Source organism: Salmo salar, chromosome 22, assembly GCF_965601325.2.
Source record: "Salmo salar chromosome 22, fSalSal1, whole genome shotgun sequence".
In the NCBI taxonomy this organism is placed as follows: domain Eukaryota; kingdom Metazoa; phylum Chordata; class Actinopteri; order Salmoniformes; family Salmonidae; genus Salmo; species Salmo salar.
In genome coordinates, this window is record NC_138312.1 from 49,448,011 (window position 1) to 49,510,344 (window position 62,334).

At 42.2% G+C, this 62,334-nt stretch overlaps 2 protein-coding genes across 6 annotated transcripts; one reads left to right on the top strand and one right to left on the bottom strand.

The window, feature by feature from the left end:
- Positions 1–3,527: 3,527 nt before the first annotated feature.
- Positions 3,528–18,636, bottom strand: LOC106583643 (uncharacterized). 5 transcript variants are annotated; one of them, XM_014168059.2, is made up of 13 exons: positions 18,337–18,636; positions 17,859–18,026; positions 16,770–16,850; positions 13,214–13,268; positions 12,119–12,213; positions 7,367–7,462; positions 7,081–7,188; positions 6,889–6,974; positions 6,703–6,778; positions 6,428–6,510; positions 5,407–6,166; positions 4,866–4,958; positions 3,528–4,362 (listed from the first exon to the last, which is right to left on the bottom strand). In XM_014168059.2, exons 2-13 carry the CDS (start codon positions 17,949–17,951, stop codon positions 4,300–4,302), a joined length of 1,689 nt encoding a protein of 562 aa, XP_014023534.1. In that variant the 5' UTR covers positions 17,952–18,026; positions 18,337–18,636; the 3' UTR covers positions 3,528–4,299. The 5 variants fall into 5 exon arrangements, with proteins under 5 accessions (XP_014023534.1, XP_014023532.1, XP_014023530.1 ...); XM_014168057.3 differs by having other exon boundaries at positions 3,528–4,365; positions 17,859–18,015; positions 18,437–18,633; XM_014168055.3 differs by having other exon boundaries at positions 3,528–4,365; positions 18,437–18,633.
- Positions 18,637–33,165: 14,529 nt separating this feature from the next.
- Positions 33,166–60,402, top strand: LOC106583642 (thioredoxin reductase 1, cytoplasmic). The gene is made up of 16 exons (XM_014168053.3): positions 33,166–33,518; positions 33,976–34,036; positions 37,348–37,457; positions 38,498–38,605; positions 39,026–39,098; positions 39,313–39,435; positions 44,186–44,328; positions 44,587–44,702; positions 50,679–50,904; positions 51,498–51,590; positions 52,158–52,234; positions 55,090–55,246; positions 55,591–55,698; positions 57,578–57,673; positions 58,101–58,235; positions 59,022–60,402. The coding sequence occupies exons 1-16, from the start codon at positions 33,402–33,404 to the stop codon at positions 59,082–59,084; spliced, it is 1,806 nt and encodes a 601-aa protein (XP_014023528.3). The 5' UTR covers positions 33,166–33,401; the 3' UTR covers positions 59,085–60,402.
- Positions 60,403–62,334: the final 1,932 nt, after the last annotated feature.

The following is a 62,334-nucleotide window of genomic DNA, read 5'->3' on the forward strand; positions in this document are numbered from 1 at the left end:
TGACTCAAATGATGTCAATTAGCCTATCAGATTCTTCTAAAGCCATGACATTATTTTTTGGAATTTTCCAAGCTGTTTAAAGGCACAGTCAACTTACTTTATGTAAACCTCTGACCCAATGGAATTGTGATACAGTGAGTTGAAAGTGTAATAATCTGTCTATAAACAATAGTTGGAAAAATTACTTGTGTCATGCACAAAGTAGATGTCCTAACCGACTTCACAAACTATAGTTAGTTAACAAGAAATTTGTGGAGTGGTTGAAAAACTAGTTTTAATGACTCCAACCTAAGTGTATGTAAACTTCCAACTTCAACTGTAGTTCTGATTATGCTGAAATAAGATTGACGTAACAACCTTTTAGCCAGTTTAAGTCAATATATTTAAGTTGAAGTGTTACCCTAATTTCAATTTTTACAAAGCTGGTTGAAATTAGATTAACTTTTAGTTTATGACTTTTTTCAAATCACAGACAGTGTCACCAGCAAAGCACCTCCAACTCAAATCAAATGTTATTGGTCACATACACATGGTTAGCAGATGTTAATGCAAGTGTAGCGAAATGCTTGTGCTTCTAGTTCCGACAATGCAGCAATATCTAACAAGTAATCTAACAAATTCACAACATCTACCTTGTACACAGAAACGTAAAGGGATGAATATGAATATGTACATATAAATATATGGATGAGCAATGACCGTGCGGGATAGGCAAGATACAGTAGATGGAATAGAATACAGTATATACATAAGAGATGAGTAATTTAGGATATGTAAACATTATTAAAGTGGCGATATTTAAAAAGTGATTAGTGATACCTTTATTAAGTCCATTTCTTAAAGTGGACAGAGATTTGAGTCTGTATGTTGGCAACAGCCTCAATATGTTAGTGATGGCTGTTTAACAGTCTGATGGCCTTGAGATAGAAGCTGTTTTTCAGTCTCTCGGTCCCCGCTTTGATGCAACTGTACTGACCTCACCTTCTGGATGATAGCGGGGTGAACAGGCAGTGGCTCAGGTGGTTGTTGTCCTTGATTATCTTTTTGGCCTTCCTGTGACATCGGGTGCTGTAGGTGTCCTGGAGGGCAGGTAGTTTGCCCCCGGTGATGCATTGTGCAGACCGCACCACCCTCTGGAGAGCCTTGCCGTTGAGGGCGGTGCAGTTGCCGTACCAGGCGGTGATACAGCCGGACAGGATGCTCTCTATTGTGCATCTGTAAATGTTTGTGAGTGTTTTAGATGACAAGCCAAATTTCTTCAGCCTCCTGAGGTTGAAGAGGCGCTGTTGCGCCTTCTTCACCACGCTGTCTGTGTGGGTGGACCATTTCAGTTTGTCTGTGATGTGTACGTCGAGGAACTTTTAAAAACTTTCCACCTTCTCCACTACTGTCCCGTCGATGTGGAGGATGCTCCCTCTGCTGTTTCCTGAAGTCCATGATCATCTCCTGTGTTTTGTTGATGTTGAGTGAGAGGTTATTTTCCTGTCACCACACTCCGAGGGCCCTCACCTCCTCCCTGTAGGCCGTCTCATCATTGTTGGTTATCAAGCCTACCACTGTAGTGTCGTCTGCAAACTTGATGATTGAGTTAGAAGCGTGCATGGCCACACAGTCATAGGTGAACAGGGAGTACAGGAGAGGGCTGAGAACGCACCCTTGTGGGGACCCAGTGTTGCGGATCAGCGGGGTGGAGATGTTGTTTCCTACCTTCACCACCTGGGGGCGGCCCGTCAGGAAGTCCAGGACCCAGTTGCACAGGGCGGGGTCAAGACCCAGGGTCTCGAGCTTAATGGCGAGTTCGGAAGGTACGATGGTGTTAAATGCTGAGCTGTTGTCAACGAACAGCTTTCTTACGTCGGTATTCCTCTTGTCCAGATGGGATAGGGCAGTGTGATGGCAATTGCATTGTCAGTGGACCTATTGCGGCGGTAAGCAAATTGGAGTGGGTCTAGGGTATCAGGTAGGGTGGTGGTGATATGATCCTTGACTAGTCTCTCAAAGCACTTCATGATGACAGAAGTGAGTGCAACGGGGCGATAGTCATTTAGTTCCATGCTTCACGGTGGGAACCACACATGCAGAGATCATCCATTCACCTACTATGCGTCTCACAAAGACACGGCAGTTGGAACCCAAAATCTCAAATTTGGACTCAGCCGACCAAAGGACAGATTACCAGTCTAATGTCCATTGCTCGTGTTTTTTGGCCCAAGCAAGTCTCTTCTAATTATTGGTGTCCTTTAGTAGTGGTTTCTTTGCAGCAATTCAACCATAAAGGCCTGATTCACGCAGTCTCCTCTGAACAGTTGATGAAGCATTTATTTGGGCCATAATCTGAGGTGCAGTTAACCTCTGCAGCAGAGGTAACTCTGGGTCTTCCTTTCCTGTGGCGGTCCTCATGAGAGCCAGTTTCATCATAGCGCTTGATGGTTTTGCGACTGCACTTGAAGAAACTTTCAAAGTTTTTACAATTTTCCAGATTGATGTCTTAAATGTCTTAAAGTAACGATGGACTCTTTGCTTATTTGAGCTGTTCTTGCCATAATATGGACTTGGTCTTTTACCAAATAGGGCTGTATTCTGTATACCACCCTAACTTGTCACAACACAACTGATTAGCTAAAACGCATTAAGGAAAGAAATTCCACAAATTCACTTTTAAACAAGGCACATCTGTTAATTGAAATGCATTCCAGGTGACTACCTCATGAAGCTGGGTGAGAGAATGCCAAGAGTGTGCAAAGCTGTCAAAGAGTGGCTACTTTGAAGAATCTGAAAAATAAAAGATATTTTCGATTTGTTTAACACTTTTTTGGTTACTACATGATTCCATGTGTTATTTCATAGTTGATGTCGTCACTATTATTCTACAATGTAGAAAATAATAAAAATAAAGGAAAACCCTGGTATGAGTAGGTGTGTCCAAACCTTTGACTGATACTGTTGATTAAGTAAATAGTACAATAACGTTTAACTTTTTTTTTTTCAGCTTTAATTTTAAAAAGCATTTAATGTCTGGATTTTACTGTTTTGTCTCAATACTTTTGATATTCTGCTATGTATTACACTTAGAAAAATGTTGTTCATTTGAAAATATTGAATACACCGGTTTAGAAAAATAGTCAAATAAATGGTAACTATATATTAATAAATAAATAACCGATTTAGAGTAACTATTTTGTCAGATTCTTTGGAATTATCCTAACTGAATTGACGGTGTATCATCCTTTTCTCTCTTGACATAGGTTGCATCTGGTACAAAATGAGGTTATTCCACCAAGTTTCAAGGTCGGCCATGAAGTTGACACTAATATTCACAATCACTGCAACAACAAACAAAAAAATCATGGGAAAGCACCTCAAGTGAAAATGGGTAACCTCTGTAGTTTGTTAGACCACTAGCGCCACCTTGAGTTGTAACATGTGATACACAGGGGCTTGACTACTCATGGGCATATGGAATATTAGAAACTGGGTGGATCGAGCCCCGAATGTTGATTGGCTTATAGCAGACTGGATACAATGGGTATGACAAAACATATTTTTACTGCTCTAATTACATTGGTAAACAGTTTATAATAGCAATAAGGCACCTCAGGGGGGTTTGTCATATATTTGGCCAATATACCACACCTCAGGGCTGTGGCCAGGCACGCCGCATTGCGCTGTGCATAAGAACAGCCCTTAGCCATGGTATATTTGCCCTATAACACACCTCATCGGGCTTTATTGCTTAAGTAACCAAGCTAAAGCAGAACCATGCAACCTATTACAACAGTAAGAATCCTTTTCTTTTTGCTATTTCAACAACACCCCTCCTCTCTCACATATGACTTCATTAAACTACAACTCTTTCAATGGCATCGATATAAAAAATAAAAGGTTTCTATAAGTTTCACAGTTTCAAGGCTTACACAATGATAACACAAACAAGGCCAAAATACTGTATATCAAAAACATGTGTTAACAAAAGAACATTCTCTCGGTAAGTATGACACTCATCGGTATCTTCCAACAAGTTGAGACATGGAAGCCTGTGATTAATCGGGCTTGTGTTCCTGTTTATCCTCTTTCTTTTCTTACGTAGTCCTCCACACCCATACCATCTCCGTCCATTGCCATTGTGTGTGCCGCTGTGCTAATCGGAACTCTGAAATTTCCAACTTGCAAACTGGTTGAACGCGGCGCGTGTACCACTACAACCAGTTAGCAAGTCGGAAATGTTCTGACTAGCACATGAACACTGAATGGGTCCCCACAGCTCGAGGGGAAGACAGGAAATGACAGGTAGAAGTTGGCTCATTCTGACAGATCTCCCTGCTCAATACATGTCTTCTCCCTCACCACCTTGGCCATGCCTTCCTGCTGTAGCGGGGTAAAGGTTAACAAAAACACACCATGTTACTCACCTTTTAAGAGAGATCAGGGAAAATTTTCATGACGTGTCTCAAAGTAGGAGTGCTGATCTAGGATCAGGTCCCCGTTCTCATTCATTATGTCCTAAAAGACTAAACTGAGCCTAGATCAGCACTCCTACTCGTACGCTTTGTGAATAAAGGATCAGTTCTGCAATCTTGATAAAAGGGAACCATGAAAGTGTCAACAAAATCAAAGCAATACCATATATTGGCTCAACTTGCTACATAATGTGCTGAAAATCCCAATAATTCTAAAGTGACATGCATGTGGGGAAACTGTTTTCAAATTCGGTGTTACAGTCTGATGCACTGTTCAAATTCAGTGCTCAGTTTAAGACTATGACCTTTAGTATTACTTACTTTGTGGTCCTATTTGGAAGTTAAACTACACCAAGGAGACAGGCTAACATGAATACAAATATTGTATATTTACATGCATACACACACCTTCTCCTCTGTGTCGGCGAGGATAAGAATCACGTCTTCCACGTCATACTGCAGTGTGCCGTCTTCTGAAATGTGACCCTCCAGCGTCACTCCCTGATATCGCACCACCACATAAACAACTTTGTTAGATAAATACTCAGCACAAATGTTTCATCAAAATATAACATTTTGAATTAAAGTGCTAAGGACTTCATTTCCCTCATGTAAGGCTCAAGCTTAAATTGTTTGCATTGTAAATCATGTACTGATGTCAATGGAATCTCAAGTTAGGACTGGGCCCATACAGTATGTGCTGGCAATAGATACCTAATGCACTGAGCTGGCCATTAATTAATACATTTATATTTACACCACTTCAGGCATGTGAAACACTGAGGTCTTCTCACTTTATCCAAAAACATGGCCTTCATAATTGATTGACTAACATCTACATTTCAAAGACTGTTAGGACAATGGACTCTATATACACACACACACACACACACACCACCACACTATAATATATTATAAAGAGAATACCATTACTAGCAAAGGGAATCACCTTGTAAATGAAACCAGGTGGATTCTGGGAGTCCGAGTCATTTCCAGTGCTCTCTGTGTCACCTGCCTGCAGCGCCTGGGAAGCTCCTTCTCCCTTCTCTTCCACCACCTCCACTTGGCTGGCCTCTGCAGGGGGGAAGGAGTGCCTCACAGGGGGGGGTAAGGAAAGTTGTGGCGCAGGACGCGGTGGAGCCTTGGCTTTGCCATGCTCTGGAAGAAGCGGTGGAGCCTTGGCTTTGCCATGCTCTGGAAGATCAGCCTGGTCAGTGTCATGTGGGACTTCGCTCTCTGTGGACTCAGCCACAGCCTTCTGACTGGTAATGACCTCACCTCCAGAGGTCACCTCTGACCTTTGAACCTGCTCTTCTATGGCAGAGGAGTCCTGCAATTGGCTAAGGCCCTGCTCTTCCGAAGCACCGCCCTCTTGGAGGTCACTCAGACCCTCTGAAGCGACGTCACTCCCGACCCCGTTGTCGCTGTCGCACGCCGACCGTCTGTTGGGTGTAGTGGTGCCGTTGGAGCTCAGCTCGTCCGAGAAGTCGGACGTTTCGGAGGTGAAGACGCTGGGGTCCGCCGTGCCAGTGCCCTCGTCAGCCTCTCCTGAGATGGCAGCGGGCTCCTCAGGGATGCTCTGGGTACAGGTCTCTTTGCCGTTCTCCGGGGCTGTGGATGCGTGGAGAGCTGTGTGTTCCGAGGGGAAGGCTGTGTTACAGGGGATGGGCGCTGAGATGACCAGGGATTTTCTCTTCTTGGACTTGGTGCTAAGAGAGGATATAGAGGGTGAGATGATCTGGCTGGTTAGCAGGTTGGACATTCTTAGATCCCAGATTCTAGACTTGATGAGAAGAAAACTATTCAAATTAAAGTATATTTATTTTTTCTACATGGAAAATGAATGAATAAAAAGTTAAATAAATTCTCAAACTTCTCACATGACTATATTACCACCAACTATCACATAATAAAGACTATAAGGGGTTAAAGAAAAGTGGTACATTCTTATGGTCATCTGAAACACTGACCTGTTAAGGCCCTTGATGATAAAAGCTTTTCCTGAATGCTGAGTCTCCAGCTTCTTCATCACGCTGTAAAGCTCATGGTTCAGCTGCAATCACGTGTGGTTATTCTATTAGTCAATACCAGTTGACTTGCAGTACATTTCTTCATCTGAACAGCGAGATACTATACTACATCACATACAGTCAATGATTTAGATCTGTGATAAAGATGTGTTAAATATATTGTGATGTTTTATTCTTTTTGGGAGAATAACATCCATATCAGAATGTAGGCTTACCACACTCATTTCCTTATAGAAGACATCCCTCAGGTTGGAAATGTTTTGAAAGACGGTCACGTAGCATCCAATCCGGCTTTAGACAAGAGGGAAAATGTTATACTAGAGCAACAGTAGTCCCTCCCTATTTCCCCGTTTGGTGCCTAATGAACACGACCCCAATGTGCTGTGGTCCATTGACATCACCTTTGATAGAGAACAGGAAGCTCCTCCCTCATCTCTTTGGTGATTTCCTCAAACACAGTCTGGGCTTTGTTGAACTCTTCCTCTGCCTGATCAGAGAGATCAGAGTCCAAATGCTTTGTCTTTATCCAAATACATAGACAAAGAACAAAAAAAAGCTGTATAGATTCAATTTACATTTAATTTTCAACACACCTTGGTGATTTTGGCATCGTCTTTCTTCTTGGCATTCTGCAGCGCCTCCAAGTGGTGGCGTGAGGAATCGTAGTCTACTAGCTTGCGACCGCGTTTGGCTACTCGTTCCTAAGAAGCAGGGGGAGAAGCGATATTTCTGAGCACAATTCCCATGAGCCACATGGCACTAGTCACTCATGATTGTTTGTAGGACCAATCAGCAATGTAAACACATGGGGAGAGAAGAGTTGACGTGAACTAGTTCTATCGGACCAGAAACAATTGATAAGATTATATCAGACGCTACCTTGACTTCATGAAACTGTCCAGTGTAATTCTCCATGGTGCGAACTATTTGGTCTGTTAGTTTCTCTTCATAATCATTCCACAGCAAGTCCTCACTCTGTAGTAAAAAAAATAATGTTATAAATAAAACTTCAGGCTGCTTTTTACTATACAACAGAAATATTTGCCAAAAGCAAATCAAATTTTATTGGTCACATACACATATTTAGCAGATGTTATTGCCAGTGTAGTGAAATGCTTGCGTTCCTAGCTCCAACAGTGCAGTAGTATCTAACAATACACACACATTTAAAAAAGTAAAAATTGAATTTAGAAATATTAGGACGAGCAATGTCGGAGTCCAGAGTGTGTGTAATATTTAAGCAATAAGGCCCGAGGGGGTGTGGTAAATGGCCCCGAAGCATCACGGAGTGCCTGGATACAGCCCTTAGCCGTGGTATATTGGCCATATACCACAAACCCCAGAGGTGCCTTATTGCTATTATAAACTGGTTACCAATGTAATTAGAGCAGTAAAAATAAACGTTTTGTAATACCCATGGTATACGGTCTGATATACCAGGGCTGTCAGCCAATTTTAATTGTTTTTATTTAACCAGGTAGGCCAGTTGAGATCAAGTTCTCATTTACAACTGCGACCTGGCCAAGATAAAGCAAAGCAGTGTGACAAAAACAACAGAGTTACACATGGGATAAACAAACGTACAGTCAATAACACAATAGAAAAGTCTACAGTTGAAGTCGGAAGTTTACATACACCTTAGCCAAATAAACTGAGTTTAAATGTTTCACAATTCCTGACATTTAATCCTCGTTAGAATTCCGTGTCTTAGGTCAGTTAGGATCACCACTTTATTTTAAGAATGTGAAATGTCAGAATAGTAGTAGAGAATGAATTATTTCAGCTTTTATTTCTTTCATCACATTCCAACTGGGTCAGAAGTTTTACATACACTCAATTAGTATTTGGTAGCATTGCCTTTAAAATTGTTTAACCTGGGTCAAACGTCTCAGGTAGCCTTCCACAAGCTTCCCACAATAAGTTGGGAGAATTTTGGCCCATTCCTCCTGACAGAGCTGGTGTAACAGAGTCAGGTTTGTAGGCCTTCTTGCTCACACACACGCTTTTTCAGTTCTGCCCACAAATGTTCTATAGGATTGAGGTCAGGGCTTTGTGATGGCCACTCCAATACCTTGATTTTGTTGTCCTTATGCTATTTTTCCACAACTTTGGAAGTACGCTTGGGGTCACTGACCATTTGGAAGACCCGTTTGCGACCAAGCTTCAACTTCCTGACTGATGTCTTGAGATGTTGCTTCAATATATCCACCTCATTTTGCGTCCTCATGATGCCACCTATTTTGTGAAGTGCACCAGTCCCTTCCTGCAGCAAAGCACCCCTACAACATGATGCTGCCACCCCATGCTTCACGGTTGGGATGGTGTTCGTCGGCTTGCAAGCCTCCCCCTTTTTCCTCCAAACAAAACGATGGCCATTATGGCCAAAATGATCTATTTTTGTTTCATCAGACCAGAGGACATTTCTCCAAAAAGTACAATCTTTGTTCCCATGTGCAGTTGCAAACCATAGTCTGGCTTTTTTATGGCTGTTTTGGAGCAGTGGCTTCTTCCTTGCTGAGCGGCCTTTCAGGTTATGTCGATATAGGACTCGTTTTACTGAGGATAGAGATACTTTTGTACCCGTTTCCTCCAGCAATTTTTCGTCTGAGGTTTTGGCTGATTTCTTTTGATTTTCCCATGATGCCAAGCAAAGAGGCACTGAGTTTAAAGGGAGGCCTTGAAATACATCCACAGGTACACCTCCAATTGACTCAAATGATATCAATTAGCCTATCAGAAGCTTCTAAAGCATTACATAATTTTCTGGAATTTTCCAAGCTGTTTAAAGGCAGTCAACTTAGTGTATGTAAACTTGTTGGAAAAATGTCTTGTGTCATGCACAAAGAAAATGTCCTAACCGACTTGCCAAAACTGTAGTTCGTTAACAATACATTTGTGGAGTGGTTGAAAAACAAGTTTTAATGACTCCAACCTAAGTTTATGTAAACTTCCGACTTCAACTGTACCTGCTGGAGCGCGTGCTACGGGTGGGTGCTGCTATGGTGACCAGTGAGCTGAGATAAGGCGGGGCTTTACCTAGCAAAGACTTATTGATCGCCTAGAGCCAGTGGGTTTGGCGACGAATATGTAGTGAGGGCCAGCCAACGAGAGCATACAGGTCGCAGTGGTGTTGTAGTATATGGGGCTTTGGTGACAAAATGGATGGCACCGTGATAGACTCCATCCAGTTTGCTGAGTGTTGGAGGCTATTTTGTAAATGACATTGCCAAAGTCAAGGATCGGTCGAATTTTCAGTTTTACGAGGGTATGTTTGGCAGCATGAGTTAAGGAGGCTTTGTTTTCGAAATAGGAAGCCGATTCTAGATTTAATTTTGGATTGGAGATGCTTAATGTGAGTCTGGAAGGAGTTTACAGTCTAATCAGCATTTAGGGCTCGCACCAACCAGTTTGTTTGTTTGTTTGTGCGTCTGTGAGTGAGATGGGATGTTTAGACATTATGGACAGTATGTGGATAGAATATTTAGTATATCTGAAGAATATGTACAGCAATAGTTGAACAGGATGGCCTTGACTAGAATACAGTACAAACATATGAAGTGGGTAAAACAGTATGTAAACATTATCAAAGTGACCAGTGTTCAATGACTATGTACACAGGGTAGCAGTCTCCATGGTGAATGGTTGAATACCGGGTGGTAGCCGGCTAATAACAGTGACTAAAGTTCAGGGCAGGGTACCGGCTAGTGGTGACTATTTAACAGTCTGATGGCCTTGAGACTGAAAAACAGCTTTGGTCTCGGTCCCAGCTTTGATGCACCTGTACTGACCTCGCCTTCTGGATGGTAGCGGGGTAACAAGCCATGGCTCGGGTGGCTGAGGTCCTTGATGATTTTCTTGGCTTTCCTATGACACCAGGTGCTGTAGGGCAGGCAGTGTGCCCCCGGTGATGTGTTGGGCAGACCACACCACCATCTGGAGAGCCCTGTGGTTGCATTCGGTGCAGTTGCGGTACCATGCGGTGATACAGTCCGACAGGATGCGCTCAATGGTGCATCTGTAAAAATTAGAGTGGGTCTTTGGGGCCAAGACTAATTTCTTCAGCTTCCTGAGTTAGAAGAGGCGCTGTTGCGCCTTCTCCAACACACTGTGTGGGTGGACCATTTCAGATTGTCAGTGATGTGTACGACGAGGAACTTGAAGCTTTTCACCTTCTCCACTGCGGCCCTGTTGATGTGGATGGGTGCATGCTCCCTCTGCTGTCTCCCATGATCAGCTCTTTCATTTTGTTGACATAGAGGTTATTTTCATGGCACCACTCCGCCAGGGCCCTCACCTCCTCCCTGTAGGCGGTCTTGTCATTGGTAATCAGGCCTACATCTGTTGTGTCGTCTGCAAACTTGATGATTGAGTTGGAGGCGTGCATTGCCACGCAGTCATGGGTTAATAGGGAGTACAGGAGGGGGCTGAGCATGCACCCTTGTGGGGCCCGCGCTGAGGATCAGCATGGCAGATGTGTTGCTACCTACCCTCACCACCTGAAGGCGGCCCGTCGGGAAGTCCAGGACCCAGTTGTACAGGGCAGGGTTCAGACCCAGGGCCCCAAGCTTAATGATGAGCTTGGAGGGTACTATGGCGTTGAAGGCTGAGCTATAGTCAATGAACAGCATTCTTACATAAGTATTCCTCTTGGTCAGATGGGATAGGGCAATGTGATGGCGATTGCGTCATCTGTGGATCTGTTGGGGCGTTATGGAAATTGCAGTGGGTCTAGGGTGTCAAGTAAGGTAGAGGTGATATGATCCTTGACTAGTCTCTCAAAGCACTTCATGATGACAGAAGTGAGTGCTACGGGCAATAGTCATTTAGTTACCTTAGCTTTCTTGGGTACAGGAACAATGGTGGACATCTTGAAGCAAGTGTGGACAACAGACTGGGATAGGGAGAGATTGAATATGTCTGTGCATGCTCTGAGGATGAGGCTAGGGATGCCGTCTGGACCGGCAGCCTTGCGAGGGTTAACACACTTAAAATGTCTTACTCATGTTAACCACAGAGCACGAGAGCTCACGGTAGCCTGCATCGGCAGTACTGTTTCCCTTGAAGTTGGTGAAGGTGTTTAGCTTGTTTCGGGGAGCAAGACGATGTCCCCAACATCGCTTGTTTTCCCTTTATAATCTATGATTGTCTGGAGTCCCTGCCACATAAGTCTGGTGTCTGAGCCGTTGAATTGCGAATACACTCTGTCTCTATACTGACTGTTTGTGCGCCACCATATTCCCAGTCACGTGGTTAAATGCAGTGGTTCACGCTTTCATTTTTGCGCGAATGCTGCCATCTATCCATGGTTTCTGGATCGGATAGGTTTTAATCGTACAGTGGGAAAATCCCCTATAGACTTCCTGATCAAATCCAGCCACCGTGTCAGTGTATACTAACAATTATTATAAATACACACCGAAAGAACTGCCTCACCTGAAACATGAAAAGCACTTTTGCCTAACTGTAGTCTGAAAATGAAACTCTGGTCAACACACTGGTATTATTGTATACTCGGCTCTTATTTAATGGTTCTCAGACCAACATTTTGGTCAATAGATCTTCGTCAGGGGTTCTTCCTCTAGTCTACAACAAAAAAATCCACTTGTCTGAAAACACCCATCTATGGCCCACCTCCATGATGACAGACAGGTCCTCTCCTCCCTGCCAGTCAGGTTCGTAGACATCTCTTAACGTCTGGGACAGTCGCTTGGAAGTCTCATGCATCACTGTGGAGAAGGACAGAAGGAACGTGTGAACTAGAGCAAAACTAATGCATTTAGATGACACTATAAAGCTAATAGCTATTGTTCAGGACAGCCAAGTGAGAAAGTAGAGATGTGTAGCTTGCCTAGCAGATACCTTGTTAGCTAGACCAAGGGTCAGAGTCTGGGGATGTGGGTTGAATGTTTGAAACTAGGGTTGTATTCATTAGGCACCAATCTGATGGAAACAGAACCTGAACTTTTCCAATAAGAAACGCTTGTTTTCTGTTGCAAAACGTTTTGCTTTGGTGTGCACTAATGAATAGCACCAAGCTTTTGGCCTTTACACAGCTCGTATGACAAAAATCAGCATGGATGGCACATTTAGATGAAATGGTTTTGTGGCACACTGCAGAGTCGGGCTACACCTACACTTAAAGGTCAAAACAAGACGGGCTTCACTTGAAGTAGTATGCAAATGGTAGCACCAACAAACAAAAAAACATTATTGTTCCTGCTCAAATTAATAACCGGTTCATTTGCAGAGTCTTCCCTTTTTAATGGCTGGTAGTTCTTTGATTTTATAAATTGACAGTTATGCTACCAGAGAGGTTTTGAAAGTATGGTCAGTTTACACAACAACAAAAAAGAATAACATAAAAAAAAAGACTGGCCAGTGTGTTAAGTTGAACACTACTGTACAAGATATAGCCCTCCTACTATATTAAACAGTTTAAAGAAGACCAAAGTAATGATTTCAGATCTTGTGGCCATGAAAATACCTATATATAAAAAATACAAAAAAATAACTTGATATTTGGTTTTGACCAGAATATGAATATGGCAGCTTGAACTGCCCAAATGTGCAGGGCAACACTACAAATAAGTACAGAGTCTATAACCTGTTTTTCTTCAATTAAGAAACCGGTAATGTATTTGATTTGACTAATCAGATCTAGGGCCATAGGTGCTCTCATGCCCGAGAGCAACCTCTGCTATGGATTGAGATGTAGACAGATCCTACCTTTCACTGCAGTGAAGTATGCTTTGACTTCTTTGAATAGCCTGCCGCCATCATTCTGTTGGTTGTAAAGATAGAAGATTCTATGAGGGGGTTATATTTCCTTACAGTGAGAACATCCATCAAAAGACCCTTTCCAGTTTGACTTCACCTTTACAGAAGATAAATCTCCCATAAACATTATAAGAGACCAGGAACTTCACAATTCAAGTTGTACAGTCACATTTTGGAAACATTTCACAAACAATAAGAGTACAAAGTGTTCGAGTATTAAAAGTGACACTTGAGTCATTGAAAAGGTCCTCCTTCTTTTTGAAGGGACAAATTGAAAACAAGTCAAATGGTTATATTTTTGTGCTTCAAGGAGCAAGAGAAACCAATGACTTTAAAAACATTTCAGTATAAAGGAGGATATTGTTTTACACAAGACAGTCTGGTGAAAATATCACGGGGGCGGCCTACTCGGTTTCGTAATAGAAGTGCGATATAAGAGTGAAAACTGTCTAAGGGTGGAGCTCCTTCCTGTGACATGTCATGTTATCGGCATGCACAAAATTGGTCAGAGCTGAGAAAAGTCAGAGGTTAACGGACAGGTCGTCATGGAATTTATTAAAATTATTTCGGAGAAAATGTTCAGACTAATGACTATTTCTCAAATGATACATGCTGATTTGGTGAAATGCCCCAAAACACAGAGATTTAAGATGACACACAGCTCTGAGGGCAGTTAAACGGTTAACCTAACGTCAGATATGGCTCACTTTCAAGATATAAACTGAATCTATCGGAGAACATTTGTATGGTTGACCAACACAAGGACAGTAAAAACAAAATTATTAAGCAGACAAAACATCTGTTATAAAGTGCTTTTTCCAAACGAGTGACTGACCAGTGGCTAGAGTCAGTAAGCCATTTGACAGCATATCAGCCAGTAAAATTACATGTTTACTAAGAATGTAAACAAAGTGCAAGGAAGACCACCGTTCCAAATGCCTGGAGTTTAAATCCATTAAATTAGCAATGCAAAAAAGTTTCAGTCGTGTGAATATGGTCCTTATGTGACTTAAGGGATGAAGAGACTAGACGTCGACCAATTATGATTTTTCAACGTCGATACCGATTATTGGAGGACCAAAAAACGTCGATACCGATTAAAATCAGCCGATATTTTTTCTTTTATTTGTAATAATGACAATTACAACAATACTGAATGAACACTTATTTTAACTTAATATAACACATCAATAAAGTCAATTTAGCCTCAAATAAATAATGAAACATGTTCAATTTGGTTTAAATAATGCAAAAACAAAGTGTTGGAGAAGAAAGTAAAAGTGCATTATGTGCCATGTAAGAAAGCTAACGTTTAAGTTCCTTGCTCAGAACATGAGAACATATGAAAGCTGGTGGTTCCTTTTAACGAGTCTTCAATATTCCCAGGTAAGAAGTTTTAGGTTGTAGTTATTCTAAGAATTATAGGACTATTTCTCTCTATATGATTTGTATTTCATATACCTTTGACTATTGGATGTTCTTATAGGCACTTCAGCATTGCCAGTGTAACAGTGTAGCTTCCGTCGCTCTCCTCGCTCCTACCTGGGCTCGAACCAGGAACACATCGACAACAGCCACCCTCGAAGCAGCGTTACCCATGCAGAGCAAGGGAAACAACTACTCCAAGTCTCAGAGCGAGTGACGTTTGAAACGCTATTAGCGCGCACCCCGCTAACTAGCCAGCCATTTCACATCGGTTACACCAGCCTAATCTCGGGAGTTGATAGGCTTGAAGTCATAAACAGCGCAATGCTTGAAGCATTGCGAAGAGCTGCTGGCAAAACGCACGAAAGTGCTGTTTGAATGAATGCTTACGAGCCTGCTGGTGCCTACCACCGCTCAGTCAGACTGCTCTATCAAATATCAAATCATAGACTTAATTATAACACACAGAAATACGAGCCTTAGGTCATTAATATGGTCGAATCCGTAAACTATCATTTCGAAAACAAAACGTTTATTCTTTCAGTGAAATACGGAACCGTTCCGTATTTTATCTAACGGGTGGCATCCCTAAGTCTAAATATTCCTGTTACATTGCACAACCTTGAATGTTATGTCATAATTACGTAAAATTCTGGCAAATTAGTTCGCAACGAGCCAGACGGCCCAAACTGTTGCATATACCCCTGACTCTGCATGCAATGAACGCAAGAGAAGTGACAATTTCACCTGGTTAATATTGCCTGCTAACCTTGATTTCTTTTAGCTAAATATGCAGGTTTAAAAATATATACTTCTGTGTATTAATTTTAAGAAAGGCATTGATGTTTATGGTTAGGTACAGTCGTGCAACGATTGTGCTTTTTTCGCAAATGCGCTTTTGTTAAATCATCCCCCGATTGGCGAAGTTGGCCGTCTTTGTTAGGAAGAAATAGTCTTCACAGTTCGCAACGAGCCACGCGGCCCAAACTGCTGCACATACCCTGACTCTGTTGCAGAGGTGACACATTTTCCCTAGTTAAAAGAAATTCATGTCCTTTTTCGCGAATGCGCACCGATTATATGCAACGCAGGACAGGCTAGATAAACTAGTAATAATCATCAACCATGTGTAGTTAACTAGTGATTATGATTGATTGATTGTTTTTTAAGATAAGTTTAATGCTAGCGAGCAACATACCTTGGCTTCTTACTGCAGTCGCGTAACAGGCAAGCTCCTCGTGGAGTGCAATGTAGAGCAGGTGGTTAGAGCATTGGACTAGTAAACCGTAAGGTTGCAAGATTGAATCCCCGAGCTGACAAGGTAAAAATCTCGTTCTGCCCCTTAACAAGGCAGTTAACCCACTGTTCCTAGGCCGTCATTGAAAATAAGAATGTGTTCTTTACTGCCTTGCCTAGTTAAAGTTAGGTGTAAAAAATATATATATATATATATATAATAATAAAAAAGAAAATAAATGATTATTTATTTCAAATCGGCATCCAAAAATAGCAATTTCCGATTGTTATGAAAACTTGAAATCGGCCCCAATTAATCGACCATTCCGATTAATCGGTCGACCTCTAGAAGAGACTTGAGCAACCAACAGTAAGTACGACTCATTACCTAATATAAGTTACATAAAGTTTGTATCGATGTGCATCAGTCAGTATGTTAACATGCACACTAATAATTCGACATTACACTAATTATGGCAGTAGGCCGAGTATAGCAATAGCCATGTAAAAATTTTACTCTGCTTATCTTAAATTGGCGTACGGTCAAAATTGAAGTCCGCATACGCTGATTCAAACACCTGATTTTCTGAGCAATCTTACGAATGATTAAAAAATGTAAACTGCTTATACGGCTGGAACGCAGATTTAATAGATCTGCTGCTGTGCCAGGACCGGTAGTGCAAGACACCCTATGATGTGCAAGTTCGGAATAACTCTAAGTATGCATCTTAGAAATAGTTCTCATACAAACAATGTCCGAACTCAGAATCTAATAGGTTTTGCAAAAATAACATGGTTGAACGTTTATTTTGATTGAAGAAAATGCATACATCGCCATCGGTACCTGTTGTTTGAGAAGGTTCTGGGAGTACTGCTCAAACTGTTCATCTTTTGTCTCCATGTTCTTACCCAGCTTCTGCATGACCTATGACAAGATGAAAACAAACATGTCTGAAACCTGTGGATAGGTCCCCAGCTAACATTAAAAAGACTTGAGTCTCTAAACAGGTACTGTTGTTGAGGTTGACCAGTGTGAGGTACTAACAATCGCACTTACATTATACTAGGCCCTACGTTGTATTCCATAATGATTCTAATCAACGAGTTAAAAAGCGAACTGTAATAGGATAAGGGCCACACTATTTTCTATACAGAGGCCAACATCATGTCTTGCATTCCCCTTCCCAAAAATGACCTCTGTGGTTGACCCCAAATGATAGGATGGAACTTGGGCACAACTGAACCGATTTAATTTTACATAGACTACAATATCTGACAACACATCAAACGACACGCTCTGTTCTGTTTTGAGGGTTTCAGCAGCAAAGTGAAACTAGCAGAGCAGAACCCAGGCCAAGCAGTGAACCACAAAGCCACCAAGTAAGAGTAGCAGGGGAGAGGAAGTGTACAGCAGAGGCAGGAAGTGGCATTTGCAAAAACATCAACAAAAAGGAATTAACAAACTAATACTGACAAAGCCCATGGAAATTCCTCCATAAAGGCGAGAGAGTTAATTCGGCTGATTTCTATTGGAATAGACAACTAACTTTATATAGGCTAGCTCAAAAAAAAGGTCAATGGAATATTGTTTGAACTGGGTTTATTTGTGTCTCAAGGAATTAAGCTGGGAGATATCAACATCAAAGGCCTACATTCAGCATAATGATTCTTCAAACAGATGAAATACTTAAACCCCCAGACAACAGTCAGCATCGATAGACAATGTCTGAAGAAATTGTATTACTGTAACAGACAACGTGGGCCTACTGTCACCATAATAATTTAATATCAATATGCATAAACAGGCCAATAACTTGAGCATCACTAGTTCAAGTAGCCCAAATAACAAGGATAGTCGTGTAGAATAGCCTAAAGAATTGTGGCAATCTTGATTTCAGGGTAACAAAGATGCCACGGTTCACTAGTTGCTTACCTTCTCCTGAGCTCGATTCAATGACTTTTGTACCAGTTTGGCAAAACCTCCAGCCCCAGCCCCGATGTTTGGCCCCATCTTGTTCTCTGCCATCGTGTCTTCTCACTGCGGTCTATGTATGATTCCTCTTGTTAAGCCGCTGCTCTGGTGCTTATATCTGTTGAGTTACTTGGGGGGCGGAGAGGAAGATTCAGTTCCGATCTCAGAGGACTCTCTCTAACACACACGCGACTTAGCTGTAGTATACCCATGTAATGTTTGTGCCAGCTTCAAAAATGTTATCTTGCAATGAAACGGGTAATAACATGCTGGTTTCAAAATAAGTCGACAGACAACATGAAACATACTCGATCCTCTTGTACAAACTTGTAAAATAGTCAGTGAATATTACGTTGCGGCAGGAGGGCGGTGTCTTTAGAGATATTTACCCAATATCCAAGAAATTGCTTCAACATGATAAAGACTAGACTTGACTCACCTCCGTGATTCACACCATGCTTATCCCGTCATCCGCAAGTAAACGCAATGCTTTTGCGCAACCAAACACAGGTAGATCGCAGGATGAATATACTACTCACCTGAAAAACACGAAACGTTAACTTGTTGTTCTATTCCTGTTCTATATCTAGAGGTGGGTTCAGTTCGCTTGAATGGTTGGTACTGAACGACACGTTTCCCCCCAAAAACGTTCTTGAACAGACTTTGAGGTATGTTTCATCCGGTTTGATGGGTGTGGGTTGAAGCAATGAGTGACGTTTTAAAAGAGAAGAGGCCATGCTGACATCATTCCCTAACCCACAACCCCTCCCCGTTTTTAAACTGCTCGTTCAGGACAGGACTGTTTCCATTCAATTGAATATTCCAGAACGTAAAAACGTCTGAAGGCAGCCCTGGTGACATCATGGTAAATTAGTTAAAGGTCCAATGCAGCCGTTTTGTCAGGGCAGTCAAAAACGTGATTTTCCAAATAGAGTGTGATTGCGGCCAGCCATTAGGGCGGCAGGTAGTCTAGTGGTTAGAGCATTGGGCCAGTAAATGAAAGGTTGTTAGATTGAATCCCCAAGCGTACAAGGTATAAATATGTCCTTCTGCCTTAACCCACTGTTCCTAGGCCGTCATTGTAAATAAGAATTTGTTCTTAACTGTCTTGCCTAGTTAAATAAAATAGAAATAAATAATTCACCCGCCTGCTGTGTACTGTAGTCCTCCTAGTTAGCTAGCACACAGTGTCTTAGACTGCCTGCCGAACACCTGCCATCGTTAACAGAACTTCCGGAAAGCGGTGCGAGACGGGTGGGGATGAAGGACACTGCTAGCTAGCTAGCTACTGTCAAAGATATTTATAAATTACCCTAACTGCTCCTTGTTCTATCTATGCTACCGTTGTCACCCCCGCCGCTTCTTCCAATGTTATGATACATTACCGCCACCTACTGTACTGGAGCGCATCCCGCTAGTGTACCTAGCTTAAAAATGAACCAATAGAATTATAAAGAAAGGGTTCTTGCAGCTGCAGGAATGGCCACATGCAGGAACCCCCCGAATTGCGGGCCGCAATTGCACCCTTCTGGAGTTTCCTGTGTTTTATAAACTGTACAAAACATTAGGAACACCTTCCTAATATTAAATTGCACCCCTTTTTGCCCTCAGAACAGCCTCAATTTGTCAGAGCATGGTCTCTGCAAGGTGTCGAATGCGTTCCACAGGGATGCTGGCCCATGTTGACTCTAATGCTTGTTCGGTGGATGTCCTTTGGCTGGTGGACCATTCTTGATATACACAGAAAACGCAGCAACGTTTCAGTTCTTGACACAAACCAGTGTGCCTGGCACCTACTACCATACCCCGCACTTAAGTATTTTGTCTTGCCTGTTCATCCTCTGAATGACACACATACACAATCCATGTCTCAATTGTCTCAATGCTTCAAAATCCTTCTTTAACCTGTCTCCTCCCCTTCATCTACACAGATTAGGGTTGTAAAGGGTCAGAAACTTTCTGGTAAATTTCCAGATTTTTTTCCGGAAATTTTCCATGGGAAGTTAAGCCCTGTAATTTTGGGAATTTTTCTTAAATTCATCAAAAAGCTTATAACAGTGAAAGTTTTTTGTGGGATACACATAAGTCAATTCTAGGTCTTGAGGCATATTTCGGTTAAACTATCTCCAATTCAATGGAATTGCAACCCTCTGAATGCACAGTGCATTCTTCGATCACATGTACAGCTGATTCTCAAGATCTTGCACACTAATGAGATGCTATTGAGCCCACACTACTACACTGTCTGAGCCAAGGACTACATGCTTTTTGGTAAGTTTTGATTACAATACTGTGTGGGGTGAATATATTTGATATGACAAACATGATTTTTTGTTAACTAGTAAATAGTAGCCTACAGCAAAGTGTGTTATATAATTTTGAACTTGTTAACAATTTCTGCTAGTTAGTTTTTGCTATCATGTGGGTTTTAGTTTGCTTGAGCCTGCTGACTGAGGAGTGTTAATTCACCTGTTTCATACATGTTTCATTTTAAAACATTTATCTTACAAAGGAGTTGTTTAATCTAACTGCTTAACTATTTATCTGTACATGGAATTGTTTTAGTTTTTTTTTAGTCATTTTTTTCTAATCTTTACAGGAAAATGCCACGGGCACTATCTGATGTGTGGAGACATTTCATTGCAGCTAATATAGAAGGAAAAGCTGTGTGCATTTGCAAATACTGTGCCAAATTATGTGAAGAATGCAACAAAGATGCAGAATCATCTGGCCAAGTGCATAAAGTTCCCTCAGCGCTCACAACAAGCAACCTCTGACAAAAGTCCCTCTACTTCTATTCAAGGTGAAAATGATGAATCAGACACCTTATCGATAGCAACAGCTCATGGTCCTCCTGGAATCAGAAGTTTTTTGGACTCAATGGAGGAACGTAGTCAGAGAAATACTGATGAATGTCTTGCTCGAGCTGTGTATGCAACTGGTTCACCTCTGATGCTCACAGGCAATGTGTATTGGAAGAGATTTCTGAATGTTCTTCGCCCAGCATACACCCCTCCAACCAGACAAACTTTATCTACTCATTTGCTGGATGCAGAGTTCAACAGAGTTCAAGTGAAGGGTACCAAGAAATGTCTGCAGCATTGAAGGTCCCCAAGAACACAGTGGCCTCCATCATTCTTAAATGGAAGAAGTTTGGAACCACCAAGACTCTTCCTAGAGCTGGCTGCCTGGCCAAACTGTGTAATCGGGAAGAAGGGCCTTGGTCAGGGAGGTGACCAAGAACATGATGGTCACTCTGACAGAGCTCCAGAGTTCCTCTATGGAGATGGGAGAACTTTCCAGAAGGACAACCATCTCTGCAGCACTCCACCAATCAGACCTTTATGGTAGAGTGGCCAGACGGAAGCCACTCCTCAGTAAAAGGCACATGACAGCCTTCTTGGAGTTTGCCAAAAGGCACGTAAAGGACTCAGACCATGAGAAACATGATTCTCTGTTCTGATGAAACCAAGATGGAATTCTTTTGCCTTAATGCCAAATCTGGAAGAAACCTGGCACCATCCCTACGGTGAAGCATGGTGGTGGCAGCATCATGCTGTGGGGATGTTTTTCAGCAGCAGGGACTGGGAGACTAGCCAGGATCAAAGGAAAGACGAAAGGAGCAAAGTACAGAGAGATCCTTGATGAAAACCTGCTGCAGAGCACTCAGGACCTCAGACTGAGGCGAAGGTTCACCTTCCAACAGGACAATGACCCTAAGCACACAGGCAAGACAATGCAGGAGTGGCTTCGGGACAAGTCTCTGAATGTCCTTGAGTGGCCCGCCAGAGCCCGGACATGAACCAGATTGAACATCTCTGGAGAGACCTGACAATAGCTGTGCAGCGATGCTCCCTATCCAAGCTGACAGAGCTTGAGAGGATCTGCAGAGAAGAATTGGAGAAACTCCTCAAATACAGTTATGCCAAGCTTGTAGCGTCATATCCAAGAAGATTTCAGGCTGTAATTGCTGCCTAAGGTGCTCCAACAAAGTACTGAGTAAAGGGTCTGAATACTTATGTAAATGTGATATTTCAGTTTTGTATTTATTTTTATACATTTGCAAAAATGATGTGGCTAGTTAGCTAGCTAGCTAACCTAGCTAATGAGGTGTGTGTGTGTGTAAGAAATAGTAATATCAATTATGCTAGTTACTACCCCTGATAACTTGCCCAAATAATCATGTTTGAAAGAGTATGAGTGTGTATGTCAGATAAATAGTAATAGAAATGGTAGATACTGCTGTACCCCTGATAATTTGGTCAGATAACCATGTGTCTGTGTGTACAGTAGGTGACATGACCATGATAGCTATCTAAAAACTATAGCTATGCTAGGTGATGGTTTGGCTTATCATGTTCATGTCTATGTAGAAGAAGACTGTAGGAGGAAGTGGAGAGGACTCAGGGACAGGTATCAGAGAGAGAAGGTCAGAGAAAGAGAAGAGGTCTGGGTCAGCAGCTTCAGGCCAGCAGCTTTGGTGCTTCAGCCACATTCTTTTCTGGATCCATTTATTGTGCCTAGGGCAACAACTGGCAATTTTACAGCCAGACCCTTTACATCATCCACAAGTGTGGACGCCACCGGTGCATCAAGACCCTCTACGTCATTTACAAGTGAGACCACCGCCTCCACCGGTGCAGCGAGACACTACGTCATCTACTAGTGCGACCATCGCCGGTGCAGCGAGACCCTCTACAACGTCTACATCATCCACAAGTATGACCACCACCAGTGCAGCTATGGAAGATGATGAAATGGAGGAAGCACCTCTGGATCTATTTCCACCTGAGATTATTATGACCCTCTCAGAAGTGACCACTGAGGACCTTGTTGAACAGGATGTGGCCGTGGAGAGAAACGAGAAGAGAAACGAAGGGGAACAACGTTGCCATCAGCGGTACCAGACCCCAGATCAACTCATTTCAGCAGAGGCTCCTCCAAGCCTTCGAGAGGGATGCAGCCCAACCTGATGCTCACAGGAAGGAGGATGAAGACACCCTCTTTGCCATGAGCCTGGTGTCAACACTGAAGAGGCTGCCTCAGCAAAGAAAAGCAGCAGTCAAGGTTAAAATTCATCAGCTGCTTTTCAATGCCGAGTTCAATGGTAAAAAAAATTCTCCACTATACAGGTAGTGTCATAAGTATTGCGACAGTGAAGTCGGTAATTTTTACAGTATAATCCAGAGGCGAAAGAAACGCACACCTATTTAGGCAAGGTGCTAGCTAGCGCGGTGGAACACTTAAAAAAATAAAGGAGAGCCGCACTCTCTAGGAGCTCAGATGCAAAAATATTTATGTCCAACGTTTTCGACAGACAAGCTGTCTTCATCAGGGTGTAATGACAAACACTGCGGGTGACTCATTTATATAGTGTCAAAAGACACACAGGTGTCTGTAATCATGGCCGGGTGTGGCCTGATATCATTGGTTAATTCTCATATATTAAAATAGTATACAAAAAACAAATGGATAGCGTACGATCATAGATACAATTTGGCTACGTAAGCCTACAAACATTTACAATAGCAAAATCACAATAATCACAAGAATGGCTTCAGATCAAAGTCGACATTGAGACCGAAGGGAGCAAGCGTCTTTAAATGAAAGATCCAAGCAGCCTCTCGTTTCAACAATAAATTGTCGAGGTCACCCCCTCTCCTAGGGAGGGTGACATGTTCGATGCCAATATAACGCAGAGCCGAAATCGAGTGGTTTTCTTCCAAAAAGTAGGCCGCAACTGGGTAAGTCGAGTTTTTGCACCTAATGGTGCGACGATGCTCCAAGATACGTACTTTTAATTCACGCTTTGTTTTACCCACATAATTTTTACAAGGACAAGTTGTAAGATAAATAACTGCCTTAGTGGAGAACGTGATAACACCTTTGATTGGGATCTGTTTCCCTGTTTGGGGGTGTTTGAAGGATCTACATTTATAAGTGCCATTGCATTGAGAACAGCCATTACACTTGTAGTTTCCATCCAGTAGGGGCGCAAATACACGTTGTGTAGGGATATCTTGGGGTGGTAAATCAGAGTTTACCCGTTGATCTCTGCCCCGCGAGAATACGACCAAGGGAAGGTCTGAAAACACATTACCGATACTATCATCGGATCTTAGAATGTGCCAATGTTTGTGAACGATTCCCTTAATTTGTTCAGAGCACTTTTAATAGCGGGTAGTTAGAACGGAAGAATGCTTATTTTTGCAAGACTGACCTTGAAAAAGCCTATCAGAAGCTTCTAAAGCCAAGACATTTTCTGGAATTTTACAAGCTTTTTAAAGGCACAGTCAACTTAGTGTATGTAAACTTCTGACCCACTGGAATTGTGATACAGTGAATTATAAGTGAAATAATCTGTAAACAATAGTTGGAAAAATTACTTGTGTCATGCACAAAGTAGATGTCCTAACCGACTTGCCAAAACTATAGTTTGTTAACAAGAAATTTGTGGAGTGGTTGAAAAACGAGTTTTAATGACTCTAACCTAAGTGTATGTAAACTTCTGACTTCAACTGTACATACACACACACACCTCTTTCAATAGTTTTTATTTTTTGTAACATTTTTACAACACACGTACCTGTCATGTTCTTTCGAGTACTTGAATACTTATTAAATTCTAATGTTTTCATAGTCAGTTTCATTTGTTTATTAATATGTCATTTATACTTAATCTGCTTATTTCTTTCCTACACCTTTGCAGATCTAAGACAAGATTAAAGTAAAAACACATTCTCTTCTTAATAGTTTTTTTCCACCTGCATTTTGTCAGACCAGTGAAGATGGTGGTAAACTGTGCTATTTGTATGGACCCTAGGTTACCTTTTCCCATTGTTATCATACTAACTGTATGTTGTATAACCTTAACTAGAGGTCCTGCACACCTGATGTACCATGCCAGGTGTGTATAATACTGACGTTAATGGGAGAGGGAAGGGGTTAAGGTGTGGTCTTTACTCCCAAATTTCACTTAAATATAACTTCCAAATGAAGAGAGACATAAAATAATCAGGGAAAAAATGCTGTTTTATGGACAACCGTAGATGGTTCTTAAAATAACCTTGGTGTTAGGGGGCTCTTAAAAGAGCCGTTTCACTCCACGGCATACTGCCATGGGACTTCACCTGCTGGCGATGAGAAGTAGTTGGTCAGCTTCTCCCTCACATGGAGTGCCTGTCTGGGCATCTGCCCTGGAGACATCAGGTAGGTGACCATTTGGCGTGCCCGTCTCTATCCGGAACGGCTCCTGGAATGACCTCCGCAGGTAGTTGTGGAGAACACATGAAGCCTTCACGCAGGCATCGACATTTCAGAGGCTGAGACCAAGCACTCTCCAATACATTATCCAGCGGGCTGCCAGAATCCCAAAGGCGCATTCAACAACCAACCTTGCACTGGATAGTTGTTTGTTAAAGACCACTGCAGGCTTTGGCAATGGCAGCTGGCGTCCAGCTTAGGGCCTCATGAGGTTGGGTCTCAAGGGAAGGCCTCGTCGCTGACGAAGACGTGGGGAACAGATCCCAGGTCTTCAGCCCCAGGGAGTGATGCAGGTGGTGGAATCTCCAAAGTGCCATCCTGGAGTGCCTGGAGGGTCCCGCCATCACTTCACTTGCCGTTCGCACCAACATCGACGACACGGAAACAGTAGAAGGCATCGACAACAGCCAAGAGTACAACTGAATATGTACCCTTGTAGTTGTAGAATTGTGAACCCGAGCACGGTGGAGCCTGGATTACTACAGGTTTACCTGCAATGGAGCCAAGACAGTTGGGGAAATTCCACCTCTCCAGGAACTCTGCAGCAATGGCCCTCCAGTCTTCCTCCTTGGGGACAGGCATGTATTCACCAACCAGACAGTCCCAAATGGCGCATGCCTGCCACTGTGAACCGTACAACTCGGAAGCTGAATCCAATGGTCCTGTAGGAGTCCCCTGTCACCAAGAATCTGAAATATAATTCAAAATAATTATCAATATTGTCTAACTTCAAATTCCACCCACATATTCTATCTACTCATATATCTACCTCATTACAGTTTATTATGCTCTACTAATTATATTGTAATACTCATCAACCATCATTAGCAATGCCTTGAAACAGTACAATTCAGTCTATGACTGTCATTCATTCAATTCTTATTGGAGTCACTTACACCGTCTTCATCAACCTGGCCAAGGCTTTCGACTCTGTCAATCACCACATTCTTATCGGCAGACTCAATAGCCTTGGCTTCTCAAATGACTGCCTTGCCTGGTTCACAAACTACTTCTCAGATAGAGTTCAGTGTGTCAAATCGGAGGGCCTGTTGTCCGGACCTCTGGCAGTCTCTATGGGGGTGCCACAGGGTTCAATTCTCGGGCCGACTCTCTTCTCTGTATACATCAATGATGTCGCTATTGCTGCTGGTGATTCTCTGATCCACCTCAACGCAGATGACACCATTCTGTATACATCTGGCCCTTCTTTGGACAATGTGCTAACAAACCTCCAAACGAGCTTCAATGCCTTACAACACTCCTTCCGTGGCCTCCAACTGCTTTTAAATGCTAGTAAAACTAAGTGCATGCTCTTCAACCGATTGCTGCCCACACCCTCCCGCCCGACTAGCATCACTACTCTGGACGGTTCTGACTTAAAATATGTGGACAACTACAAATACCTAGGTGTCTGGTTACATTTACATTTAAGTCATTTAGCAGACGTTCTTATCCAGAGCGACTTACAAATTGGTGCATTCACCTTATGATATCCAGTGGAACAACCACTTCACAATAGTGCATCTAATTCTTTTAAGGGGGGGGGGGGGTTAGAAGGATTACTTTATCCTATCCTAGGTATTCCTTAAAGAGGTGGGGTTTCAGGTGTCTCCGGAAGGTGGTGATTGACTCCGCTGTCCAGGCGTCGTGAGGGAGCTTGTTCCACCATTGGGGTGCCAGAGCAGCGAACAGTTTTGACTGGGCTGAGCGGGAACTGTGCTTCCTCAGAGGTAGGGAGGCGAGCAGGCCAGAGGTGGATGAACGCAGTGCCCTTGTTTGGGTGTAGGGCCTAATCAGAGCCTGAAGGTACGGAGGTGCCGTTCCCCTCACAGCTCCGTAGGCAAGCACCATGGTCTTGTAGCGGATGCGAGCTTCAACTGGAAGCCAGTGGAGAGAGCAGAGGAGCGGGGTGACGTGAGAGAACTTGGGAAGGTTGAACACCAGACGGGCTGCGGCGTTCTGGATGAGTTGTAGGGGTTTAATGGCACAGGCAGGGAGCCCTGCCAACAGCGAGTTGCAGTAATCCAGACGGGAGATGACAAGTGCCTGGATTAGGACCTGCGCCGCTTCCTGTGTGAGGCAGGGTCGTACTCTGCGAATGTTGTAGAGCATGAACCTACAGGATCGGGTCACCGCCTTGATGTTAGTGGAGAACGACAGGGTGTTGTCCAGGGTCACGCCAAGGTTCTTAGCACTCTGGGAAGAGGACACAATGGAGTTGTCAACCGTGGAAAAGGGCAGTCCTTCCCCGGGAGGAAGAGCAGCTCTGTCTTGCCGAGGTTCAGCTTGAGGTGGTGATCCGTCATCCACACTGATATGTCTCCCAGACATGCAGAGATGCGATTCGCCACCTGGTTATCAGAAGGGGGAAAGGAGAAGTTTAATTGTGTGTCGTCTGCATAGCAATGATAGGAGAGACCATGTGAGGATATGACAGAGCCAAGTGACTTGGTGTATAGCGAGAATAGGAGAGGGCCTAGAACAGAGCCCTGGGGGACACCAGTGGTGAGAGCACGTGGTGAGGAGACAGATTCTCGCCACGCCACCTGGTAGGAGCGACCTGTCAGGTAGGACGCAATCCAAGCGTGGGCCGCACCGGGGATACCCAACTCGGAGAGGGTGGAGAGGAGGATCTGATGGTTCACAGTATCAAAGGCAGCCGATAGGTCTAGAAGGATGAGAGCAGAGGAGAGAGAGTTAGCTTTAGCAGTGCGGAGCGCCTCCGTGACACAGAGAAGAGCAGTCTCAGTTGAATGACCAGTCTTGAAACCTGACTGATTTGGATCAAGAAGGTCATTCTGAGAGAGATAGCAGGAGAGCTGGCCAAGGACGGCACGTTCAAGAGTTTTGGAGAGAAAAGAAAGAAGGGATACTGGTCTGTAGTTGTTGACATCGCAGGGATCCGAGTGTAGGTTTTTTCAGAAGGGGTGCAACTCTCGCTCTCTTGAAGACGGAAGGGACGTAGCCAGCGGTCAAGGATGAGTTGATGAGCGAGGTGAGGTAAGGGAGAAGGTCTCCGGAAATGGTCTGGAGAAGAGAGGAGGGGATAGGGTCAAGCGGGCAGGTTGTTGGGCGGCCGGCCGTCACAAGACGCGAGATTTCATCTGGAGAGAGAGGGGAGAAAGAGGTCAAAGCACAGGGTAGGGCAGTGTGAGCAGGACCAGCGGTGTCGTTTGACTTAGCAAACGAGGATCGGATGTCGTCGACCTTCTTTTCAAAATGGTTGACGAAGTCATCCGCAGAGAGGGAGGAGGGGGGGGGGAGGGGGAGGAGGATTCAGGAGGGAGGAGAAGGTGGCAAAGAGCTTCCTAGGGTTAGAGGCAGATGCTTGGAATTTAGAGTGGTAGAAAGTGGCTTTAGCAGCAGAGACAGAAGAGGAAAATGTAGAGAGGAGGGAGTGAAAGGATGCCAGGTCCGCAGGGAGGCGAGTTTTCCTCCATTTCCGCTCGGCTGCCCGGAGCCCTGTTCTGTGAGCTCGCAATGAGTCGTCGAGCCACGGAGCAGGAAGGGAGGACCGAGCCGGCCTGGAGGATAGTGGACATACAGAGTCAAAGGATGCAGAAAGGGAGGAGAGGAGGGTTGAGGAGGCAGAATCAGGAGATAGGTTGGAGAAGGTTTGAGCAGAGGGAAGAGATGATAGGATGGAAGAGGAGAGAGTAGCGGGGGAGAGAGAGCGAAGGTTAGGACGGCGCAATACCATCCGAGTAGGGGCAGAGTGAGAAGTGTTGGATGAGAGCGAGAGGGAAAAGGATACAAGGTAGTGGTCGGAGACTTGGAGGGGAGTTGCAATGAGATTAGTGGAAGAACAGCATCTAGTAAAGATGAGGTCAAGCGTATTGCCTGCCTTGTGAGTAGGGGGGGAAGGTGAGAGGGTGAGGTCAAAAGAGGAGAGGAGTGGAAAGAAGGAGGCAGAGAGGAATGAGTCAAAGGTAGACGTGGGGAGGTTAAAGTCACCCAGAACTGTGAGAGGTGAGCCATCCTCAGGAAAGGAACTTATCAAGGCGTCAAGCTCATTGATGAACTCTCCAAGGGAACCTGGAGGGCGATAAATGATAAGGATGTTAAGCTTGAAAGGGCTGGTAACTGTGACAGCATGGAATTCAAAGGAGGCGATAGACAGATGGGACTGTAAACTCTCCTTCCAGACTCACATTAAGCATCTCCAATCCAAAATTAAATCTAGAAGCGGCTTCCTATTTCGCAACAAAGCCTCCTTAACTCATGCTGCCAAACATACCCTCGTAAAACTGACTATCCTACCGATCCTTGACTTTGGCAATGTAATTTACAAAATAGCCTCCAACACTCAGCAAACTGGATGGAGTCTATCACAGTGCCATCCGTTTTGTCACCAAAGCCCCATATACTACCCACCACTGCAACCTGTATGCTCTCGTTGGCTGTCCCTCATTACATTTTCGTCGCGGCTCCAGGTCATCTATAAGTCTATGCTAGGTAAAGTCCCGCCTTATCTCAGCTCACTGGTCACCATAGCAACACCCACCCATAGCACGTGCTCCAGCAGGTATATTTCACTGGTCATCCCCAAAGCCAACACTTCCTTTGACCACCTTTCCTTTCAGTTCTCTACTGCCAATGACTGGAATGAATTGCAAAAATCACTGGAGCTGGAGTCTTATATCTCCCTCTCTAACTTTAAGCATCAGCTGTCAGAGCAGCTTATCGATCACTGTACCTGTACATAGCCCATCTGTAAATAGCACACCTAACTACCTCATCCTCATATTGTTACTTATCCTCTTGCTCTTTTGCACCCCAGTATCTCTACTTGCACATCTATCACTCCAGTGTTAATGCTAAATTGCAATTATTTCACCTCTATGGCCTATTTATTGCCTTACCTCCCTACTCTTCTACATTTGCACACACTGCACATATATTTTTCTATTGTGTTATTGACTGTACATTTGTTTATGTGTAACTCTGTGTTGTTTTTGTCGCACTGCTTTGCTTTATCTTAACCAGGTCGCAATTGTAAATGAGAACTTGTTCTCAACTGGCCTACCTGGTTAAATAAAGGTGAAATGAAATAAAAAATATCTATATCTAATATCAATCAATTACGGTATCAAAGGCTTTAATAATTCACTAGAATTTAGCTTACCGAACACAAATCGCCAGGTGTTTATCTGGGTTAATGGAGTCCCGGTCTCCAGGCTTTCAACTGGGCTAATGGACTCCCGGTAGTTGTAATCCATCCAGGCGATCCTGGCTCCAACCATCTGGTGCAGGTGATCGAACTCACTTCGGTCCAGACGAAAGTAACTTCGAAATTCCTCTCAAAAGTTGAAGCTCTTGAATGAGACGGTGGAACGCCCCTGCATGCTTTCGGGACTTCAACCATCTCTGGACCCACACAGACCTGCACTTTCGGCGGGGCTGGTCCCAGCCCAACAGCGCGATCAGAAGTTAGTCTCTTTCTCAAAGTTAGTCTCATTGTTGAAAGAGACTACTCTTTACTATCTTGACTATTTATTATTAAATTTCGCTCCAAAACTATGCATTTTGGGGGAAAATTATAGGCTCTCACAATAAAATTGTAGATGTCATCAAATAAATGAATAAAATATGTAAAGAAATGATGCAATCAAACTGTTTTTATCATGTAATCCCACATTTTTCTACTGCATATGTGTGCAACAAAAATTAAACATTCACATTTTTCTACATTCTGTCAAGTCTATGCATACAATTTGAACACACTGCAACTGCCTCTGCAACGCAATGCTGCTAGGCAAACGCAGCGTTCCATTGGAAAATAATGTACTGGTGTACCAAAACGCAATACACAGTCGGTGTGTTCGAAGCTCATTTTACCTTAATTGGTGGGGGTGGGTGATGATGATATGTGATTTACTAGTGAACATTTGAAGACATAAATCATTAATTAAAACAATAATGAAAAGCGAGTATGTGGTCTAATTTACTGTTTAAAGCTCATTATATGGTTTGGACACTGGGAGTGGGAACGTGATGTACACTTGCTTTCCAGCAGACGGTGCTATGAGCCGAAACATTGGGTCCGAGTTATGCTTTCTTATTGCAATGGATTATATCAGCCTTATATCAAATAAGTAATGTAGCCTAAAAAAGTACAGACCCAGAGAATTTAAGTTTATGGTCTAATACTTTTTTAAATCCTTATACTGAGTAACACATACATGTGTAAACAGATGTAGTATATAGAACGATGCAAATACATATTTATGTATTTCTTTGTGCTCTCCCCCTCAAGCATATTGCATGTGGCTATCAAGTATTTTCTCTTGCTATCCAGAATCCTTGTGACGTCCCTACCCTCCATTGAAGTTGACATTTAAAAAGGTTAAGGTTAGTTAAGGGTTAAGGTTAGGGTTTAGGGTAGGGACGTCCCAATGATACTGCATTGCATTAACAATTTTGGTCTAGTGTTAGGGTTTAACCAACTATTTGTTTGCATAACCAATATAATACAACTATTTAAACCTATATAATAAAATTAGTTGTGGTGCATAGTTTATGAATACTGATGCTAAACATAAGAGGTTTATATTGTATTAGCATAGATTGAGCAACATATAGTGGACATGACTAACTGGAGGGTTGCTGGCTAGTAGGAGTGTAGGCTGAGTAGACTCGTGACACACACACACAATGCCTGGTTGTGGGGCCGCTCAAGGACAGGTGTACGGGAGGGGCTGGTAGAATGGAAGATGGCTGTAGCACAAAAGCACAAACTGTCCTAACTGTAGCATAAAAACAGGCACTGTCCTTGGGTGTCTGACTCTCGGGTATACACATGAAGATAAGCTAGAAGACAACTATGCTTGGCAACAAAGATGCGTCTAGAGGCTGGGACCAGCCTGCACGCCAACGATAGGATGAGTAAGTTTAAACCACGCTCATCCTCCCTCTGACAGGCCAGCAGTGAGCAGGAACTATCTCTGGCAGAGTATTTAATGAAACGCAAAGGATGTGTCACTCAGTTCTCTGTCTGCCCTGCGAGGTGTTACAGTGAGCCCGTATTTCCGAACATTGCATTTATCACTATTTACTTAGCTTAATAAACAGCTGTGAAACGGTACTAGCGACCAGAGTTTCTCTTTGTTCTGACACCAGATACGAATTTACGCGACCCGACACTAGTAAAGCCAGAAAGGTTTCCAATAAAAGGGAAAGCAGCAAAGTCCAAATTGGCTATATCATAAAACTGTATCAAATCTAAAATAATATTTTTGGTCTTCATTTTAGGTTAGGGTTAGGCATAAGGTTAGCAGTGTGGTTAGGTCATACATTATTATATTGATTGAGGCTTCACTTCTCTGGTAAGGTTTAAAATCAGATTTTAAGAAGATACATTGTAGAAGTAGGCGGTTTTGTCTAGAAGGGATACAGTTTTGTCAAAATTGACTTTACGTAGCGGGTTAGGAGAATTAGGTTAGGGTTAGCTAAATTGCCCTCCAAAAACCTATCTTTGACGATAAAAACTGCATTACATCTAGACATGACCAAAATACCGGGGTTTAGGACCCTCAGAAAGCCACCGAATGTAATGTTTTAGCTGTCTAAAGATATTGCCTGATGGTCCTCCAACAATTTTATGAATTCGTATTAATATTACATCCATTATCGATATCAATTTCACTGCTTCGTCAGTTTCATGTTATAATGTGGTTGGATCACATATAAATACATTTCTTCAGAATAAGGTTTGAAGCAAGTGTTAGTATTTATTTAGGAAAGTAAACAGACATCCCACTGATCTTTACGCATGCAGAAGCACACAGGGTTTTCACTAGTTACCACAGCCACAAAGTCAAAATTGCCTATATCTTAAAAATTCATGACAACCATTCTTTGTTTATTTTTTTTTGTCTTCATTTAAGGTTAGCAGTGTTGGTAAGTTTAGGTTTAAACTCGGGTTTTATTTTAAGAAAAATATTAGCAGAAATAGGCGTGGTTTAGACATTCGTGGCTGCAGGCAGACCCTAAAATTTACGCAAGACTTTTCACGGTGTTGATGTACTACTGGGCGGGCGCTGAAATGACATGAGGACAAAAGTTGTCCCGTTGGAATTGTAGTCCATATTATACTTCAAGTGGTCCAGGAAGCTAGTTAGTTTCTCTTTATCTGAGATTCGCAAGGACAACCAGTTGTTGGAGGGAATTTCGCTCCTCTTTTCCATTGTTAGACACAAATTGAAGCTGCCAAGAGGCAAGTCAGACCGAAATAGTCCGAAAATGCCTCCCATCGACAATGACACCGGGAGGAATGAACTAAAATCTCGGATACAGGAGCTTATTGATTCTAATCAAGTGTTGGTATTCAGTAAAAGCTACTGTCCATTTTGTGTGAAGGTAAGTCCAACATATGCGTTTACCTTTTGTCTTAACTGGCTGGCTAGCTAGCTTTTGTCTTACTTATTTCTCCCGCGAGTAAGTTAGCCGCATTCTCCCGCAAGTAACATTAGTTGGCTGCAAGTAGAGTTCTTCACGGGTCCACCCAATCGGGTCTAGACCCGGACCTGTTAGGATACTAGTCGGGTCTAGGGTATAGCTATGTAGTTATCTTGGGCTAACGTTAGAAAACTTAACATAACTAACTTTTAGTTGTCTTTTGCTACTAACAAGTGTTTTAGCTTGCCGTTATAAAAATGTATTGACTGAGGCACCACTCATCTCCCCGTTGTGGGTATCTAAAGCTAGCTGGATGACTACCACGCTGGCTAGCGAGGTACATCGCTAGTAATAACCAATAGATAACCGAGTCGACAGAACGACGGGGTTCAAGCAGCATATCTGTTTTTCTTTCCAGGTAAAGGATCTGTTCAAGGAGCTGAACGTGAACTGCAATGTGGTGGAGTTGGATTTAATTGGTAAGGAGTTGTTCCCAGTATGTGTCAAGATTTTGTCTTGAAATACCGGTGTACTCCGCACTGTATATTCTCAATTTATGCCAGTCACACCACATGTAGTTATCATTGATTGGTATGATCACAATTGTACCAACTAGGTCTGTTGGGGTGACTGTATTATCGGCAGTCACGTCACGGTAACTAGGCTTCTCCAAAACTGCGCGCTGATTAGTAGCCTACCAAACTTGCCTGGTTCTCAGCACGTTATTGCCCCTCTAATCACTCGGACATCAATGCAAATTAAATCGAAAATCAAACACTTAATGAGAGCCCTGGCATTGAGTTTGAGTGGAATAGGACCTGTTGCGCAGGGAGAGCCAGCTCCACATAGCTGGTTGATGCATGGAATGAAAGTGTTCCTATAAGACCATGTTGCTCAACATTTCTATAGGCTATGCAGTTGCATGAAGAAATAGTTTTGATGGCTAGATGTACTATTGTAAAGTGGTTGTTCCACTGGATATCATAAGGTGAATGCACCAATTTGTAAGTCGCTCTGGATAAGAGGTTCTGCTAAATGATGTAAATGTAATGGCTCTATCTAAAAGTGGAAGAGCCCATCAGCTTTCTATAGGCTAGGCCTATTATTTGTCACAACTTTCCTAATATTAAGCACATTGCTTCGCTTTACAACCAGAGTAGTCTACCTGGCAGGCATGAAAATGAAACACAGGAGAAGTGTACACTATTCACTATTCAAGTGCATAAGGGTTGTCCACCCCACACACCCTGTTATGACAGGTGCATGATAATGACCTAATCAAAACTAAATTCACCCATTTTATTTAGTATATGTGAAGAAAATTAGTAACTGCATAATAGTCAGCTGGGTGAGAATATTATCACTTGTGAATGATGCCCAGTGTTTTTTACTTTTCAAATCATTGTTGCATGCATCTTGTAGCCTAGCCCATAGGCATATATTTTTTGATAAGGTTTGCATCACAACTAAAGTGGCCAAATAACTTGAAGTGTAGCCTATAGGCATGGGACCCCTGGAACAGTGTTGGAGAGCCCATAACCTACAGAACCTAGGGAATGTGTTCTCATAAGCCCACGGAGTCGCGTGTGAAACTGAGTTTTGACTGGCCGCTATTTATAACAGGATCGCAGCTTTCTCGTACTGCTATATTAAGCACATAAATCCAGTGTCGCCTACCTGGCATATTACAAACGTAACCGAACACAACCTCCATTCACTATTCCAGTGCAGGTTAAGGATGATGTGTATGTAGATATTTTTGTTGTTGGCCATTTGAAATAAAAAATATTCCACATCATTATTAATAAGACCAGATTACATTGAGAATAGCCTGATGGGTGAGAATATTATCGAGTGCTTGTCAAATTGTGAATGAGAGACTGATGAAGTATGTGCAGCCTGCACAAGAAACAGAGCAGAGCACATACCTTTTCATGAGACTATATGAGGATTTGAAAAAAAAAAGTAATCTTTCTACACTTGCAACGTTGGATTTTAATAACAGTGATGTTATATACTCACACACGTTTTGGGATGTCATTGAATTGCCTTCAATTGAAGTTCCAAAGGTCTTGAGTACTCTAAGGATCAACGAACATACAAACATTTGCAGTACATGTTTTGAATGGCGTAACATAAAAATACACTACATGACTAAAAGTATGTGGACACCTGCTTGTCAAACATCTCATTACAAAATCATGTGCATTAATATGGAGTTGGTCCCACCTTTGTTGCTATAACAGCGTCCACTCTTCTGGGAAGGCTTTCCACTAGATGTTACTTGGAACATTGCTGCGGGGACTTGCTTCCATTCAGCCACGAGCATTAGTGAGGTTGGGCGATTTGGCCTAGCTCGCAGTCGGTGTCACAATTCATCCCAAAGGTGTTTGATGGGGTTGAGTTCGGTTCTGTGCAGGCCAGTCAAGTTCTTCCACACCGATCTCGACAAACCATTTCTGTATGGACCTCGCTTTGTGCATGGGGGCATTGAAATGCTGAAACAGGAAAGGGCCTTCCCCAAACTGTTGCCATAAAGTTGGAAGCACAGAATTGTCTAGAATGTCATTATATGCTGTAGAGTTAAGATTTCCCTTCAATGGAACTAAGGGGCCTTGCCCAAACCATGAAAAACCACGCCAGACCACTATTCCTCCTACACCAAACATTACAATTGGCACTATGCATTTGTCCATCAGACTGCCAGATGTTGAAGCGTGATTCATCACTCGAATGCGTTTCCACTAATCTAATGGCGGCGAGCTTTACACTACTCCAACCGACGCTTGGCATTGCGAATGGTGATCTTAGGCTTGTGTGTGGCTGCTCGGCCATGGAACCCCATTTTATGAAGCTCCCGACGAACAGTTATTGTGCAGATGTTGCTTCCAGAGGCAGTTTGGAACTCGGTAGTGAGTGTTGCCACTTTAATAACTCTACCTACATGTACATATTACCTTGACACTGGTGCCTCCTACACATTGACTCTGTACCGATATCCCCTGTATATAGCCCCGCTATTGTTATTTACTGCTGTGCTTTAATTATTTGTTATTCTTATCTGTTACTTTTTGGGGGATTTTCATAAAACTGCGTTGTTGGTTAAGGGCTTCTAAGTCAGCATTTCACTATAAGGTCTACAACTATTGTAATCGGCACATAAAACATGATTTTATACACCTGTCAGCAATGGGTGTGGCTGAAATGGACAAATCCACTCATTTGGGTGATGTAGTACATGTATAGGACCTATTATTGTACTTAGCTTGTTTACTCAAGCTCACCTTTTAGCTTTTCCTTATGGCTTTGTCTGCTATTTCTTAAATGTCGACAGTTGATCGAAAGGTAAAAAAAGGCTAATGGGTGCCTTTTTTGCAAATATACACTGTTTTTACGTAGTGAAGATGTTATGTTTTACCACTGTCAACATTAGCTACGGGCCACCACAAAACGTGCTGAGTCGCTCTCTCGTTCTCCCCCCTGCCATTTGATCTCTCACCAGTCACAGCTGTTCTGGTATAAATACACACTGTGTATTACATAACTATTGCTCTGGCAAATACATAGAAAATATTTTTCAGTACTGAATTATGCAGTTTATTTAAACACGCTCTGTTTGTTTGCAGAACCAAAGTACATTTACATTATAGACTGCACAGGCTGTCAGCACTTAAGTCATGTATATGACTAGTGTACATGTCAGCGATATGACAGGAAGAGTAGGATGAATGATTAATTTCATGTAAGTGTAGCTGCTATTCTGCTAACATCTCTTAATGCTTGTGTCTAGAGGATGGATCAAACTATCAAGAACTGCTGCTTGAGATGACCGGGCAGAAAACTGTCCCCAATGTCTTCATCAACAAGACACACGTCGGTGGTTGTGACAAAACAATGAAGGTATGGATCGATGTAGCAGCTTTCATGAACCACAGATCATTCTCATTTCACTCGTGGTTTTGCTAGTGCCACTGACTTTAGAGTTTTGAGTTCATCCTGTCTTGATATTCAAGCATACATAAAACTTGGCAAAAATCTCAGGTTTTGGCAACAAAAGATATCTTTGTTATTCATAGGTTCCCCTTGTATTTTAGAGTGTGGTAGATTATGCCCACCACAGGCTTTAATTGTGTTGCAATATTACGAAAGAGTCTTTGTCTGTTTGCCAGAAACAAGGGTTGAGTGAATCTATTTGGGTCAAGTGTGGTTAAGCCGATTTACATCTAAATGCACTACATTTGTCTTTTTACATCAAAATGGCTACTTAGGAACACCCAAACCTAGTCTTCTCTTCCCTCTACACTGAGCTGCGATTTAGCTAATGAAACAATTGTTTTGCCTGGTCATGCTTTGCATAAGCTGGCACTTTGTCAGCATGACACAATGGTGTATATTTCACTTGAAGCCACCAACATTCTCCTGATACATTATAATCCTGACAATATCACCACGTGTTCTGTCTCCTGCCCTTTTCTAACAAATGCTGGTTTATTTCTGTCATGTGGCACGGAGAATATCCCTCCGGCATGAATGGTGTCAGAATCGCTGTTGAATGTAGAATACCTTTTTTACATTTTAGTCATTTAGCAGACACTCTTAACCCTAATTGCTCCTATAAGTTGCTCTGAATAAGTGCCTTGCTCAAGGGCACATCGACCATTTTTTTTTTCTTCACCTAGTCTGCTCAATGATTCTAACCAGCGACCTTTTGGTTACTGGCCCAACGTTCTTAACCGCTAGGCTACCTTTCGCCACTTGTAGCCATGCACACTTTTCAATAAGACCCATTTTGGGACCATAAATTAGCATGCTGGTATCCTTACTGTATTACACTTGTCTATTTCCCACCAGAAGCAGAAAAATGTTTGTGCCCTTTTTAAGACTGCTGGGTTAATATTGTTTTCACCATTGTGTCTGACCACCTGTCGTCCTCTTCTCAGGCCCACAAAGATGGTGTCCTGCAGCAGCTGCTGTGCGGAGAGAATAAGGTATACGACTACGACCTCATTGTCATCGGGGGCGGCTCAGGAGGCCTAGCATGCTCAAAGGTGAGAGCCTCCCAGATAACGCTTTCAAAACCAACCTTACCTCCAGACCTGCACCTTTCTAGTGTAGTATTGAGGCCCATGAAGGAAGGCTGTAAGTCCAGTCCATCATTGGCTCTGTCTGAGAACGTTACTACCTGTACAAGCCATGTGTCCTCTGTCCTTGTTTCTTCAATTCCTCTCAAAGCGCATTGGAGGAGAGGGCCTAAGGTCCTTCCTCTAAAGAGCTTGGAGATGAAGTTAGGACGGAGGAAGCAAGAACATGATTGCTAGTAATGTTTTCAGACAGCCACGGGGAGGATTTCAGATGGCTCATTATCGTAGCAATAAAACTAAGCATATAAGCTGAGCTAGTTGACAAGTGGTTGTCTTAATCAAGTTGTCTAAATGGCCGTCTGCCCTTTTGTGCTTCTCCTGGCATAGGAGGCAGCGTTGCTTGGCAAGAAGGTGATGGTGTTGGACTATGTGGTGCCCACGCCGAAAGGGAACACATGGGGTGAGTAGAGCTTCACGTGTCACACTCTTCAGTTGACATTGAAGAGTTCAGTCGCGTGCATCAAACATACCCCCTGCTGCAGGCCCACCGAAGCCCAAATCAAAATGGCTTGCAGAATTCTGCTGTTATCAGTAACAACATGTCTGCATGTGTCAATGTGGATGAAAATTAAATCTCCAAATGTGTGATTTTGTGTTTCTTTGGTTCGGGACAGGCCTGGGCGGCACATGCGTGAACGTGGGCTGCATCCCCAAGAAGCTGATGCACCAGACAGCCCTGCTAGGGACTTCCATACAGGACGCTCGCAAGTTTGGCTGGGAGTTGCCGGAGGAGACAGGTAACAATTGGGTTGGCGTCTGGCTCAAAGGTCAGCAGTTTAGGTTCCAATGTCCATTTTAGTCACTTGGAATGCATGCCCAACACTAGAGACGGGCATGAGTACTCGAACGGACGTCAAAACTCAATCTCTAACCAGTGATAACAAAAACATTTAAGTACTGTAAAACTATTTGGTGGAGTGTGCTTTGTGGCTTGAAGACAACAGCTGTGTTCCAATAGTCATACTAACTGTACTATTTGTGACAAATTGAGTACATAGCATGCTTATTGGTCATAGTATAGTCAGTATGCCTAGAGTTCCCGGATATCGTACTACAGTCACCAAAATACCAAGTATTACAAGCAGTCGACACCATTTCCGTGCGTCACAACGTTTTCAGATTTGAAGAAAATGGCGGAAAATATGCAGCCGAAGTCCAACGAGAGTGGATACATATCCACTGCTTCAACTAATTATTACAAATGTTAAAATGTTGAGCAATGTAATTACCTTTCAAATAAGTTACCTTAGGTTGGCTGACAAGTTTTTAGCTACGCTATTCTTACAAACCATATAGCATATCATTACAGCAGTATGTACCGGTATGTTATCTAGCTACCTAACATTAGTTGGCTACTAATACATCAAACTAGGGCTGGGCGATATGGCCAAAATATTATATCACAGTATTAAAAAATAAAATAAAATGTGGATGGTATTTGACTATTTTTATTTTTTGAATAATAAAAGTTGTACATTTGCTTTTTGAGTAGTGAGTGATCCTAGGGTGGCAAAACACACATTCTAAGTGATTTCAATGAGTCTTTCTCCATTCTGATTTGTTTTATACTGTTCAATTCAACTTCAACCAAAACAAATTTCAGCACTTTTATCATTTCTGCATTTCCTGCACTCAATTGTAGTGGTGGAAAAAGTACCCAATTGTCATACTTGAGTTAAAGTAATGATACGTTAATAGAAAATGATTCAAGTAAAAGTGAAAGTACCCAGTTAAATACTACTTGAGCAAAAGTCTAAAAGTATTTGGTTTTAAATATACTTAAGTGTCAAAAGTAAATGTACTTGAGTATCAAAAGTGAAAGTATAAATCATTTCAAATTCCTTATGTTAAGCAAACCAGATGGCACCATTCTTTTTCTTTTTTAATTTACGGATAGCAAGGGGCACACTCCAACACGTCATTTACAAACAAAGCATTTGTGTTTAGTGAGTCCTCCAGATCAGAGGCAGTATATGTCAAGAGAACATACCTGGTCAAGTGCTTGAATTGGACCATTTTCCTGTCCTGCGACGCATTCAAAAATGAAATGTAACGAGTACTTTTAGGTGTCAGGGAAAATGTATGGAGTACAAGGTCCAGTATTTTCTTTAGGAATGTAGTAAAGTAAAAGTTGTCAAAAAATAAAGTACAGATACCTACTTAAGTAGTACTTGAAAGTAGTTTTACTTAAGTACTTTACACCACTGCTCAATTGAGAATTTCCACACTGCCACGTAGGGCTGCACGATATGGGCAAATAATCTAGGACTTATTTTTAACCAAATGTTCAATTGTGATTTGACTTGACAAATTTGTGAAAAACTGTTGGAATCATGGAAATAGAATGACTGTTCTATGGTTAGAATATAATAGTGGGCACTTTGAATACAGTGTTTGATATGACAACAAATTAAAATGCCAGGGAGGAGTTATTGTAACAGGCTAGGAACTAAAATGTTGATAAGTGTTTCCTAGGAGACCCTATAAGCTTTGGCTACATTGCATGTTCTCTCTTAGCTACTTCATGTAGCTAACATATTCTTGCTTTGCATGTTCCTATTTGATTTAGAAGATACTGTTGCACAAACAACATGCTGATTTAGGCCTACACCATCACTGGTATTATTAAGCTGTATAAGCTAACTACGTTTGCTTTTACACATTTATTAGCTAGCTAGCTATTAGCATTAGAGGCTAACAATTAGCGTCTCACAAGATGTAGGGCAACTTCCTAAGAAAAGACAAACTAGCTGTTTGCTGTTGTAAGAAACACAAACTAATAGTGTCATTATAGAACACTAGTCGATTAATATTAAGAAGCAAAGTGAAAACAGCACTGTTGTTGTCAACATTGTTGCATGTGCTGCATTGACCATGCAGACTGAACGCAAGTGTCGTGGTTGAGGAACATCAAATACGCTCCTTGAGTGACAGGGGGCTTGGCTAGATTGTGGAAAGTGGTGCGGAGAGAGGGATGACTCAAGTAGCGAAGTAAACTATAAAAATGTACATTCCACATGGCGTATCACATTTAACAAACCAAACATTCAAATACCGGTATAGAAGGTAAAGTAAAAACCCAAACCGGTCCCTGCACCAATACCGCAATACCTTATTTTATGATATACCGCCCAGCCCTACATAGAACTTGCCAGAATATTAACTATACGCTATCTAACTACCCAATGTTTATTGACTTGACTATTCCCGTCATTCATAGTTTAGTGGTATAGTCGTGCGTTCTCAATGGACATTCGGGTGCATTCGTAAATTTGCTCTGGCTATCTACTTCGATTTCAGAGCACTCTCGTCCGAGTGTGCCAGAGCACAGAATAACTGATGATTTTACGAACGAACACTCAACACCAGTTGAATATGGCCGGTGTCAGTTTGCAAAAAAGCGTAATTAAATTGTTGCCAGCAGCACAGTTGGTCACCAACGCTCTAGATAACTTAAACAGCCTAACCAGCTCTGCTAGGGCGAGTAAAATTGTCTCATTTGTGTCTTGCAGTAGCTAGCCAGTTAGCTTAGGTGCTTGACTGCGGTTGTGAGGTGCGTCCAGTGACACTGCCTGGCAGAGTGAAACGCTCTGAATTTACAATCTAAAAACGCTCTTAATTTACGAACGCCCAGAGTGCACTCTGGCACTCCAGATTGGATTTTAATAACACACCCAAAGTCGTAAAATGTCTAGCTAGTAATTTGCTATGCTAACAAGCTAGCAAGAGATTGCATAGGAACAGCATCAACTTCTGGTAGACATGCGAAGCGCTAGTACGCTCAACTGAATGGATACCGTTCGTTTACAGTATACTAAAATGAACTAATTGTGTGTGTGTGTAGTATGGGTAATCAAACACAGCTAAAGTTAATTTGCTTTGACTCTAGTGTTCCATTTGTACATGTGCATTTGCAGACACAACAAAAAAGAAACCAAGGCAAGCATCACAGTTCCCTTCACTTCTCACTCCCTCGACACGCATGCGGAGTTTGCACACAAGCTCCCATTAGGCCTACAGAAATAAATGCCTATTAAATATGGTGGGCATAAAAAAATGCCTTTAACTGGTGGGATACACAAGCTACATTCCTTGCCAAATAACAACAGTTTCCAACAACGAGCTGCAGTTTGGAATAATTCTATCCCATTTATTTTCCGCTTGGGCTACTTTGCAAACTGCTAGTGCCATTTTCAGAATTGGTTAGCCTGGTCTATAACCCCCTAAACATAGACAGGTTCCGCACTGAAAATGTGCAAAAACATGATTTTGATAAGTGTATTTTCCTCAATCGTTAAGCCTAGGCCTACTCACCAAACAAACATGTTGTGGCTGTAATTCAGCACCATGCAGTGTTCCATGTGGAAATATTCAACAATTTTTGAAAATTCCAAAGAACAGGCAGAATAAACTAAATTGTACGCCTGTAGGCATATAGCGAAAGGAAGACCAGATTTTGTTTTGTAACCATGAAAGAAATTGCATTTCAACGCTCCAAACTAAGCCCCGTTTCATATGATCAGCCTTTGAGAATAACTATTCCAGACACGCATCACTTCGCACTGGCAACTTTTTAATTTGGAAAAATATTTGGTTGTATTTTATTCTGCTATATTTCATGTGTTTTGCTATTAACATTAGAGGCTGCTGAGGGGAGGATGTAATGAAATGGCATCAAACGCATGAAAACCATTTGATGTATTTGAATCCATTCCGCTCCAGGCATTACCACAAGCCTGTCCTCTAAGGTGCAACCTCCTGTGTTGCTATGTAATAGGTTTGTCTTGACAGTGATAAGGGCTCGGAAAATAAGTGTGTCTTATCTGCTAAATTAACAAAACAAGGCTATGCCATTGCACAGCCACAGTCTTCAAGCAAATGCCACTGCTGAGGTTACTGCCTTTTTGAAGATTGTGTTCCATAATATAACCAGTTGATATTAGGGTTTCAATAAATTAATCTTAAATGGCTCTTGCCTTTTTGACTCAATATACAGTATGAGGAAATTAAGGTTTGTAATCGCTAATGGTTATGATAAATTAGGCATTGTTATGTACTGTTGGCGTAGATAAATGGCCAAATGTTTTTTTTCTTCCAGCCAGGTCTTGCCTTTGTTCTAAAGTAGATCTTTATCCCCCCCCCCCCCCCCCCCTTCCGAGTACTCTGGAAAACATTTTTATAATGTGAGTACTCGAACAGTCAAATGTCAAATGCCCATCCCTACCCAACACATGGCCTCAACCAAAGTAGTAAGGATATTGGAACAGAGCAATGGCCAGTGCTAGGAATGAAACATGTGAAGGCATATGTCACTTTTTGATTTGAAAACATTCTTGTTTAAGCCCTCTTCATGAGCCTGAGGTAACTTAACGTCACAAATGTCAATGTTACATTTCCAGTGGAGTACTTTTTCAGTAATGGTAGTAAACAACTAAAGACTTGTTTTTGTGGTCATTGTTGACTTTGAAATGCTCATCTGGTTCTTAGTGAAGCACAACTGGGAGACGATGAAGACGGCGGTGAACAACTACATTGGCTCGTTGAACTGGGGCTACCGGGTGGCGCTGCGCGACAAGAACGTCAACTACGTCAACTCCTACGCTGAGTTCATTGAGTCGCACAAAATCAAGGTGTGTAGGCGCTTCGTGAGTTTACAAGCAGATCTTTGACAACAGTTATTAATGAATTGACTGCCTTTCATTTTCATACGAAATTGACTCTTCCAATTTAACCCATTTTAGAAGGCAGTCAATTCAGTATGAAAATGGATGTGAACTTTTTAGATGCAAAGCACATGATGTATTCTGAAACTGGATATTAACTTGTGTACGAGAGAAATAAATTAGTGAAGTATGTTTGACACTGTACTTACCCACTCCACCTACCAGGCGACCAACAAGCGAGGGAAGGAGACCTTCCATACGGCCGCAAAGTTTATCCTGGCGACAGGCGAGAGGCCGCGTTACCTGGGCATCCCCGGAGACAAAGAATACTGCATCACCAGGTGAGACCCTTCCCTCCCAGCACACCGCAGGCATTATTTAACCCACAATCCATTTAGACTGCTGTCCAGCGAGGGGAAAGCCCTCATCACCACAATAGAGACAAATGCACTGCAGGGTTGTATTCAGTAGTGCACACTGTGGCGAAACCGTTTGCAAAGGAAATGGGAAAATCAAGTATTTGTAATTGGACAAGATCAGGTGATGCCTCCCTGTTTGGATGTGTCCTTCCGTTTGGAGTCTAGTGAATATGACCCAGCTCTAGCAAGACTGTACAGATTAAAGCATTTGTCTGTAATGCTGACGTGTCTGTGTGTGTATTATGCATGCATACATATACAGTTGAAGTCGGAAGTTTACATACACCTTAGCAAAATATATTTAAACTCAGTATTTCACAGTTCCTCACATTTAATCCTTGTTAGAATTCCGTGTCTTAGGTCAGTTAGGATCACCACTTTATTTTAAGAATGTGAAATGTCAGAATAATAGTAGAGATTAATTATTTCAGCTTTTATTTCTTTCATGACATTCCCACTGGGTCAGAAGTTTTACATACACTCAATTAGTATTTGGTAGCATTGTCTTTAAATTGTTGAACTTGGGTCAAACGTTTCAGGTAGCCTTCCACAAGCTTCCCACAATAAGTTGGGTGAATTTTGGCCCATTCCTGAGTCAGGTTTGTAGGGCTCCTTGCTCGCACACGCTTTTTCAATTCTGCCCACACATTTTCTATAGGCTTGAGGTCAGGGCTTTGAAGGCCTCTCCAATACCTTGACTTTGTTGTCCTTAAGCCATTTTGCCACAACTTTGGAAGTATGCTTGGGGTCATTGTCCATTTGGAAGACCCATTTGCGACCAAGCTTTAACTTCCTGACTGATGTCTTGAGATGTTGCTTCAATATATCCACATAATTTTCCTGCCTCATGATGCCATCTATTTTGTGAAGTCCCCCAGTGCATCCTGCAGCAAAGCACCCCCACAACATGGTGCTTCATGGTTGGGATGGTGTTCTTTGGCTTGCAAGCTTCTCCCTTTTTCCTCCAAACATAACGATGGTCATTATGGCCAAACAGTTATATTTTGTTTAATCAGACCAGAGGACATTTCTCCAAAAAGTACAATCTTTGTCACCATGTGCAGTTGCAAATGGTAGTCTGGCCTTTTTATGGCTGTTTTGGAGCAGTGGCTTCTTCCTTGCTGAGTGGCCTTTCAGGTTATTTCAATATAGGACTTGTTTTACTGTGGATATAGATACTTTTGCACCTGTTTCCTCCAGCATCTTCACAAGGTCCTTTGCTGTTGTTCTGGGATTGATTTGCACTTTTCGCACCAAAGTACGTTCATCTCTAGGAGACAGAACGCGTCTCCTTCCTGAGCGGTATAATGGCTTCGTGGTCCCATGGTGTTTATACTTGCGTACTATTGTTTGTACAGATGAATGTGGCACCTTCAGGCATTTCGAAATTGCTCCCAAGGATGAACCAGACTTGTGGAGGTCTATAATGTTTTTTCTGAGGTATTGGCTGATTTCTTTTGATTTTCCCATGATATCAAGCAAAGAGGCACTGAGTTTGAAGGTACGCCTTGAAATACATCCACAGGTACACCTCCAATCGACTCAAATGATATCAATTAGCCTATCAGAAGCTTCTAAAGCCATGACATCATTTTCTGGAATTTTCCAAGCTGTTTAAAGGCACAGTCAACTTAGTGTATGTAAGCTTCTGACCCACTGGAATTGTGATACAGTGAAATAATCTGTCTGTAAACAATTGTTAGAAAAATCATGCACAAAGTAGATGTCCTAACCGACTTGACAAAACTATAGTTTATTAGCAAGAAATTTGAAGTGGTTGAAAAACAATTTTTAATGACTCCAACCTAAGTGTATGTAAACTTCCGACTTCAACTATATATATATATATATATTTATATATATATATTTATATATATATTTTATATATATATATTTATATATATATATATTTTATATATATATATTTTTTATATATATATTTTATATATATATATTTTATATATATTTTATATATATGTATTTTATATATATATATATTTATATATATATATATATTTTATATATATATTTTATATTTTATATATATATTTTATATTTATATATATATTTTATATTATATATATATTTTATTTTATATATATATTTTATATATATATTTTATATATATTATATATATATATATATATATATATATATATATATATATATGCGCGCATACTCACTCACTTTTCTAATTTTCACCACAGGAAGCCTTGTAATTCAGGGTACTCATTTAGTAAGGCTATAATCTCCCACTGGTCTAAACACAGGATTCCCAGAAGATTACCCTCTGCTGCTGTAGACTGGTGTGTTGTCATAGGAACAGACCCTGATAGAACCTGCTTTAAATGGTACAGAGATGGCTATGTCTAATGGTTGTATTGTGACCTATGGCTGTCCCTGGCAAAAAAAATCATCTTGGTTGACCAAGAGTTGTCTGTTCTTTTGACAATCTATTGGTCGACTTTTTTTAAACATGTATTTTTCTGTATATAAACACATCCCATGTGCTTTAATCAAATTAACTATCTGCACTGAGCTTGTCTGATGCTTTAAGCTGTTTTGATGAAATTAAGACAAATGACTAGAGGGAATGGCCTGGCTCAGACTTGCTGTGTTAAAAAGAAAATGAGAGAAAGTGACTGAGTAGCACCTGTTGTCTCCCTCTCCTCCCTGCTGCAGCGACCACCACAGAACGTTAACAGTTTATCGCGCTGTTCGTGTTGCTGAAGCTGCAACAATTTTTTTTATTTTTATTATTAGTCACAAGTTCCAAATACAACAGGTGTAGACCTTACAGTGAAATTCTTACGTACGAGCCCCTAACCAACAATGCAGTAAAAAAAAATGAATAAGAAGTAAAAGTAACAAGTAATTAAAGAGCAGCAGTGAAATAACAATAGTGAGACTATACATAGGAGGTACCGGTACAGAGTCAATGTGTGGGGTCACCGGTTAGTTTAGGTAATATGTACATGTAGGTAGAGTTATTAAAGTGACTATGCATAGATGATGACAGAGTAGCAGTGGTGTAAAAGAAGGGGGGGGGGCAATGCAAATAGTCTGGTAGCCAATCGATTAGGTGTTCAGGAGTCTTATGGCTTGGGGGTAGAAGCTGTTTAGAAACATCTTGGACCTAGACTTGGTGCTCCGGGTACCGCTTGCCGTGCGGTAGCAGAGAGAACAGTCTATGACTAGGGAGGCTGGAGTCTTTGACAATTTTTAGGGCCTTCCTCTGACACCGCCAGGTATAGAGGTCCTGGATGGCAGGAAGCTTGGCCCCAGTGATGTACTGGGCCGTTCACACTATCCTCTGTAGTACCTTGCAGTTGGATGCTCTCAATGGTGCCGCTGTAGAACCTTTTGAGGACCTGAGGACCCATGCCATATCTTTTCAGTCTCCTGAGAGGAAATGGGTTTTGTCGTGCCCTCTTCACGACTGTCTTGGTGTGCTTGGGCCATGTTAGTTTGTTGGTGATGTGGACACCAAGGAACTTGACGTTCTCAACCTGCACCACTGCAGCCCCGTCGATGAGAATGGGGGTGTGCTCGGTCCTCTTTTTCCTGTAGTCCACAATCATCTCCCTATAGGCTCTTGTCGTTGTCGGTGATCAGGCCTACCACTCTTGTGTCATCTGTAAACTTAATGATGGTGTTGGAGTCGTGCCTGGCCGTGCAGTCATGCATGAACAGGGAGTACAGGAGGGGACTGAGCACGCACCCCTGAGGGGCCCCTGTGTTGAGGATCAGAGTGGCAGATGTGTTACCTACCCTTACCACCTGGGGGCGGCCCGTCAGGAAGTCCAGGATCCAGTTGCAGAGGGATGTGTTTTGTCCCAGGGTCCTTAGCTTATTGATGAGCTTTGAGGGCACTATGGTTTTGAACGCTGAGCTGTAGTCGATGAATAGCATTCTCACATAGGTGTTCCTTTTGTCTAGGTGTGGAGTGCAGTAGAGAGTGCATCACCTGTGGATCTGTTGGGGCGGTATGCAAATTGGAGTGGGTCTAGGGTTTCTGGGATAATGGTGAAGCACTTCATGGCTACAGACGTGAGTGCTACGGGTTGGTAATCATTTAGGCAGGTACCTTAGTGTTCTTGGGCACAGGCACTATGGTCGTCTGCTTCAAACATGTTTGTATTAGACTCAGACAGGGAGAGGTTGAAAATGTCAGTGAAGACACTTGCCAGTTGGGCAGCGCATGTTCGCAGTATACGTCCTGGTAATCCATATGGCCCTGCGGCCTTGTGAATGTTTACCTGTTTAAAGGTCTTACTCACATTGGCTTTGGAGAGCGTGATCACACTTCCGGAACAGTCATTTCTGACTGAAAGTTGTTACCAAAATTTGTTTAGGAAAAACCTTCCCTATTCCCTCAACACTTGCTCTCTTTACGTGACACGTCTGCGTCACATGCACGTCACCAATAGGGCCTGACCTATAGCATGTCAGAATTATATCAAACCCTTAACACTAATGTGTGACAGCAAAATGGAGAGGACGTGACAAACTCGAAACGGGGGAATGTTTACTGGTTGCTCATGAGGTAAATAGGAAGTCAGATGTGTGGAATAAATTTGACTAGTTGTGGAAAATACTTGAGATCAAGAAAAAGGTAAGGAGCAAGCGCTGTGTGCATATTATGTGTGCGAAACGGGTTACTACAATATTTTTTCTGACCGTTTGGAACAATGTAAACAACACTGAATTATAAGTGCTTAGGCCTATTTATTGTTTACACTAATTATTCAATGGTTGCTTTATTTTAAAACTAAATTGCTTGATTGCATTTCAAGTCATGAATCATTCATGCTGTGTGATGACATGAACAAATTAATGATTGATACAGTATTTAGGCTACTGTAAGTATTGAAATATTAGGCCTCAGTAAGTTAGTGTTAAGACTAAATCGGATGCGGTCTTAGGCCTACAGCTCAATGGTGGTTATACAAGGCTGCTGTGTTTTTCCGATGTGGTTGCGTGAGGCTTGGTGCTCACGGAATCAGTAGGCTATTAAACAAACACTCAAACAGAAGCAGGATGTGGATTATTTCTGTAGATGTATATGTATGATTTATAAAGCCAGGCACATTTGAATAGTCAGGCTATTGATTTATAGATTCAATTAAGTTCGTTTCCTCTCTTCTCACTTTTCTTAGACAATTAAAGGCAATGGATGTTTTCTCGTCTCTTAACTCCGCTGTCTCCTCCGCCGCATTGTTCTCAACACCAATATGCTGGTAAAATGTGCTATTATGCACATAGCAACATGGTCTAGGAAATGGCGCCAATTCAACAGCGCACTGGTGTGTTTCAGAACCGTGGACAGCGACCGCTTTCCAACGTGGGCGAAGGCGCATTTGTTATAAAATAATATACTTTTTTTGTGTTGCATAATATAACATATACAATTTCAGTAGCGCGTCTTAGTGATGGACTGTGCCATCCCCATGTCCTCCGCAATGGATTAGTCCATTCAGACAGGTGCCAATCAGGCAGGTGTCTTGTACACCATGATTTAATAAAATGTTTTGCTACTGCTCGACTAAAGAAATCTTGGTCGACCAAACAATCGACCAGTTCACTAAATGGGGTCAGCCCTAATTGTGGCTGAATAACTAAGTTCTCAGATTACATACTTATCTACTGGTCTCATAAAGACCCAGGCTCATTTCAGACTACATAACCAGTCTTTTTGTGTATAGTTTGGGAGATTAACTGTTGACATTTTAAGGATATAACTTTGTTTAGTGAATCAATCTGACATTCCAAGTATTTCACATGCTTATTGCAGAAGGAATGGGTGAATTTTGGCATTGATACATCTAAGAGCTTTATGGTTTTAACGGAGGTGCACTCTGGCTGCTCTTCCTGTGTGTATCCATCCCTTTCACGCAGCGACGACCTGTTCTCTCTGCCCCACTGCCCTGGCAAGACCCTGGTGATCGGGGCGTCCTACGTGGCACTGGAGTGCGGGGGTTTTCTGGCGGGCCTGGGCCTGGATGTGACAGTCATGGTACGCTCCATCCTTCTGAGGGGCTTCGACCAGGACATGGCCAACCGTGCCGGCAAGCACATGGAGGAGCATGGTGTAAAGTTCCTCCGGAAGTACGTCCCCGTCAAGGTGCGTGACTTATCTACTACCAGACCTGGGTTAAAATCCTTTTTGAAATCATTTTTTTTAGCTTTTTGCCTGCCTGAAATGCCAGGTGGGTAGTAGATATGGGTTCCATTGCAACAGGTAAACTCAATGAAGTACAGCTAGTATGTAAATAATTTCAGATAGTGTTTAAACCTAGATCTGTGTACAAGGACATTGTGTCTTTCCTCAGCTGTTATGGCTTGGAAATGCCTGGTACTAAATTGCTCTGTCATCAGGGAAGTTGTGTAATATTTTGCTCTCTATCTAAAGGGTTGTCATCAGTTTAAGTCTAACTTTGATGGCTGTTAGCCTGTAAGGGCAAACTGAATGAAAAACCACGTGCTCTTTCAGAAAAAGATGCCTTCAGTTCGCCCGGCCCTGGCCATTGTAGCATTAAAGACATTTTGTAACTAGATACAAATACCTTGCATACAATTTATTTTATATTTTTATATTTTTGTGTGTGTGTGTGTGTGTGTGTGTGTGTGTGTGTGTGTGTGTGTGTGTGTGTGTGTGTGTGTGTGTGTGTGTGTGTGGTGTGTGTGTGTGTGTGTGTGTGTGTGTGCACACGCCAGGTGGAGGAGCTGGAAGCAGGTACTCCTGGGAGGCTGAAGGTGACAGCCAAGAGCACGGAGGGAGACGAGACCATCGAGGGAGAGTACAACACTGTACGTACCATCACCGTAATGCTCAATATCCGATATAGGTTAGGAGTCCCAAAGTAAATCTAGCACTTATCAAATCAAATGTATTTATATAGCCCTTCGTACATCAGCTGATATCTCAAAGTGCTGTACAGAAACCCAGCCTAAAACCCCAAACAGCAAGCAATGCATGTGAAAGAAGCACGGTGGCTAGGAAAAACTCCCTAGGAAAAACTCCCTAGAAAGGCCAAAAACCTAGGAAGAAACCTAGAGAGGAACCAGGCTATGAGGGGTGGCCAGTCCTCTTCTGGCTGTGCCGGGTGGATATTATAACAGCACATGGTCAAGATGTTAAAATGGTCATAAATGACCAGCATGGTCAAATAAATTACTGAAACTAAGAGTTAAATCTGAAAATATACTACTTAAACATGTTGCATTAGGAATTAACTCTGCAGGGTTGTCCATCTTAGAGCATTTGTTAAAACAAAAATTTGTCAGCAAAATTGAATAATTCCTGCTTTGTTTTAATGATATGCTACAGCTGGAGAAATGTCCTGTTAACCAGGTGACTTCCTTCTCCTCACTCAGGTGTTGATAGCAGTGGGGCGCGACGCCTGTACAGGAAAGATCGGCTTGGATCAAGCCGGGGTCAAAGTCAACCCCAAGTAAGTTTCCTTCCTTTTTATTTCCTCTCCCTTAGTTCATTCATCCACTGATTCGCACTTGCAGCCGTCACCAAGGAGATGTAGACAAGGCGCTGTGTTTTGTGTGTGCCTGTACCTTTAAGACTTCAGTCATGGTGATTCAGCACTATTGCCACCCCTGGGGGGGGGTGTGTGAGAGAGACATGAGAACTGACACTGTTGGGATTTTTGTGCTTCATTAGTTTACTCCAATTAGGGGAGGGTTAGGGGAAATAATAAAGGAAAATATATTGAATGTCTATGTATGGGAATTGGAAATGATGCAGACAATTACATTGTGGCTTCTATCAATATTATAGCTGATCCACCCCCTAAAGTGCTTTGTAATTAGAGAAACTCCCTTGTGCCGGGGTGGCAAATAGCCTAGCGGTTAAGAACGTTGGGTCACTCTGGATAAGAGCGTCTGCTAAATTACTAAAATGTAAAATGCTGTAACATTAGGACACAACGCTATCTTAACCTCTATGGGCTAGGTGGGACGCTTGCGTCCCACCTACTCAACAGCCAGTGTAATCCCGTGGCGCGATATTCAAATACCTCAAATGCTATAACAAACATATGACTATTTTACACCATTTTAAAGACAAGACTCTTGTTAATCTAACCACACTGTCCGATTTCAAAAAGGCTTTACAACGAAAGCAAAACATTAGATTATGTCAGCAGAGTACCCAGCCAGAAATAATCAGACACCCATTTTTCAAGCTAGTATATAATGTCACATAAACCCAAACCACAGCTAAATGCAGCACTAACCTTTGATGATCTTCATCAGATGACAACCCTAGGACATTATGTTATACAATACATGCATGTTTTGTTCAATCAAGTTCATATTTATATCAAAAAACAGCTTTTTACATTAGCATGTGACTAGCATTCCGACCGAACACTGCCGGTGAATTTACTAAATTACTCACGATAAACGTTCACAAAAAACATAACAATTATTTTAAGAATTATAGATACAGAACTCCTCTATGCACTCGATATGTCCGATTTTAAAATAGCTTTTCAGTGAAAGCACATTTTGCAATATTCTAAGTAGATAGCCCGGCATCACAGGGCTAGCTATTTAGACACCCAGCAAGTTTAGCACTCACCAAAGTCAGATTTACTATAAGAAAAATGTTATTACCTTTGCTGTTCTTCGTCAGAATGCACTCCCAGGACTTCTACTTCAATAACAAATGTTGGTTTGGTCCCAAATAATCCATTGTTATATCCAAATAGCGGCGTTTTGTTCGTGCGTTCAAGACACTATCCGAAAGGGTAAATAAGGGTGACGAGCATGGCGCATTTCGTGACAAAAAAAATCTAAATATTCCATTACTGTACTTCGAAGCATGTCAACCGCTGTTTAAAATCAATTTTTATGCCATTTTTCTCGTAAAAAAGCGATAATTTTCCGACCGGGAAAGCGTGTATACGTACAAAGAGAGAAAATAAAAACATCTCGTGCACGAGCCTGAGTCTCAGAGTACTCTGACCAGCCACTATCCAAACGCGATAATGTGTTTCAGCCTGGGGCTGCCTCGATATCATTCAGCTTTTTCCCGGGCTCTGAGAGCCTATGGGAGCCGTAGGAAGTGTCACGTTACAGCAAAGATCCTCAGTCTTCAATAAACAGAGCCAAGATGAACAACAACTTGTCAAACAGGCCACTTACTGTTCAGAATCTTCTCAGGTTTTTGCCTGCCATATGAGTTCTGTTATACTCACAGACACCATTCAAACAGTTTTAGAAACTTTAGGGTGTTTTCTATCCAAAGCCAATAATTATATGCATATTCTAGTTACTGGGCAGGAGTAGTAACCAGATTAAATCGGGTACGTTTTTTATCCGGCCGTGTCAATACTGCCCCCTAGCCCTAACAGGTTAAAAACCTTGGGCTTCTTCACAATCATGTAAACTGGATTGAGGATGATGTGTTTTTCATGTTCGTAACATGGTGTTTGGTTATGAACGGGTCAGCCTTAAAGTGCTTTAGGCCATAGGGATAAGACAATCGCATGAGCCAGGTTTAGGAGTGACTGCACCTCTGAGTCAGTCATGTGACTGGGACCCTAGCAGCATTTTAACATGGGGCTGACTGACACACGGCTAAAGGGGCACCAGGGTTGCACTACGTGTCGTTTACGGGGTTGCACTAGGTGTCGTTTACGGGGTTGCACTAGGTGTCGTTTACGGGGTTGCACTAGGTGTCGTTTACGGGGTTGCACTAGGTGTCGTGTAGGAGGGATTATTGACAAAGGAATTGTCTAATGAATAACAGAGAAATGACTCGTTTTTAATGTGACTTGAGAAGTTGTTCATTGTGGTATAGAATTCTCTTGTATAGACGCGCACACACACATTCTGTCCAAACACACTCTAGACCTGGTCGGAGTTGTTTTGCATGGTCAGATATCAGATTATGCAAATACAATGGCACACTGGTTTTTCCAGGATCAAAATGGGGTTTAGGTGATGGGTGTGACGTGGGCATAGCCCACTAAAATGCTGTCATTTTTAACGCTAATTTTGCCATGGGGCTGAGAACATTTGCATTTTTAAAGCTAACTTTATTCAGTTCACAACATTTGCCATGGTTTGTCGTGTTCCTATAGTATCTGAATTAATTTCAGATTCTCCCTGACTGTTTCGTTATTTATTTTGGTGATTGTTCTGTTATTAAAAAAATATATATATATATATATATATATATATATATATTTTTATCTATCTCTCTACATGGGGATCTAAAATGAGTCAGATGGGAGTCGCCAGTCATGTTCCCCTCGCTAAGCTTCCACGCTTTCTCCGCCTTCCCCAGGAATGGTAAGATCCCGGTGAACGACGAGGAGCAGACCAACGTGCCGCACATCTACGCCATCGGAGACATCCTGGAGGGCAAGTGGGAGCTGACGCCCGTGGCTATCCAGGCTGGCAAGCTGCTGGCACGCCGCCTGTACGCGGGCGCCTCGCTCAAGGTAATTGTCAGACAGCGGGCCTTCAATTTACCCCCTAGGAGTTGCCATTTTCTATTGGTAGACCATAGCAGATTGACAGTGTGACCCTCTGGTAGTACTGTCTCTGTCTCTGCTTTGAGGAGATTAGCTTGTTTCTTTCAAATGAAAATATGGATGTTGGCCCTCGTTGGTGTTATGTGGTGGGGTCTTTGCGCCCCACCTACAATGTATAAACTAGAAGAAACCATGTACAGTTTTTCCCTAGCTTCTATTATACAGTAGGATATTTTGCCTGGTGAACCTCTGTGACACCGCCTGGTACAGACAGTAAATTGTTACTAATTGCGGTTGAATTTTGTGTGCAGTGTGACTACGTGAATGTTCCCACCACGGTGTTCACCCCTCTGGAGTATGGCGCCTGTGGGCTGTCTGAGGAGAAAGCTATGGAGCTGTACGGCCAAGACAACCTGGAGGTAGCTACTGACGCAACACACGCTCCACTTCCAGCCTAGTGGTAGCCGGGCCTAAAATGAACACCCTGCCAAATACGTGTAGATTTTGGGATTGGCGGGTAAGAATGTCTAATTCACCATCCATGTTGGTGGGTGGTCACACTTTGAGCTCTACAGTGGTAGTATTTCATAAAAATAGTCAAAAGTCAAGTATGGCCACATGTGAGTTGTGATTTTATAGCAAAATAAATGCTGCAGTAGATGTTGTCGAAGTATTTCTGCCATTTTGTTTCATATTTGGTAATGCACAAAGAAATAAGATTCCTAACATTATAGCTATACCTTCTCGTGCAGCAACACTGCCTGTCTGGGGGGCTGTGCGCGCAAGAAAGATTTGTTTTTAGAAGCAATGCGCATTAAAGTTGGTCTAATTTACTGAAGTATACTGAATTGATACTTTCCTTGTGTTTCTTGGCTATTTATACTGAACAAAAAAATATGAACGCAACATGCAACAATTTCAAAGATCTTACTTGTTAATACCAGGAGATCATTAAGCCTTAAATGTATGTGAAATCCATAGATTAGGGCCTAACTGGGCAGGGATGCAGCCATGGGTGGGCCTTGGAGGGCATAGGCCCACCCACTGGGGAGCCAGGCCCAGCCAATCAGAATGAGTTTAACCCCACAAGGGCTTTATTACAGACAGAGATACTCCTCTGTTTCATTAGCTGTCCGGGTAGCTGGTTACACGTTGTGAGGCCGGTTGGACAACTGCCAAATTCTCCAAAATTATATTGGAGGTGGCTTATGGTAGAGAAATAAATGAACATTCAATTATCTGGCACGCTCTCAACTTGAGACGTGTGGCAAAACTGCACATTTGAGTGTTTAAAAAAAAAATGTGTCCCCAGCACAAGGGGGACAATTAAATTATCATGCTGTTTAATCAGTTTCTTGATATGCCACACCTGTCAGGTGGATGGGTTATCTTGGGAAAGGAGAAATGCTCAATAACACGGATGTCAACAAATTTGTGCCCAAAGTTTGAGAAATAAGCTTTAGAAAATTTGATGGGATCTTTTATGTCATCTCATGAAACGTGGGACCAACACTTTTACATGTTGCGTTTTTTATATTTTTGTTCAGTATCCATTATGTAAGCTACGTTGTTTTTCAATGTTTGAGTTTGCTTCTACTGCTAGCAAAGAGACATCAATTGGCCTCTGCTATTGAGATTCCTCATAGGCACACATGACTCTAGGCCCCGTTACCTAGGTAAGCTTAAAGGGGCAGCTGCGTTTTTGTCTCTGTGATATTTTGGTTAAAAGACAGGTCACATAAAATTTTATTGAGCAATATACCACATTATCTTACTAGTAATATATTTCTTGTTTTAGAAAGATTACTAAGCATGTCAATCTTTAAAAAATAATGTCAAAAAAATTGTAATTATGGAAGCAAAATTGGCTGGTTAAAAAAATCTGAGTGACTGGTAGATATATATATTTTTATCTACCTGCCACAGTGGCTGGTAGCCAAAGTTAGTTTTAGGAACCTGATTGGTACTTCAGCCACATCGCACACACCCGCAGCCACTGAATAATACATATTGGACCGATATCAACTGACATTTTGGCTCTGCTCGCATATGCACTCTAGCTAGCATACCAGTTGAAATGTGGACACTGGAACAAAGCCATTGACTCACCAGCTAAAACGGCTAGCTATTAGACAGTGGAAAACCAGAGTTCTGGTTCTGTGTTCACTTATGATTTCTATCATTTCTTTCAACTTTTCTAACTGATACTTAACAGAATTTTTTTCCCCCCTTATTAATAAAATACATGTTATTCTTCCATTACGGTATGTGTATTTAATGTCCTTGTTAACTGTGTAGGTGTACCACAGTCTCTTCTGGCCTCTGGAGTTCACCGTCCCCAACAGGGATAACAACAAGTGCTACTCAAAGATCATCTGTAATAAACTGGACAATGTAAGAACACCCTCTTTCCAAACTTACCTGACTACCTGTTTTAATTCATAGATACGGCAATTATTGTCACCTATTTTGCCGTATAGAGTTCAGACTTTCTCACATTGAAAACAGGGTGTCTGGGAGCCAGACAAATGACATTCGCATTGTAAATGAGAACTTGTTCTCAACTGGCCTACCTAGTTAAATAAAGGTGAAAAAATGGAAATGGGAACAGAAGGCTTCCACCCTGACAATGCGAACCTGTTGTCACTTGTTTCTGAAAGCTATTCTAGAATAACTGACACGTATGTGAAATTCAATAGCCCATGTTGAAGACGAACACAAGTTCCTCCATGCAGGGTCTGGCTAACATAACAAAATAGATCAAGTGTATCGGTAATGTACTATCAGACCCTGTAACACCCCTCTCTCTCTCTCCCTGCAGGACCGTGTGATCGGGTTCCATTACTTGGGGCCCAATGCGGGAGAGGTGACGCAGGGCTACGGCGTGGCCATGAAATGTGGCCTGACCAAAGAGCAGCTGGACAACACCATTGGCATACACCCCACCTGCGCTGAGGTAAGACTGATCCCAGACCAGCTGCATTTGATTTGAGTTGCTCCCCCCCTCACTACAATTGGCGTTGCAAGCACTATGCTCTACCGACTGACCCCCCCCCCATATATTTTATTTATTTATTTATTTATTAGTGGCAGGTATAATAAGTCCCTCCACGGTGCAAAAAAGTGGTTTCATACTCAGTGAGCCCCCAGGCCCATGTTTCCCAGGGTTAACAACATGCGTTGTATATTCATTATATTACAGTGCATTGTGTTACACCCTCAACTTATTTCACAGATTCCTAGGCCAAAGTCTGTTTAATCTTTTAGTTTATTTTTTTTAAATAACAAAAATATATATTTACATTTTAGTCATTTAGCAGACGCTCTTATCCAAACCGACTTACAGTAGTGAATGCATACATTTCATTTCATGCATTTTTTTTGTACTGGCCCCCGTGGGAATCGAACACGCAACCCTGGCGTTGCACACACCATGAGCCACAGGGAAGAGAGGTGTGTGTGTGTGTGTGTGTGAGAATGAATGAATGAGAGATCTGGCCGCGGACCCCTGCAGTACTTTGTCCGGGGACCCCACTTTGAGAACCCCCGTTATAGGTAACTACGTAATGTTCAAGGCTAATGTCATCAGTATTTCGTGGAAAGCGCACCCTCTATCCATCTCTATGGTTTGAGCTTTGCTCGCTTGGCTCTGACCTTTAAAAACAATTATAATTATATTGCGAACGAGTCGTGCCACCTCGCTACGATGCAGAGCTCAACGGTCTTTCTGCTTCTCTTCCAGATCTTCACCACCATGGAGGTGACCAAGAGCTCGGGCGGTGCCATCACCCAGACGGGCTGCTGAGGTTAAACCCTGCTTGTTTAACGGGCTGTCCTGTTCTCCATCTTAGATCTCTCACCTCGTAGCTCTGCGCCAACCTGGCCCCCTCTAACTCTATACCCAAGACCAATCGCTTCTCAGGAAAAACCAATAAGGTGATCAGAAACTGGGGGGGGTCTGAACGGATGAAACCACAGATTTGAGAATAGGGGTGGGGAACTAGTGGGTCAGTATAATACTGTCTGAAAGATTGAGCCAATAAATGCTCTGAGGGGGCCTGTAGCGTGGACATAAAAGGAAACATAATATGAGGTGATTAACGATCTATGGGACAGCCTGCTAGATAGCGGGGTTACTCTGCTGCTTTCACAAGGCACCCTGTGTGTGTCTTCCTCAGAGGTGCACCACCCCTCTCTAGGGATGGGTGAGTGCTGTTTGACGTGCTGGCCCTTAACCCAATCACTGTGGTGGGCTAGAACCGATGTCCCTCTGTCCAAAGACACCAGGGGTGAACCGAACCCTTCGTCCAAACTTAAACACACACATATATATATATATATATATACACACTTGCGTATAATGACTCATGTAGTATGTTAACAACAGCTGGCACACATCCAGGGTTTGACTGAATGGATACAATAATTCTCTGATCCAGTGTGGTGGAAACGCCTGGTCATTTTTACTCGGTGGAAGTTAACTATTATGTCCTAAGATATGTTTATTCTCTTTTGTCATCACGTCTCTTCTCTGGCAAGCCATCAACATTCCAGGCATTATTTATCATCAGAAGTGTATATTGTCCGATATCTCAGATATTGAAATCAAGTTTAATGTGGGGCAATGGATGTTTAAAAATATATATTTTTAAATATCAGTATTTCTCATGGTGTCGAACTTGCCGTTTCTCAAGTGTTAACCAAAGTGTTACCAAAAAGGTGCATGTAGGAGAAGTCAAAAGAAAGAGCCTCTGAACCATCATTCAAATCTCTGTCCTGCTTCAGAAAACACTGTTAGTAATTCCAATGACTGAATACATAAGACATGAATTGTAGTGATTTATCTTATATATTTGACACACATGCACACACACTTTAAAAGTTTTCAGTGGATAATTAAATAAATGCTTCTTTTGTATCAGTTTGATCTTGCTGTTTTGTTTGCCTCTGCGTTGTGTATGTAAAATGTATCCTATCTGGTAGAGGACAGTATTTAAGAGTTATTTTCTGCCTACAGTTGAGCAGTGACACCGGTCCAAATGTATAAATGACTGCTTCACTGGTATCACCGTTTTTGTAGATTACTTTTATTAAAGTCTTGAAAGACAATGTCAACATGCAAACTATCGTCTTGACTCTTGTTTGTGTCAGTGAAATTTAAGATGTTACTTTTATTTTTGCTTCTATCATGAAACGACCTGTTCCGTGTGGTTGATGTGGTAATCTTGTGCATGCGAGACGAGCATGTCCGGTTTACAGGAAAGTACCTAAGGAAATATCGAGTGTTTGGGCGTTCCTTAGCAACCTGCCTCTTAATTTCCTGAGATAAGATCAGAGTTCATACCCGGGAATCGGGTGTGTAAAAAGTCTTATCAGTGTGCTATGACGTTTCCTCCTTACTGGAAAGGACTAGCAATGTGGCTTACACTCAGATCAGTTTGTCCTGGCACAAACAGATCTGTGACTAGACTATATCAGCACCTCATTACTTGCATATCATAAACCATTAGTAGGTGTATTGGGAGGGGGAAATATGTATATTGTCCCAATTATTCTTCAACCTGTACATTTCAGAAATTATATTATATTGAAACATTTTGAACTGAGGTACATTTTTAGGAAAACCAATATTCTGTTTGCTGAGAACTGTTTTTCAGTACAAGGTGGGTGTGCAGTTTTCATAGTGACGAGATTATTTTAATCCTCTTCATTCTTCGTCCACATCGGTACAGTCGATCAAACCACGTTGAAGTGGTCTCCCATTCATTTCCCTATACATCAGACAAGGACGTTTTGAAAAATGTATAATGGGGTGTTTCCGTTCAGATTTGTGTATCAATTGCTATGGTCTATTCATCCAGTCAGTGGCGGTCATGATCAAAAGAGCCTGGACTGGTGTGAAGCTTTTGTTGGGTTTAGTGGTTCTGTCTTTCGCTTGGGTGTGTAAACGGTGTCACCTGCACATGCTGCCATGACAACTCTGGTCTTTGAATTTTAATTAACTTTATAGTCCCTCAGTTGAATTGAAAAGCAATCTACCGGAGATATGATTCATTTATTTTGTCTGTTTATCATTGAGAGCTTAACAAACAAACACAGCTCCATCCCTCCGTTAATCAACCTGTTCCCAGAGTTTATTTAAGGTGATGGAGTAATTCAAACACAGCTCCATCCCTCCGTTAATCAACCTGTTCCCAGAGTTTATTTAAGGTGATGGAGTAATTCAAACAGCTCCATCCCTCCGTTAATCAACCTGTTCCCAGAGTTTATTTAAGGTGATGGAGTAATTCAAACACAGCTCCATCCCTCCGTTAATCAACCTGTTCCCAGAGTTTATTTAAGGTGATGGAGTAATTCAAACACAGCTCCATCCCTCCGTTAATCAACCTGTTCCCAGAGTTTAAGGTGATGGAGTAATTCAAGTCCGTTACTAGAAATCTGTGGCAACATACCTGAATCGTCCAAAGGGGTTGAATAAATTCGTAAGTAAACTTTTCTAGTCCTGTTCTATCTTTTTGAGATCAGGGCCCATATTTATAAAGAACAAGGCCTGTTCCTCTCTCACTGAAAATGAAGTTGTCAAGGATTGCAAACACTGTACAAAGACCCAAAAACCACAACATTTGGTCTCCTATCGATTTTTCTCCCATACCTTTATGGTACAGAAGGAAATGTACCCAAGGCGGGCTAGATAAAGTGACCTCGAACTTTGTGTGCTCTGTGATTGTTACCAGAAAACAGCCAACAACTTCTGTGACTCACAATGACAAGTCATGTTATTCCTGCCTCACTGCAAATAATGACCCTAACCACCACTGTTGTGTTGAAACATGTCTTGTGTTGAAACATGTTCAACTATAAGTACAGGTTTTATGTGGCATTTTGTTATTCTTAGACTCAAACAATCATCAGTCATTAACTTGATTACATTCAATGGACATATACAGTATGCTTAGTACTTTGCATTGAAAACTGAACAGGTAATGCTGTTTGGTTTATTACAAGTAGAACTAAAGGTTTTAAGACTTCCTTGAGCTGTCGCTGACTCATCCTGC

Coding starts and splice junctions, on each gene's coding strand:
- LOC106583643 (XM_014168057.3), bottom strand. CDS start 17,951: ATGGCAGAGAACAAGATGGGGCCAAACATCGGGGCTGGGGCTGGAGGT. Junction 6,779..6,888: donor CTTCCTGTTCTCTATCAAAG/GTGATGTCAATG, acceptor TCTTGTCTAAAG/CCGGATTGGATGCTACGTGA. Junction 6,167..6,427: donor ATCATCAAGGGCCTTAACAG/GTCAGTGTTTCA, acceptor ATCCTCTCTTAG/CACCAAGTCCAAGAAGAGAA.
- LOC106583642 (XM_014168053.3), top strand. CDS start 33,402: ATGCCTCCCATCGACAATGACACCGGGAGGAATGAACTAAAATCTCGG. Junction 39,099..39,312: donor GCCGAAAGGGAACACATGGG/GTGAGTAGAGCT, acceptor GGTTCGGGACAG/GCCTGGGCGGCACATGCGTG. Junction 50,905..51,497: donor GGAAGTACGTCCCCGTCAAG/GTGCGTGACTTA, acceptor TGCACACGCCAG/GTGGAGGAGCTGGAAGCAGG.